At 30.7% G+C, this 72,089-nt stretch overlaps 7 protein-coding genes across 14 annotated transcripts; 4 read left to right on the top strand and 3 right to left on the bottom strand.

The window, feature by feature from the left end:
* Positions 1-29,917: 29,917 nt before the first annotated feature.
* Positions 29,918-30,760, top strand: LOC112791830 (ubiquitin domain-containing protein 7SL RNA1-like). The gene has a single exon (XM_025834821.3). The coding sequence runs from the start codon at positions 29,918-29,920 to the stop codon at positions 30,758-30,760; it is 843 nt and encodes a 280-aa protein (XP_025690606.1).
* Positions 30,761-39,246: 8,486 nt separating this feature from the next.
* On the top strand, positions 39,247-41,075 carry LOC112791829 (polyubiquitin). The gene is made up of 2 exons (XM_025834820.3): positions 39,247-39,473; positions 39,866-41,075. Exon 2 carries the CDS (start codon positions 39,866-39,868, stop codon positions 40,781-40,783), a length of 918 nt encoding a protein of 305 aa, XP_025690605.1. The 5' UTR covers positions 39,247-39,473; the 3' UTR covers positions 40,784-41,075.
* Positions 41,076-41,407: 332 nt separating this feature from the next.
* Positions 41,408-45,162, bottom strand: LOC112791828 (nucleobase-ascorbate transporter 6). The gene is made up of 14 exons (XM_025834817.3): positions 44,594-45,162; positions 44,313-44,410; positions 44,018-44,194; positions 43,833-43,933; positions 43,541-43,616; positions 43,378-43,437; positions 43,079-43,263; positions 42,883-42,979; positions 42,601-42,687; positions 42,445-42,503; positions 42,277-42,368; positions 42,097-42,174; positions 41,845-42,005; positions 41,408-41,761 (listed from the first exon to the last, which is right to left on the bottom strand). The coding sequence occupies exons 1-14, from the start codon at positions 44,694-44,696 to the stop codon at positions 41,543-41,545; spliced, it is 1,593 nt and encodes a 530-aa protein (XP_025690602.1). The 5' UTR covers positions 44,697-45,162; the 3' UTR covers positions 41,408-41,542.
* Positions 45,163-49,027: 3,865 nt separating this feature from the next.
* LOC112791827 (uncharacterized) lies at positions 49,028-53,350 on the bottom strand. The gene is made up of 4 exons (XM_025834816.3): positions 52,898-53,350; positions 52,694-52,774; positions 50,310-50,433; positions 49,028-49,496 (listed from the first exon to the last, which is right to left on the bottom strand). The coding sequence occupies exons 1-4, from the start codon at positions 53,206-53,208 to the stop codon at positions 49,446-49,448; spliced, it is 567 nt and encodes a 188-aa protein (XP_025690601.1). The 5' UTR covers positions 53,209-53,350; the 3' UTR covers positions 49,028-49,445.
* Positions 53,351-57,453: 4,103 nt separating this feature from the next.
* On the bottom strand, positions 57,454-59,713 carry LOC112791826 (probable serine/threonine-protein kinase PBL28). Its single transcript, XM_025834815.3, has 7 exons — positions 59,097-59,713; positions 58,835-59,022; positions 58,523-58,721; positions 58,282-58,445; positions 58,086-58,190; positions 57,885-58,007; positions 57,454-57,806 (listed from the first exon to the last, which is right to left on the bottom strand). Exons 1-7 carry the CDS (start codon positions 59,164-59,166, stop codon positions 57,570-57,572), a joined length of 1,086 nt encoding a protein of 361 aa, XP_025690600.1. The 5' UTR covers positions 59,167-59,713; the 3' UTR covers positions 57,454-57,569.
* A 473-nt stretch (positions 59,714-60,186) lies between these two features.
* Positions 60,187-67,570, top strand: LOC112791824 (cytochrome c-type biogenesis ccda-like chloroplastic protein 2). 8 transcript variants are annotated; one of them, XM_025834811.3, is made up of 15 exons: positions 60,203-60,460; positions 60,621-60,655; positions 60,771-61,173; positions 61,262-61,346; positions 62,062-62,181; positions 62,732-62,766; positions 63,216-63,346; positions 63,472-63,557; positions 63,635-63,666; positions 65,218-65,379; positions 66,046-66,118; positions 66,206-66,306; positions 66,848-66,940; positions 67,055-67,101; positions 67,207-67,570. In XM_025834811.3, the coding sequence occupies exons 4-15, from the start codon at positions 61,262-61,264 to the stop codon at positions 67,277-67,279; spliced, it is 1,038 nt and encodes a 345-aa protein (XP_025690596.1). In that variant the 5' UTR covers positions 60,203-60,460; positions 60,621-60,655; positions 60,771-61,173; the 3' UTR covers positions 67,280-67,570. The 8 variants fall into 8 exon arrangements, with proteins under 8 accessions (XP_025690597.1, XP_025690596.1, XP_025690599.1 ...); XM_025834814.3 differs by having other exon boundaries at positions 60,252-60,460; positions 60,765-61,026; XM_025834810.3 differs by having other exon boundaries at positions 60,266-60,460; positions 60,765-61,173.
* A 437-nt stretch (positions 67,571-68,007) lies between these two features.
* LOC112791823 (MLP-like protein 423) lies at positions 68,008-69,899 on the top strand. The gene is made up of 2 exons (XM_025834809.2): positions 68,008-68,561; positions 69,439-69,899. The coding sequence occupies exons 1-2, from the start codon at positions 68,372-68,374 to the stop codon at positions 69,714-69,716; spliced, it is 468 nt and encodes a 155-aa protein (XP_025690594.1). The 5' UTR covers positions 68,008-68,371; the 3' UTR covers positions 69,717-69,899.
* The last annotated feature ends 2,190 nt before the right edge of the window (positions 69,900-72,089 follow it).

Raw genomic sequence — 72,089 nt, 5'->3', positions numbered from 1 at the left:
TAAAATACTGAGACACTAATTTTTTTACAATTTTTTCTCATGTCTAACTTACCATATAGAATATGAAATTAGTGTCTTCTTATGTCTATGTAAAATCGCACAGCTTTTATTTTCATTGGTTGCTTTAATTTCCTTTTTATTCTCATTTATTTAGTTACATAAACATATTTTATGAAAAATAATATATATATTTTTTATAAAAGTATCTTTTTTTCAAATAAATATAAGTTTAATCTCACCATCAATAAATTCAAGTTATAGTTAAAATCTTTTTTTCATTTCCTTAAATAAAGAGATTGAAAATGAATAACTTATAAGTAAAAAGAGAGAAAAAGATGAAAGTACATCTATTGTTGTGCCGAGATAATCTAAAAAATAACAATATAAACGAAGTAAATAGACAAAATTTATAAATGTGACAAATAAAAAAATTTAAATTTAAAAATCAAAACGGTTAAGAAGCCACTTAATTAGGAATTAGTATTAGAATTTTAAATTTCAAATTAATTAAAAATTTAAAATTCTAACCATAATACTTTAATTAAAATTATAATTAGATTTTTTTAAATAAATACACATTAAAAATTAATAACTAACTCAATTGTATCAACAATAATTCAAAGAAAAAATTTATAACTTTATGACATTAAATATTAAATTAGATATTATCAGAATATTAATGGTGAAAATTAAATTAAAAATAAAACCACAAGTAATAACCAAATAACTTCAATTTACATGTAAAAAAATTTTAAATTCCAAACATAAAAATCGAGAACCAAAAGAAAAATAACAACTAAAGAAAAGACAATGTTTCCACCAAAACAAACATATGCTTGGCATTATTCTATTAGATAGACTCTAAAAGGGATTCTAAAACATGTGCATCCAAATTCTCAAGTTTCTTTCTCAATCTTAATCTTCTTGCAAGTTGAGGTATCTCCTTCCACCTTCGATTCTTCCGACTCCGAGGATAATCGCTTAGTTGGTGTAATAGCATTTTCCAACAATTCAGATTCATCACTGGCCGCAACTTCATTGGAGAATTCAAACAATAAATTCTGTATAAAACACCACGTTAAATTAAAGACTTCTTTCTAACCTTTGATTTTATCTCACTAATATCTTTTGAATAAAATTAAGATCTAATTTTGAGAGAACAAACAAACAAAAAAATTATTTTTTGAACAAATACCTTAGCACCTTCTACTTTCTCCCCTTCAATGATTGAGAATGTATTTGAAATTAGAAGCAAACCACCGGTGTAGTCAACATCCTAAAATTATAATTAATTATTAATTATTATTTATAAATTAGATACTACTAATGACTAAGGAAGCAAAAAATATATTAATTTTTAATAGAAAGTACACTTATAATTATACTCACAATTTGAATAGGGTGAGTCTCTTTGAATTTATTTATAAGGTCCACATTATCAGTCATCTTTTTAACTTTATAAGAAGGTGAAAAATGTGGATTATCAGATATTTGAGTTTCAACGATGAAGAGAAAGGTCTTATCAATTAGGTTGAGCAAAAGTGTAGGTGTATCCGATAAATCTCCTTTCTGAAGGGTATTACATAATATATTAATAATAAATAATATAAAAATTACCAATAAAAATATCTTCACTATGTTTTTAGAAATAAATATTGGTTAGATCTTATCAATAGGAGTGGATCAAGTATCTTCACACAGCTCTTTTTCAAAACTTTTTTTACCTACTTGTCAAAGACTACAAAACATGCACAGTCAGAATCATCAATGATACCAAGCTTTATTCGGTACTTGCTTAAAAAAGAAAATAACATAAAAAAAAGTTAAATATAGACTATTCAATATCTAATCCAATGTGCATAGACTTTAATTTAAAAAAATAAATAAATAACCTTGGAGTTATGGAAAAAGGGAGACGGTACAACTTGAACATTTGAAAGTTTTTGTAAAAGCATATGTGGACGTGTTGCATTCACATTGGTAGTACCACCAGTCTGGAGTATCCATAATATGAGTTATAGTAGCCAAGACAACACAAATAGCATTCTAAATAAAAAATTAATGATTAAATCCCTAAATAAACAAATAAATAATATAAATTTAAAATAAAATAGAAAAATATTAGTAAAAAACTCACGTCTTCATCGAGCCAAACCATCTCAATAGAGTTTGGCAATGGAGAATTTTCGTAACTTGGTAGTGTCCATAACCGTAATACTCGTATACGTACACACAAATTGTCAATTGTAGGATTGATGCCAGCAATTTTGTGAATACCAGCCATTGGAATAAGTAGAGAGATTTTGGATATATGTAAAGAAAGGGATTGATGTACTTTAAATTGTGGTGCTTTACATCTCTCATCACTTATACTTTTATAGTTGCATCATAACTAAATTTTTTAAAATTTGGTTGACTTTAATTTAAAATTTAAAAAATAACAAACCAAGTAAAACAACCCAAACTTAAAATTTAAAAATAACAACCTAAACAAATAATAATTTAAAAAATCTAAACTAACGTAAATCGTTATAGTAATATTAGTATGTAACAACCGAAATATAATTAACGTAAATTTTTTTAAAACTCTAACTTTTTTTAAAAGAACGTATGTAGCTGCAAATTTTAAAAAATAATAGTAAAAAGAATTAACAAATTTTTAAAAAATAACAACCTAAGTAAAATAATTTAAAATTTAAAAAATAATAATCTAAGTACAACAATCTAAAATTTAAAAAATAACAACTTAAATAAAATAATTTGAAATTTAAAAAAATAACAACCTAAGTAAAACAACCCAAACTTAAAATTTGAAAATAACAACCTAAGTAAATAATAATTTATAATTAATAAATATAATTCTAAAAATTTCTAATGACGACACCTAAGCAAATAAACTCCCAGACTCAACGTTTGAGCGCCACGTCAGCATATGAGCTTTCCATTTGTATACTATAAAGATTAAAGTTTATAACATAAAATGTAGTATTTAGGATATAGGAATTAGAATACAGAATTTAAGGTTTATAGTTTAGTATTTGAAATTTAAGATTTAAAATTTAAAATTAAGAATTTAAAATTTTAAATGTAGAAGGTTTGTAGTTTAGTATTTAAAATTTAAGATTTAAATTTTAAAATTTAGGACTTATAAATTTAAAAGTTAGAAATTTTTTTACTTGTTCTAAAGTATATTAACATTTGTTTTATATTTTTATATGTAAAAGGTCATACATATTTCTCTATTTTAATAAAATTAGACTTAAAAATAATGTTAAGAGAACTATATTTAAAATTTTAGTTAAGATTGGATACATAAGACACTCGTAGCTTTTGTATCGGATTATAAATTATGGTTTAGATTTGTAAGTATTAAAATTTAATTAGGATGTGGTTATTTTTCTCATATCATGCAGCCAAGTAGGTGTATTTATAGTGTTTGAAGGCAACAGAATATGCCTTTTCATAAAAGAATCATACCTTATTTGGAGATAGCTGGTTTGTACCAATTGACTAGGCTGGACATACGTTGGTTCTTGTTGGATGAGCCTCTGGTCAGCGCATTCATTAAGAGATGGCGTCCTGAGACGCACACTTTTCATATGCTGTTCAGAGAGTGCACCATCACGCTGCAAGATGTGGCAGATCAGCTGGGATTGCCCGTTGAAGGGAAGGCTGTTATTGGGTGCCTCACAGACATCGATCAATTTATGGAGGATGACAGACCAGCTTGGGAGTGGTTTCAAGAGTTATTCAACGAGCTGCTGCCGCCGGATAAGGTCAAGCAGTTCACAGCCCAGTTCACATAGTTCCATGAGAGGTTTAAGGTGCTACCAGCTAATGCGATTTAGGATACTGTACGCATATACGAGTGCAAAAGAAATGGGCAAGATATTCGAGTTTTCATCTGCGCAATAGCCAGAAGCGAAGTATCACCATACTTGCCATACAAATGAGTATCGTCGATACTGACCAGTGGCTTGCAATGTCGAAATGACTCAATACAAGGAGGAAATGTCCAGAAAAAACGATGAAAGTACACGGTAGATTCACCAACTCTAATCGGAGAAGTCTTCAACAGCACAACGGTTCCCTCCATGGTGGACTACACACCCAGAATGCAATGGGACAACTTGACATAGGACTCTTCCAAATCTCTGTAGATCTGTATTAGTACCTTCTATTTTGTCATTCAAACCTTCTTGTAACTAGTCCTAAATCCATAGGTTGCTTCGGTAGCTTCCTAAAACACCTTTATCGTAATATTTGCATCGGCCCTAACCAACGAAAATATTCTCGCATAAATGAAATGATAATCAAGCTGTCGGTGATCGCTTGAAATCGAGGCAGCCAAGCAAGTGTGAGGTCCGTTGTACCTTCTAACCTCCTAGGTACTCTTTCGTTGCCGAAGTGTGATGCGAATCAACCACATGCAACCTTTACCGAACTATTTGCATCTTCCATGGTACTTAAGATGATCTGACTCTATCACCCTGTACTCAATTCCACGACGAAAGCTATAATCCTTTGCACTCAACACAACTCCCTCCTTACTTTGGAAAGATTGGCCAATCTAAAATTCCATAGTAGCATTTTTCTCATGCAATCCTTGACTCCTAACAGTAGGATCTATGTCTGGTTGTTGGCTGATGTCTTCCAAATTTAGGGTTGAGAAGTGTGGAGGATGTTACTGTGTGCCGAAACTTGACGGCCCCTGATGTGTCAACGGGTTAGTTTGGGTATCCTCATCACTGTCCCCAACAATGTCAACAAGTTCTTCGTCCGAATCATCCTCTCTTCGCATTTTTAACCCGATCTGGTTCACCTTCACCTGCAATATCCGGAATCAGACGGGGTAGAACAACTTCTTCTCCCACTTTGTCCCACACACACCCACCTTTTGTAATATAGTGATTTTTAGCTCTAACAACGTATTTGATGACCGGATAAAAACACTCACTGGTTCTCTATCAGTAAACTTCACACCGTGCCTTTTGTTTTTTTGAATTTTTTCATAGTAATGTACTAGAGCTAAAAAACTTTTCACTCTGCATTTGTGAAAATGACACTATACTACTTCACCATTGCCTCATACTGAGTATTTATAGACATTCACTATATAAAAAAATCGCTGCAAGGTCACACAATTTCTAAAACCACAAAATTGAGAAGAAATCGCTATAACCTCTCACGATTTTTTTATGGTTCAGTTTCCTCAAAAATTGCTACACCCTGTAACAGTTTTCGACCACACGTATTCTAACATAAACCGCTACACCCGATTTACGTTCAATCTTAAATCCACCGTAACCTTTTGCAGTTTTTATGGAAATATAAATGTTGCATTTGCGTGTGCAATTTATAAAAATTGTATTCTAATAATTTTGATCTTTAAACTAGTTTAATTAAGTAACTTGTCCTAATTTCTATTTTTATATATTATTTCAATATGCAATCATACTTTTTATTATTATTGTCTTTATCATTATCTCTTTTACTGTCATCAATATAATAATATCACCATTTTTTTCTTTTTTTTTCTTTATTGCTATATTATTTTTTATTTTAAAAGATTTTTAGGCTGTAATTACTGTTTTTTTTTTATGATATCACTTCGGAGAATAATAATTCTTCTCCACTTAACCTTTGAGAAAATTGAATTGGATTTTACTCGAGAAATAAAGTGGATGTTGTCTTCGTCTTCACTATCTTATAGTGTCATCCTTATGCTTAGACCAATATTATGACTTACTTTATTACTACTAGTGTATTAATAAATGTGTCTATTGATTTATCTTTTTATTTATTAAATATATGTAAAAATAATAAAAATAAAATTAGTTAAGATGATGAGTTGTTTATAATTTAAAGGTTTTGAATTCAAGTATTTGATATAATATTTTTTTATAAATTAGATATAATAAATTAAAGAATATTTTAAAAAAATAATTTTTTTTTAATATTATCATTATATATTGTATAGACGTAATAATAGTTAAAATTTACATTTGACATCAACAAGTAAACTTTTCTAATTTAAAAAATTTATTTGCCCAAGAATAATATATGTCCTACCTTTGTCTTTTTTTTTTTTCTCTAAATGCTACATGCTAATAGTTCAAACAAAGTATAGGATTTGAAAAGGAAAATACAATATTTGAATTTTAAGAAGTGTACAAATAACTAATTAAGCTAAGTTATTAAATATTAAATTTATCCTCTCTGCAGCTGATTTTGAATTAATTTGTTTAATTTGATTCCTAAACTACATATGATGATGAATAACTTTAACCATTGTTCATCATAAACTTAATTGTTAGATCATTTGTGTAATCAAATTCAATAACAACTTGATAATTTTTCTCTTATTAACCAATGATAGTATGAATTCATCATCGCCATAAAAAATAAATGAGGAGTGCTAACAACAGTAATTTTTGTAATTTGTAGTCATTAATGATAATTTTAATGGTGTGAGATTAGTGTGAGATTTCATCAATGATTCATTTTTTTATTTTTGTGATTTGTAGCCATCAAAATAATTTTAATGGTGTGAGATTAATGTAAAATTTCATTCAATGACTCATTTTTTTTACTGATTATATACTGATTAGAATTTAATAAAATTGCTGACTTCTAGACTTTTTTAAAATAAATTATAGACTTAATTATTACTCCTTTAATACTTTCAAGTTTCACCGAAAAGGAGAGAGTAAAAGGTGGTAATTTATATATCAGGAATACAACTCTTATCTTAAATTGTAGTTTGAGATATTTTAGGGGTTGAACCAACCAAAGTTAACGTGGAGGTTTCATGACCAATAGAAACATGTGGGGGTTTCATCTTTTATGCCAGCACTTGTAAATTCAGCAGTTGAATTAAAGACAAGATTCACCATTTATAAGAAATTAATTTAGTCATTTAAAAAAAACAGAAGATTAACTATAATATAAGTTAACTAAGCTAATTTTTTTTAATTTTAAAATTTTAAAAATTAGAATAGTAATTTTTTTATAACATACCTATTTTTTAATTAATTAACTAGAATTTACTTCACTTTTAATTAGTTCCTTAATAATACCGTTTAAAAATATCAGAGATTATTTGATGAGCGCTGAAAACTTCATCATCAAATTGCACATTACCTAAAATCAATAATATAGCTAATTAATAGCACATCGAAATTGCATTTGATTTTCACATTTCCAATAATCAAACTACTGCATTCTAGTAATCAAACTCAATTATTCATCTTAAAAGTATTTTCCTTAGCTTTTGTGATAAATTGATAAAACTAATAAGCCGGTAAATAAAATATAATCTCTTGCATGATTGGTCACGTGGCAGGATGAAAAATTGCAAGAATTAGTGTAAAAGTAATACTAAGAAACGATTATAGTTACAAATTTTCAAATTTTAAAATTGGTTTGTTCATTGGTGGGATAAGTTGGCAAGGACAGGTCATATAATTAATGTGCAAAGAATCAAAGACATAGAAATTATAACTTTTCATCCCATAAACAGAGAAATCAATGAGAACCTTTAATTGCTGAAGGAATGAGTATTCTTCTCAGCTATAATAAATAGAAGAGTGTTAGAAACAAGTAGATTTTATAATTTATAATTATTAATTAGTTATTATTAATATTTTTAATGGTATAAAATTATATTTAATAATATAAAATTATTTATTTTTTTATTAGTTAAGTATTGGCCAATTTTAATAAAAGTGTTAATTCTAGATTTTTTAAAAAAAAATATTATTTTTAATAGATTTTTAAGAGAGAAAATTTAGTTAATTTGGTAGATTTTTTTTTAGAGAATATTATCAAATTGAATGTTAACGATTTCTTTTTATCCCATTTTAATAGTGTTACTTGTGATGAAATTTTTTAAAATTATTTCGAAAAAGATATGACTAAGTTCTCTTGTAATTCGAAGAGTTACTCAATTTTATATAAAAATTTTAAAATATTATAAAAGGCTTTTAAATAATATGTATGGATAATGTTAGATAAATAAAAAAAAGCTAAAATTTATTTTATTTATTATTCATTAATTATTGTAATAATTAATAAATATTAAATAAAATAAATTATGACTATTTTTGACTGATTTTTTTTATTACCAAATATTTTCGTATCCGGTAATTCATCTATGTAAATCTCTTCTAATTGACATTAAAAATCTGATAAAAAAAAAAGTCGCAGATCATTTATTGGTACCATACCTTACGTGAAGTAAATAGTGTTAGTGATTTTCTTGCTAAAAAAAAACAGCACCTCCTATTTACTGTTTAGTCTTCATTTGTTCGACTATCTCCTTCTAGATATTGTGCAAGCTTTAGCATGAAATCATTATGACACTTTTACTTTTAGATTCAGACGAAACTAGTTTTTGTTTCTTGTTTTTTGTCCTTGACCCCTTCATTTTCCCAAAAAAAAAAACTGAACAAGTTTAGATTTTTCTTTTAATTAATATTGTAATATATACAAAAAAAATCACATTTTTTATTGATTTTATCTAAAGAGTATATAATAAAAAATTATATTTATAACATCAATTAAAACTTAAAAAAAATTATTTTCTAAAACTTATAATATATGAAGCATTATTAACATGCGTAATAATATATAGAATTATTAATTGAAAATATTTTGATAAAAAATATATAAAATGTAGGACAATTTATTTAAATAAAATAATTAAAATTTATATTTACGTAAATGCAATCATTCTAAACTGATTACATGTGTGTGATATTTTGATTCTATATAAATTGCAAAATCTTACAACAGTTTATATATTTATATATAAATTGTAGAACTCTTACCACAATTTACGAAGATGCATATTTACACATAAATCGTATAATCCCTACCATAGTTTATGATTTCACGGTTTATGAAGAGGCATCAATTACACATATATCTTAGAACCTCTACCACGATTTATGAAAAGCTAAGTCCGTGCATAAACTACGAGACTAAGCCACGACTCATACCTCTGGCCACACTTCTCCCCTCACACTTAGTCTTCTCTCAAGTCCCTCCTCCTCTCTTCTATCCAGACCGAATATTAAATCCATCTCCAAGAAGTTCTGCGACATCATCTCTGAGCTCGCCTCCGAGATCCACCCCGATAACGTCTGGCTTGAACTCCTTCCGTTTATGTTCCAGTGCATTCTTTTTCGATTCTCCAAAGCTTCAAGAATTTGCATTTCTCATCTTTGCGCAGTTGTCGCAGTACATCGGGGAGTCATTTACGCCTCACATCAAGCATCTTCACGGATTGTTTCTTTAGTGTTTGACCTCTCTGACTACAAATTTCAATGCGAGAACTGTCGCATTAAATGCAAGTATTAATTTCATTCGGTGCTTGTCTGGCTCTACGGATTAGGATCGGTTCCAAGATTTGTTCCGATAATTCATTTTATGATTGATGGAGGTTTTTTTAGGGTGAGTGGTGGCAATAGAAAAAAAGAAAGGGAAGCAATAATAATTAAGGGAGGTGCTGATAGTGGTGATAAAAAATGTAAAAAATTAGAATTTGAAAAAAAGGTAAAAATCAACAAAAAAATTAAAATTTAAATACTGTTGTTACACAATTTATTTTTTATGAATTTAATATTATTTTTTTTATTTGATAAATATTTTTATCAATATTTATAAAATTTATGAATATAAATAATAATTTATTTTTAAAAATAAATTTGATCACTAATCCAATAGAAAAATAGAAAATCACAACTAATGCACTCTTTTCCTGCACTACTTTTTATAACATGAAAATTTGTTCTTGCATTGTAAGTTGTAACCTTGTCAGAACTTTTGGAACTTATTTGCCAATTATAAACGCTTTTGAAATTTGGTTTTTTAGGGTAAGACTAAAGATGTTTTATGCACATTACATTATGGGCCATCTAGTGTACAGATGTGTCTGTATAGATTTTTGTTTTTTTGTGATTGAAAAAGCGTGTTATTAAAAGTGTTGCTTAAAGAAAAAGTGTTATCCTTAATCGTTAACTTGGCTCTGATACCAAATTTTAAAGTCGTCTTTTCTTTTATTTTCTTTTTCGAAATTTTTATTAACTCTTCGAATAATTTGCCAATTCATAAAAAGTATTGACCGTATTACTAGTATTTATAATTCTGATTTTTCAATCTTGTTTTAGTTTATAATATTCTTTTTTGCATGGATTATTGTATATAAAATCTTTTATCTGTTTGTCTTTTTCTTTAATATAATTTCTTAAATCCTCAAAAACTTCTTTTGTTTCTACACTTTTTGTTGTTTCTAAATATCTTTCTAATTTTTCAACTTCATTTTCCATTTTTTCTTTTAACAGCTTTAATTCTTTTAAGTCATAATATGATTTTCCAGGCATTTATAATTTTTTTAAGTTTAACTCCAACTTGTTTATATTTATTCTTATTTCTATCCTTTTTATTATAAGGTCATCAATTTCGATCTGAAGATTATTTAATTCTCTTTTATACTCCTTTATTTTACTTTTTTAATTTTTTCGCCCTTTTCCTATTTATTTTATTTTCTGGTCTTTCAATCTTTGTATGCTTCATTATTTATCTTAGAATTTCTGCAAATTCTATCATCGATTCATCACTATTTTCTAGAGATTCTATTAATTTTTCTAGTTCTTCGACTTCTCTTTTTAACTTGTCATTATTTTTAGAGCTTCAAATGCTCTTTGATTTATTTCAGAAAACTGTAAATAATTCAACCGATTTTCTCTTTCAAAGAGCTCTTGTTTTTTGTCTTGATAAGTTACATATATTTTTTCTTTATTTATTGTCATAATTTAATGTTTAGGGTTTCATTTAATTTTTCGACCTTTTTTGTTAATTCTTTTATTTTAGAATTTTCTTCTTTAATCTTTAACTTGGATAAACTTAAAGGGCTATTAATTTTAGATTATCTTATTTGAAAATTCGATGAAACTAATTTTTCTGATGGTTCTTTTAATAATAGAACTAGGGGTGGCAAGCGGGGAAGCCCGCCCCGCCCCGCCCCGCCCCGCCCCGCCAGAAGCCCGCCCTTTGGCGGGCTGGCCCGCCCCGCCCCGCCTAATTAGGCGGTCCTAGAATCCTAGCCCGCCCCGCCTAATTGCGGGCTGGCGAGCTGGCGGGCTAAGCCCGCCTAAGCTCTTCTTTTTTTTTTTTACTATTAACTACTAAGTAATATATATAATTTCACAACCATATTAATAAATTTATAATTTCTAATGGCATAAAAAATTATATTTTTTATATTCACAAACATTAAAGTCTTTGTAATTATAAATATCTAATAAATATAATTATAAACCAAATTTTCATTCAAAATATAAGTATAAATATTCTCTCCAAAGCAAAATAAACATAATCCAAAACAATTATAAATATTGTCTCCAAAATAACATAAACATAATTCAAAACACTCAATTTTTATCTTCATACTCTTGTAAGTTAGGTTGGGGGAAGTTAGGTTTTAGGAAAAAATTGCAAAAATACCCCCTCACTAAAAAAAACCTTAGCCCGGCGGGGAAGCCCGCCCCGCCCCGCCAAAGCCCGCCAAAACCCGCGGTTTAAGCGGTGCGGGTTAGGCGGGCTTTTGCTATTTGGCGGTCCCGATTTTCCAGCCTAGCCCGCCTTTTTTGGCAGGTTACGCGGGCCGGCCCGGCGGGTTTAGGCCCGTTTGCCACCCCTAAATAGAACTGAGTTTTCAATAGCTTTATATTTTGGTATTTCTGTTTTTATAATTTTCTGAAATAATTCATCAACATAAATTCTTTCTCTGTTTTTAAATATTATACTATGATAGCTATTTGTTAAAGCATAATTTATTGCATATGTAATTGAAAAAGGTTCATCGTCTTGTTCCATTAGATTCTTTCTATGAAATTTATAAGCCAAACTTATAGATCTTCCAAGGTTTTCAGTTGATAAAGGTATAGCATATCCAAGATGGGCATTGAATTTAACATTTACGTTTGCCAAGTTTCCATGAACAATTCCAATTATTTGATCTATTGGGTCATCAGTAATTCTTTTATCACAGATTGCTAAGCTTATTGGTGAATTAATTCATTTCATATATGTAGATTTGATTAAGACTTGTATAGTACTAATATGAATCCATCCAATTTTAGATCTTTTTTGTTGATCCTTAATTTTCTCAATCTGTTTACTCAATTTTTCATCATTTATCAAAGCTATTTCAAGTTCTCCATTGGCGGATTTTATCTTTATAGGGGCTTCAAGTTGAATTTTTACATAGTATATTATATTTTTTCTATTAAAAATTTCTTTTAAAAGATTTTGTTTATTGAAATTTTCATTTGATTTGAGATTTAATTCTGTTTTTAGAACAGCCTATTTTTCATTATCTAATAAAGCAATTAATCTATAATAATCAGATTCTTCTGTTAATTCTAAGCTTTCTAAATAATTCATAACTAAGAAATTAGGATAAAGGCGTACCTTTCTGGAGAAAAACTTCCTTTATTTAGTATATTTTACATAAGATGTTTTTATCTCCAGAGGGGAGATTGTAGATACTAACTCCAGAGGGGAGTTTAGAATTGGTTTTTCCTAAGGGAATTCTTCTTCAAACTATAGAATCGCCTCGGCAGCTTCCTCCTTGCTCTCCTAGCATATGAGTACTCGTAGCCTCCTGCTTTCTATTGTTTGATGATTTCTACAATTGCCTAAGCAACCTATTTATAATGGTTGGGTCTAATGGACAATTCCCATCCTTACCCTTCTTATGACGTCATTGCTTACGTCATTGTTTATTATCTTGCACCAGCTACATTGTTGGTGCTCTATGACCTAAGCGCTTACGTCACTATGCAATAATGTTGAGAGATGCTTCAGATGTGCTGTCCTCCTCTTTCATTATGTGACCTTCAGATGCGTTGTCTCCTTTCTTTATTATGTGGGTTGATTCCGTTTCATTATTGCTTTCTTCAGATAACTCTGAGACACATAGCTGGCACTTGTGGTCTTCTCTGTCTTTTATCAAATAGCAGAGATTTCTCTTTATCCCTTCGAAGAGCTTTTCTAAGAGTCCAGATAAGTTGTAGAATGCTGATTCAAATTCCACTAAGAGTCTCATCTCTCTTTCTTCAATTTCATTCTTTTTACTGGACACAAGCAAAGTATTTCTGCTTTTATAATTGATTCTTGTGTGAGATTCTCTTGTTATCTTTTGAGTTCTTTCGAAGACCCTTGCTAGTGTGCTGGCTAGTCTTCCTTCATGACTGTAGATTGTTAAATCTTGAACTTGATCAATTGGTTGAAAATTTCCTGGGAAGACGGACATGAAGATTACTTGATGTGCTGGAACCAAACATTCTTCTTCTTCATTAAAAATAGGTTGACTATTCGTAAATTTTAGGGATATATCCCTTGGATTTACGTTGTCAATCATATTTTTAAATCTCTTTACTGCATCAATGAATCCTGCAGGAAACTCACTAATAATTTTCAAATCATTAAAAATTAAAATTGTATCAATTAATCCATACTGGAAAAACTGATAGGTGTCAGATGGGGAAGCATCTGGAAATATAACCAGCTTTGTTAGCTGTTCTTTGGCAATAGGATAATATCCCAAGATTGTCCTTTTTTCTTCAGTCCAATTTAGGACTGTGTTAAGGGTTTATCTGAGATTTGATCTACAGACCCTTTTCTTTTCCTTGATTTCAGCCCTTGTAGGAATGTTTCTTATTATTCCTGTTCTCTGGGTTTGAATTGGAGCTTTATTTGCTCTTTTTAGGGTTTGCTCTGGATGAAGAGCTTCATATTCCCTGAAAGATTCCTTTGCTTCTTTCAGTGTTAAAAACCCTCCTTTATGAATTATCCTTGATTGATGTGTAAATGGTGCTGCTTTTTCCCAGGCATCATATACTCCTTTCATGGGGCCATTATAAATTACATAATATTTTTTATCTTGGGTGGATTTTTTAATAATTTTAGCAATTGTTTTATTTTCTGGAATTTTTTCTTCACCTGATTTGTCCACCACGCTTAGCTGGCTGAACTCTGATGGTTTTGGTTGTTGTGTTGATTTCATTGTTTCGATGGCCTTCTTGAGGGATTGGATCTGTGTTCTTATTTGCTGACAATGCTTGCATTTTTCAAGTTCTTGTTCGTATTTCTGAATTTCTTGATCTAATGCGTTGTAGACGAACTCCATTCTCTTGTTAATGTATCTGCAATCACATTTTTGTCACCCTTAATATATTCAATTTTTATTGGATATTGTAACAAAAATAATTGCCATCTTACCAATCGTCCATGATTATAATCAACTTTTAAATTATATCGTATGAAACCTGTTAGATAACTTGAATCTATCCTTAATGTAAATTCTCTGGGTAGTAAATTAATTTTCTATTTCTTAAGAGATTTAATTGCTGCTAGAGTTTCATTTTCATGAGTGGTATATCTCCGTTCTGTTGGAGTAAAAGTCCCTGAAATATACTTGCAAAGTAATTCTTTTTCTTGTTCCAAACTTTTTATAGCTTTCTTAGCTTTTAGACATCCTGACCAGGTTATGTCTGAAACATCTGTTTCTACTATTAAGTAGTCATTTTCTTCTGGAATATAAAGTTCTGGAAGTTTTTCACATAATTCTTTAATCCTTTGAATTTGCATACTGTATTTTTCATCCCATTTTCATTCTTTTTTAGTACTTATTTTTGGAAATAAGCTTTTAGTGTATTCTGTTATATTCTTTAAAAATCCTTGATCAGAAATATAATTTATACATCCTAAAAATCTTTGTAATTATTTTCTATCTTCTATTTTATTAGGAAATAAATTTACCTTTTCTAGGACATTTGGCTGAAGTTTTAGCTTTCCTTGAGTGGATAGAATTAATCCAAGAAACTCTATTTCTTGTTTTGCTATTCTTGCTTTCTTTTTGCTAAGAACTAGTCCTTTTTCTTTACATCTTTCTAAAACTATTAATAATTTTTGAAGATGATCTTCTTTATCCTGTTTTGTAAAAATTAGTATATCATCAATGTACACTAAAACAAATTCATTTAACTCTTTTAGATTTTCTTCCATAAATCTTTGATAAATACCTGGAGCTTTTTTTAATCCGAATGGTAATACATTCCATTCATAGAGTAACACACTTGTTGATTCTTTTGTTGGGCAAGTAAAAGCAGTTAATTTCTTTGTTTCTTCGTCTAAACGAAGTTGCCAATATCCTGATTTTGTATCAAGAGATGAAAACTAAGTTGCTCCTTTTATCTTTTCTAAAATAGAATATTTTCTTGGAAGTTTATGAGTATCGCCAATAGTTGCTTCATTCATCTTCTTATAGTTAATAACCATTCTTCATTTTTCCCTTTTAATTTCATTATTGTTTTCGACATAAAAGGCTGTAGCCGCATGAGGACTTTTACTTAATCTTATAATTCCTTTTTCCAAAAGATCTCTACATTCTAAAGAGAACTCTTCTCTATCTCTTGCGGAATAAGGAATTTTATTTGGAACATTTATCTCTTTTGTAGGATCTTTTAATTTAATGCTTACTAATTCGTTATTTGTATTTTTAATATCTAAAGAATTTTCAGCACAAATTTCATCCAAAAGTTCCTCTATCTTTATTTCAAGATTATTTTTTGGAATGTTTATCTGAAAGTATAAATTTAAATAACATGTTTCTAATATAGAAAATATTTTAAATTTTAAGATCTTATCTATAGTAGTAGTTGGTATTTTTATACGTTTTGATTTTTGATTTATTGAAGAATCGTGTGGAGCTTTTAAAACTATATATGTTAATTTTTGAATGAATGGATGATATAGTTTTAAAAAGTTATTTCCTATGATAAAATCTATTCCAAAATCTAACATATATATAGATGGATCAATGAACCTATAATTTTGAATAAAAATTTCAGCCATCTCTGCTTTTTGGTCAATTTTATGTATTGATTTATCAGCTATTCTAACTCTTAATGGTTTCTTTAATTTTTTCCAATCAAGTTTTATATTTGAACTTGCAAAGCATTGTGTTGCTCCAGAATCTATAAAAGTATTTATAAATTTTTCTGTTATTTTTATAGTAATAAATGTGGCATTATTACTCAGTCTCTGAGTCTGTTTCTGAGACATATTCAAAAATATAGTCTAGGTTATCATCAGATTCCTCTAAAGGTTCCATGAAACAAGACTTAGCAATTTCTATTTGTTTAGTAAGATCTTTTTTATCCTTCTTTTTCGGACATTCATTTGCATAGTATCCTTCTTCTTGGCAATACCAACACTTACAGTTTTCTTTTTTATTTGGGCAATAGTCACTTTTTTGCCTTTTGTTTTTATTGTTATTTCTTGTTCTAAAATACCTCTTTTTTCTCCAGTTTGGATAGTATTTTCTTTTTCTAAATTGGTATTTTCTTTTTCTCTGAAAATTTTTATTAAGCCCATATTTTTTGGGTATCTCTTCATTATCCTGACAGCAAATTCTAATTATATTTGCAAATCTTTTTTGAGTTGCTTCTTGCATACAACGTTCTTTTATTTCCTCTCTTATCGCAGCGGTTGCTCCACCAAAATTATTTTCAATTGTCCCTCTATTTATTTCTCTTATAAATCTTCCCATTATAAATTCATTAGCAGAATATGGAAGTTTTGTTATATACATACTAAGATAATGATTTTTATCTTCTTCTTTTAATTTGTAATAATGTATTCTATATTCACATATATAAGATTCCACATTACATAGATCATATATCTGGATATTAGCTAAATGGTTTTTTGCTTCTTGATATTCTTTATTATAGACTTCTTGTCTATGATCTATAATATTTTTTCCAAAAAATTCTTTATATAGAATCATCATTATATATAATATCTTATCATAAGCTGTTGTTTTTGTTGCTAAATCTTCTATTATTTGATTTTCTATTGATGTTATATAATCTCTTATAGTTCCTTTAGTATGGAATCCTATGTAATTCCAAATATCTCTTCCAGACAAATCACTAAGCTTTGGATTAGTAAAAGCTTCTAATAAAAAGGAATTCAACCAATTTTTGAAAATTTCTTTTTCATTCTTTTTACAGTCTAAATCAAGCATTCTTTCTCCTTCCATTTCCTGGATTTTAGGAACATATTTTGATGGTATTTTTGTATATTTTGAATCTTTATTTATAAACCCTTTTTTAAAAGCATAATTATCAAAACCTGTTTCCCATTTATATTGAGATTGGTTATCTTTAGATGTTCTAGCTTCATTTTTTACTTGTATTGGAATTGATGGTTCTTCGTCATTTGAATAATCTAGGATGTGTTCTTCATTTTCTATATTTTCAGAATTTACTAATTCTTCTTCTATTTGAAATCCTTGTTCCATAATATTATTTTCTTGAGCCATTTTTAATTGTTTAAAAAGCATTGTAACTTCTTCTAATTTTTCTTCAATATTCATAATTTTAGTGGTGGTTTTACTTTTAGATCTGTTATGTTGATTATATTTTGAAATTTTTCTTCTTTGGGATTCTCTTTTTCTTTATTTCTTTGAAATTTTATGGATACTAATATTTCTTCAAGCATATCTACTATAGAATTTAATTGTGGGTTAAAAGTATGATAAAGATGTGGGGAATCATTTCCATGGTAACATTTCTTAGAAATTCCGTATGAAAAATAAGTTTTTTCAGGTTTTTGAAGTCCTTCAATAAAACTTATAGTAAAATAAAGATTTTGAGAAAAATCATTTTGTATTGATTTTAAGAATTTGGTGTCATTACAGTTAACATTAGTTAAAATCATTAATTTTTGATCTATTAATTTTGATAACTTGATTATTTCTTCTCTTAAATCTTCTAATTTACTTTTTTTCATTAGGTGACGCTTTTCTTTGTGAAGAGTTACGATTTAAAGTGTGACTTTAAAAAGTGTGGTGTAAACAAATCTTTAAATCTGTACCAATTTTTGCTCTGTATACTAAAATTCACCTACATTATGAGAGGAATTTGGTCCTTGACCGTTATTAGTTATTACGAAGGATAAAACAATTTTCTGAACAAAAAAAATTTAATTCAAGTTCTATCTTTTAAAATTATAGACAATATAACTCTTTCATCATATTACATATTAAAAACTAACAGAATTTATTTAGGTGGATCATTAAATTAGTGATTTGATTATTAAATATTTAGCTACCATTTTCAAAATGATAAGGACTTATTTATTTTTGCAGACGAAGATCAAATGACATTATATTTTCTTGTGAATAATAAATTTTTTTTGAAAGAAAACTTTCATTTAACGAAACAGTCAAATAACACTTATAAATTGTGAAATACATTAGATTTGAAATTAAATAAAAAATAAATAAATTTTATATTAAACTATGACCTGAGAGTAAGCACAGAGAGTTCAGTTATAAAGAATCTTATAAAGTAGAAATAGAGATAAATCACAATCTCTTTTATTTTTAATTCTACACAAAAAAAAAGTTACAATACAAAAAATATCATCTCTCCTTCGAATAGATTCAAAGGCCTCCCGAATCTAAAATATTTTTGTGAATCAAAAGTTCTCCTTGTTGAATATTTATCCTAGATCTCTAATACCGTAACTAAAATATCCATAAAGAGGACCAAAATATTACAGAGAGAAGAAAATAACTACAAAGTGATTATTTTAGATCTAGATCTAGATCTCAGATTTAGCTCTCTAAGCGTAAAAAAAGAATGAACAAGCAATAAAAAAATAACAAAGTAAACAGGAAAAAACAGAAAGAGAGGGTTGCGAAAGAAAAAAGAGAAGGCAGGTGACAACAAGAGAGGGGTAGTGGAAGGTTGTGGCCGGCGAAAAGAGAAAAAAGAGAGAGGTGATGAAAATGTGCTAGTGAGAGTGAGAGAGAGACACTGAGAAGATAGATATGAAAGGTTAGGAATGAAGAGAAAAAGAGAGGGTAAAGAAAGAGAAATGGAAAGTGATTTTAGGGGGAAAGAGGAGTAGTAGAGGAGATGGAGGAAGACTACCGTAGCCTAGGTTGAGACAGTGGCGACAGCCCTCAAAAAGCTTCAATTTTGTTTCCTTTGTGTGAGAGAGAAAACCCTACGAGAACTTTTTTTCACCACATGTTTGTTCTTGTGGACAATAAGTTAAGTTTGCATTCGGTACATGAATATAATTTTAATCCATATTTTTTCACAACATTTAAGAGTTAGCTTCGACACCCATTTGACCTTCTTCCTTTTTGAGTTGTTAACCTTGCAAGGAGGAATTTGTTGATAATTCTGCTACTAACAGAGCTTTGGATAGTAGTAATGGAGTTATAAAATCGAAGTTAGCAACGTTTTTCTTTTGTTTACTTATGAAACATGTTAATTATTGTTGAGTGTTTTGTGGTCTTGTACCTGTACCGTTTGATTTTCGGTAATCTCGACAAAGTGTCGAATCAAACTTATATCAAAATTTTAATTCGTGAGCAAATACGATTTTTCTTAAAAGAGAAAACTCGATCCGAAATTTACTAAATATTTGTGTCAAAAAATCACTTATATAGGAAAGATATGAAATGTCACTGATATTAAACTATGATAAATAATTTAAATAATTATAACAAAGAAAAATATATAAAATAAATAGAAACTTTAAATAAATGAAAAAGTTAAATTGAAAAAGAAAGTAAAATACTTGAAAAATAAATCAAAAGAATAAAATATTTGAAAAAAAAGTTAAAAATTGACTCTAAATATTCACATGCACTTTTATTTTATGATTTTTCTTAATGTCAATGTGATTTAAAATTTGCAGAATTTTAGTGTAATTATAAAATATTTAGATCAAAATCTTTTAGTTATTCTAAATTTTTTCTATTTATAGATCACAATAACGAATGTAATTTCTTTTGTTTCACAATCTAACTTTTTTTTAAGAGTCTCACAAGTTACAACATATAATCTTATCTTAACTATGAAGGATTTTATTTTTCAAATTGGACATCTCATATTTTTCCCTTTATTTTGGTCACTAAATATTTAGTTTCACATTCTTTATTTATTACGAGCTAAATATTTTTCTCATATATTATTAGTAAATTTCGATCTCTTCTTTTTCAATTGATCGACTCGTGTCATATATAGTGCAATTGACAATTTTTTTATTATGATCGAATCATAGTGTGTCAATTGTTGTACTAACAGTACCAAATAAATGCATTATTGTATTGTCCAAAAAAAAAATACATCGTTTGGTCCATGTCAATTTAAATGAATAAATTCCTTACCAGTTTAAAAATAACAACGAAAAACTTAATAATGATTAGATCATCAGTTTAACCATTCACATAAAAGAATTCTATTAATTCTTAACCCATGATAATGACAAAATTGTCATATATTTTTTTTTCCAATGTTAAAGGACAAAAATTGAATTAATTTTTTTTTATTCGACATAATTCGCTTTGTCTTTTGTAATTATAGTGGAGAACTAAATTGGGTATTCAGTCTTGCATTATTATTAGATGTCAATCAATAATAATCGACATTTCAATATTTATTATTAGTACTTTTTTTTATAGTTATTAGTAGCCAATGTTTTTATCTATAACAACATTAAGAAAATAAAATTTTTTAAAATTATGTTATTTTTATTATGACATTATAAATTATACTACAAAAATTTATAAAATAAAATAATTTTTACAAAAAAATTGAGGAAGACAAAATTTTTCATCGACTACAAAAAACAAAATTTCTATAAATAAAAAAATTAAATAATAAGTTTTTTAGTTATTATATTTATGTGAAAGAGTTTAATTTTTTACTAATAATTAATTCTAACATTTATTATAAAAGAGTTTAATGTATATATTTTTACATCTGATTAAATGTTAAGTCTATGGTATAAATAAAAATAATTAATTTTCATAATTGTTATAAAAAATAATATTTTATATATATATATATATAATTAGATATTAGTATAAAAATTTATATTGATAGTTATAAAATTAATTTAAAAATATTTTTTTTAAAATATTTGAATCTTGATTCTAATTAATCACAACATTAGTATTTTCTATAAATTATATGTAATAAATATTTGAAAGAAGAGAGTAAAAATATCGATTAAAAAGATAAACGATAAAAATTTAAAATTAAATAAAAAATATACATATAATAATATATATTTTTATGTGAATAATATTGTATGATTATTTTTTAATTATATTTAATTATAAATTTATTGTATTTTTTATAGTTTTATGAATTTACTTGAAATATATTGTTTTATTAATTTTATTTTTCTGTAGCACAGAAAGATAGAAAAAAATAAAGAACGAAAGAGAAAAGAGAAAGATAAAAATAGGAGGGAGAAAATTTTTTAATTTTAAAAAAAATATTTTAATTATAATAAAAAAATATTTTATGATACATTTTGGTTTGTCAAATTAATAATATAAAATATAAGTTATATATAGAGTGAGAAGGATAGAGCGAAATAAAGAAAAGAAAAAGTAAATAAGAAAATGAAAAAGAAGATTTATTAATTTTAAAATAAAATATTTTATCTCAATTTTAATAAAAATATCATGTGACATATTTTAATTGTTAAATAATTAATAATATAATAATATAGCTATATTTTTATTTTAACTATAATTAAAAAAATTATATTATATATTTTAATTATTAAATTTATAATTAGTCATTAATAATTATATATAAAAAAATAAAGTAAATGACAAAAAAATGAGCAAAATCGAGAAAAAAAAAGAAAAGAAAAAGAATTTTTTAATTATAAAATTAATAATATATAATAAAATTTTGAAACTATGATTATATGACAATGGCATAGTGATGTCTACCACTTATGTGATCACTCTTTTCGGTAGTGATGAGTTTAGTTTGGTGTCAATAGTCAAATTGTGTCTTTTTCATCCCACTACTTACGTGTTGTGTTTGCATGCTAATTAATGTCCTCGTCTGATCGTCTCTGTCGCCACTCGCCACTCGAGATTCAAATCTTAAACTTGGCCAATAAAATATAAATAAATATAACAGATGACGTGTCAATCTAATCTATTTCTATGCCTATAATAGCATGTATAATAAAAGGATCCACAAATTTTCTTTTATTCTATTTCCTAAATGGAGTAATTTTTAAAATTTTACTATGATGTACGAACCAAATATGACATGATACAAAATACGTAGATATATAAATTTTAAAATTTTTTAAATATAGAGACAATATATATAATATATAAAATAAAATTTTTAAATAAATTATAATAAAATTTTGATATTTTATTAATATATTTTTTAATTATTTTTAATTATTTTTATTTAATTATATAAAATATTTAAAATGTTTTTTTATTTAATAATTAATATTATTTTTAAGTTTATTTTAAAATATATATTAAGAATAAGATTAGATATACTGATACGTGATGATAATTAAGTGTGTTTATCAACTTTTTATTTTTTATTAAAACATAATTAGACATAAAAAAAATATGTGTCGGACAAAATATCGATGAATATCGTGTGCGAAATGTGTTCATAATAACTGAGCAAAGTGTTAATTTTTATGAAAATTTTAAGACTTTCTTAACCCCAAGACCATCCATGTTAAATAATTAAGAACAAAATACTTGAATACGGCAGTACATTTGAATTTCATGAGTATAATAAAGAGAGTTTGATTCTTTGATCTTTCTCAACCAAAGCCTTCTATATCTTTAATAAAGTTGAATCACAACTCCTCTGATGGAAAAAATCTACGAAGACAGTTTTAATTATTATTTATATTTGAGTGTGACACTCATTAAATCCTAAAGACCAAATAAAATAGTATCTCTGGTTTTATTTCATTTAATTCCAAATTAAAAGTAATAATGACTTATTCAATTCAGCATTTATGACAATAATTGAGATCACTATTATATAAGTCATTTAATATGAAATAGTTTAATTTGCGATTATAATTAATATATGTATTGTCTATAAATAAATTAGAAAATAATAATTATCTAACAATCTCCCACTTGAATTATACACATATTTTCTTCAGATAATCACATCTTATAAACTTTATGTGCGCATCTAAATACTATTTTCCTAATTACTTTAACAATTTGGTCCATCTCATATATATTAGTTATGAAATTACCGCAGATTTTATCACATTAGTATCGCGACAAAACCACGATAATCACTATACTAATATACGCAATGACATAAATCAAATTTGAATGAGAAAATTTAGAAATTAAATGCGAAAATAATCTCATGTATGTCTATTTTCAACTAGTTCGACTTTAATAAACTTTATGGGATCATGAATCTGAGTGAAAATAAAACAAAATACTTTATTTCTGCAAAAATATCGATATTTATAAATTTGTCTATATCATATGAACATCCAAATGCACACTCTCATTGAAATAAAATATCATAAAATGATATAACATCCATATGAATAGTATCCATATGCATGTATTTATAGAGTTTGTGTTAATTTACTCATTAGACACTTAAACACTCTAAATTCTCTTGTTTAATAATAATTTAAAATAGCAAACTATCCATATATTATTATCACAAAATAACTTAAGTGGTCTTTTAAATATATATCCATAATTTGTGATAAGTGTTTATAGTTATATAATTGAATGCTTTCAAAAAGTATTTTATATTCAAGTGATTTAATAGAAAGAGTAACAAATGTTCTCTTAATATCTTTTTAAAGAACCCTTCCAATGAGCATACGAATATAACTGTAGTGGATCAAAATTACTTTGATATTTAACAAAATCAGAATCTGTACTAGATGATCTCTAATATTATTTTTTGACTTTATATATGTGAACATGTAATATTTTGTTAAAACTTGTTTTGATACAATTTGGTGATCCATTCTTAACTTATTCAAATTTTTGCCAAAAATACCAATAAGGTACACATACAATAAAACCTTATGCATTTTTTAACTTTATAACTTGTTTGAGACGCTTAATAAGACTATACTTATGTCCCTTTGAGTTTAATATATAACTTTATTTATAATTTTGCATGCCATTAACATATAATAAAAATAGTAAAAATATATTTATTTTTACTGAATTGATATACAATTATCAACCGCATTTTTTTTAAAAGACCATATGAGATAATAATTTGATAAAATATAAAATATTAAAAATAATTTTTTTTTTAAGTTCATAAATAAAATTTTTTAAGTAACACTACATGTAGTTATTGCATCTTATGACACAATTCTCTAATATAGCATATCAATTATCTCATCAACATTGTTATTGAAAAACAATTTCTTATATCCATCTATTGTAGCTCAAAATTTAATATACCGTCAATGTTGTTATAGTCCTAAGAGAATTTTTTTGTAATCTAAAAAAAAAATTGTCTCCTTGTATTTTATATATGCTTCACTTTTGAGTGAAACACTTTGTAACAAAACATACTTTATATATCTATATTATCTATTTAGTTCATTTGGTTTTAAATATCAATGGTTTAATACTTTTAGGTAATTAATGAGACGCGCTTAAAAATTGTCGTCTATTATAAACTTAAATTTTTTACTCATAGCACCAGTACATGATATCCCACATAAAATAAAATCATTTTTGTTAGTGATATATCAAATGACATTTATTTTTGAGATATTGAATTTGTCTTTAGGATAATATGTTGACTATCTTTTTCCCAAACTCAATATTTTCAAAGAACGACTAACTGTCTATCTCCCAAGAGTATTTTAATTGTGAAATCACAAAGAAAATAAGTACCCAAAAAAGAAATATGATTATGCAAAATTTAAAACTTTATAAAAAAAATCTTAATTATAATAGTTTTCAATCCTCCTTTCCACGATAATTCTACAATAATTTTCAATCCTCTTTCTCACGGTAATTCTATTAACAAAGTATAAATAGTCATACTTCACTTAGACGAGATAGAATTAAAATATCATTAAAAAAATACTAATTGAAGTAAATTTAGAGTTATTTCAAGAGAAAAAAAATTATATCAAAATATATTGTAAAAAAAATATAATTTACTTATTTTGAGTTGAACAAGAATAACTGAATTTGTCAAAATAGAAATCAGAACTAAATTATTAAAAAATATATATACTATATTTTCTTTCAAATTCAAATAACTCTTTAACAATAATATAATGATAATACAAATTTAATATCTCAATTACTACTAAATTGTTATTGCTCAAAATGATATACAACATTATTCGATATTATAGAATTTTTTACAAACAACTTATGTAAATAGAAGAGTCAAAATCTACTCACTAAATATATCTCAGCATTGAAACTAAATAATTTTTTCAATCAAAATAAATTAGAGATATGTTCATTTTTATACACTAAACGTGATATTTAACATAATCTCTCTTCCAGTATTTTGAGTTCTTACAAAACAAATAACTGAATTCTTTATTTATATTATTTCTTCTAAAATATGTCATATGTAATTTCTTTATCCTCATTATCATTGTTCTTATTACTTTTTAAATCCATGTGCTTAAAATATATTTGTCAAATAAGTACCTTTTTTAATTTCTTTTGTTTTGACTTTTTTTTATTGCACATAGTGAGAATCTTTTAACAGTCATAACTTAATGATTGATGTTAAATTAACTTAATGTTACTAAGAGAAATAAAAACTAAATGCATGAGCATGTTGTTATACATCAATAATTTTAATACATTTAATTTCGAAACAAGTCAGGACATTTATAAAATATACTCACTTGTAATTTTATGTATGCCTCATTGAAATGTGATTTGATAAATATACTTGTTTCAACCTTATAGTTTAACAAAGTATTTTTGTATTTTTTAAGAAAATTTCCTGCAACAATAAATCCTTATTCCGAATATAATATTTGTGAGTCTTTGAAATCTCATACTTTATATAATCACAAAACTTATGTGATTTGAACAATCACTTCTTAATATTCAGTTTTACTATTTGAGATTTTAACCATAGAGAGAAGGTCTTATTCAATCTTTAATGCAAAATCTAAGTATATACATTAGCAAATTTAATTTTAAAACAAAACATTATGTTCAACTAAGTTACATATTATATAGATAAAATTTATATGATAGTAGACCAATCACAAATACCATCTGTAAGATTTGATAGAAATATTAATTTGTAAATGGTATCAATATTAAGCGGGTAGTAAATTAGTTATATTAAATTTATTAATTAAAGTTGACGTCTAACAACACTCTTTAACGACCCAATAGTATAAATTAATACATTTTTACTAAGAACCCGATAAAAATAAAGTATAATCCCTTTCATCTTTCTAACTCTTGATTAATTCTTAGAGTATAATTCAATTGTCAAACTCTAACTTGTTATTATTATTATAAGAGAAAATTCCACTCTCTTTTTCAGAGAGATACTAAAATGACACTCCCCCTCTATTTGTAAAATATACATTCCTCTCTCTTATCACTTTTAAAAATATATTTTTTAATCTATTTTAAATTTTTTGTGTTAACTAACGTTAAGTTTACTCATTTTTTAAGAAAAATAAATTATTTTTTTACAAAAATATCCTTTAATAAAATTTTATTTTTATTAAATTTTATTTACCAAAATACTTTTTAACAAATTATTTTTTTATTGATTAAATTATATTTTTACTAAAATATTCTTTAATTTTTTTAATAATTAAATTATTTTTTACTAAGATACTCTTCAATAATTTTTTAATTATTAAACTATGATTTTACCAACATTTTCGTTAAGAGTATTTTTGTTAAAAAATAATATATTTTTTCTTAAAAAATGAATATAGTTGATGTTAGTTAACCAAAAAAAAATTAAAATGGATTAAGAGGAAGTGTTTTAAAAGTAACAAGAGAGGAAAATGTACATTTTATAAATAGAGAAGAAGAAAGTGTCATTTTAGTATCTCTCAAAGGAAAGAAGTAGAATTTTCTCATATTATAATGAACTGTGAATAACCTAAGAAATTTATTTATTCATTCATTCAATTCTCTTGACCAAGGTTTTATTTATCCCAATCATTATAATTATAGAGTTCAAACTATTTTATCGAGAGTTGATAGATTTCGTATTGACTAATAATTAATTCTACAAGTATTTAAATCATATCCAATGTCCATTTAACTAGCACCCTAGGGTATTAGATATCCAGAATTAAAGTATATAAATATATTGTTAATTATTATGACAGTTACAGATAATTTTTTTTTTATTATGATGTTCATCTTGAAAATATTCTATTGACAAATATGCAGTAATTATAACCATTAAAAATTGTCAAACTGAGTCCGTTCATTGGTCATATCTCGATATGCACTATCTATATATATAATATAATAAATAAGATCTATTAATCTTTGGCTTAGTTTGGTAAAACTTTTCGAAGAGGTGCTTGTACCTTTTAAAAGCTCAAGTTCCTCATTTTGTATTTGGTAAATAAGAAAGACCATGTGCTTGTACTTGCAGCTTTTAAAAAATCTGGATACTTTTGAAAGCACCTAAAATAGAGCTTTTTAAAGTTGGTTTGTGCTTTTTAAAATTTAAAAGTCTAATATAACTTCATATGTTAACCAATTTTCAAATTTAATGCTTGCATTTATGTCTATTATAATTTTTTTAAATTTTAAAAACTATTTTACCAAATGTAATTGTTGTTATTTGTGTTTATTGAAAGCTATTTTTAATTTGATTTACCAAACATAAATGCTACAACTTTTAAAAAGCCATCTTTTAAAAATTAACTTTTATAAGTTACTTTTAAAAAATAAAAATTTTACCAAACTAAGTCTTCATGAAAACCATTATATATATATATATATATATTGATTTTTTCAAATTATTATTGTCCTTTTTAAAAATTCTATAGCTAAGAACAATTTAAGTTAAACTATAAAAATTTATCTCTCAATATTATGATTACTATTACCATGATAAATCTCTATATTTAATCAAAAAATTTATTATAATAATAATAATATATTAAATTGTGGTCATACTATTTATTTTCAATAATCTCTCACTTGTACGAGAACTAATAATAGATTAGTTTTTTGACATACTATTATCTCAATATTTTTAGCTAAAAAAAACTAGAAATAAAAAAAACGAATTGAAAATTGAAAATGGAGAACAATTTCAAACGTAACATAAATTTTTGTTTTTTTTATACCTAGGAGGAAATGTATATAGTTTGAATGACACCTCTGTATATTACATACACATGAGACCCAAGTGTATAAATATATTATATTTTTTTTGGTTGTTTATAAGATTATAATTAAACTTGTTATTGGAGAAGTATAAGCATTATATATATCCCTAATTTCCTCATTCTTCTTTGAGTTTTCAATTTCTATTTTGATTTTTTTTACCTTTATTTTAGTTTTTTTTTTTTTGCTGGAACACGTTAAGGAAATTGGATACATTAAAAAATTTACAAATTATAAAATTTATGACTTATATATCTTATTTTATAAAATTTATAGACTACAACGTAATAATTTTTTTTTAAAAACAAAAATATTCGATACGAAATTTTTTAAGCCTATTTAAATATATACTCTATTAATAATTATACTAGTTAGCAAAAGCTTGGGAATCAAGAAGGATCGGCTATAGCTCTCAGTCTTTTAAAAAAAAAACTAATTATTTTCTGTGGACCGAAGCCCAGCTAAATAATGATTTTTTTCCGTCATTAAAAAGAAAGAAATAATCATCTTTAACTCAGATCCAAAATGAAGCCCAAACCGAAAAAATCAGGTAAAAAAGTACAAAAAAAAGTGACCAAAAGCAACCATTTTTCCCTTTCAAAAATATAATTTTTTAATATTCTTTTAAGAACAATCTTTTATTAGAAAAATAAATTTTATATTTTTTGGTATATAATTCATCATTTTTTAAAAATTTTATTTTTTTTAGAAAGTAATGTATTACATGCTTAAAATAGAATAAGGTTTTTATTGTTTAGTGAAAGTAATTTTCTTTTCAAAAGAATTGTATCCATATTAATTATATAAAAATATCTTTTTAATAAAAAAATAGTTCTTTTCTTAAAAAGAAAGATCAGTCCAAATCACCTAATATTTTAGGGTGTATTTGGTTTAGCATTGATAGTTTTAAATTTGCGTACTAGCTCACATTCATCCAAAACTAAAAATTAAACTTGCGTAATAGCTCACATTCATCCAAAACTAAAAATTATAATTTTTTTTATTCATTTTTGTAAGACTATTAGTTAGAAGATTTATTTTCTATCTACAAAAGTTTTGCCCTTCATATTTTATATGATGAATTTTATTATTTTTTTATAATATTTTTTTTAATATTCTCTCATGCATGTTATTATTTTTTCTAAACTTCTTATTATTTTAGTTTGTATGGAATTTTTTTCTTATATTATAATTTTATTAATCCCACTAAAAAGATTAAATTAAATAAAAAACTAACATAAAAAGAATATTATAATTATAAGTAGTGAAAAATTATATTTAAAAGAGTACTAAAAAGTATTGAGAGTACTAAAAAATATCCATTTAAATAATATTTAATTTATTACAATATATTTTAATATAAAAATTACTAAATATAAATTACTTTAATACCAATACACTTTTAATAAAAATCAAATTTATACAAATTTTTGTTTTTAAATTTTAATCCAATCACATATTTAATTGTGTATTGTGTTAATCACTAATCGTTGAATAACGCTTAAATATAGGAAACTGAATAAGTCACATAAGCATGAAGTTAGAGCATATCAAAATTCTGTTAGAGATTTATTCTATTGTCAATTTGACTCGGCCAACAAAACAACACATTACCATTAACAAATTTCATTTACTCTTTCACCAAACAGTATGGATGTGTATTTTGATATCCAAAGAGGGAGAACCTTTTGCATTGAAATTGGATACTTCGATAGTGTTCTTGAGATCAAAGAAAAGGTGCACAAGTATCAAGGCATTCCCGTTGCAAAACAAACTCTCTTTTTCAACGGTCATATTCTCCAAGATGATGGCGACGTTTGGAAGTACGACATTCTTAACAATTCGCACATTCAACTCGTCGTTGCAGACTCAGACAAGTCGCCCATTGCTGGTATGATCAAGATCGAAGATGTACCAGCAATAAGGAGCGACTTGTCTCCCATTGTCATCAAGGTCCATCTCAATTTGAAAATCGCTTCATTTAAAGCGCATGTTCCCGTGGAAATGAACGTAACGGACAGCGTTTTGAAACTGAAAGAAAAGATTCAAGAAATGGAAGGCGTATCGACAAACAAGATTCTCTTACATGCAACAGGAATAGAATTACACGATCATCAACTACTGAAAGATTGTGACATTTCAGACAAGTCTGAAATCGACGTGAGTCTGAGACCATCGCCTACAACTTCAGCTGTGGCTAGTAGCCGCGGCAGCGGTAGTGGCAATGCTTCAAAGAAGCTCAAGCTAATGGTGTTGCCAAATACAGAGACCAATAAGATACCTGTGGAAGTGAATGCATCGGATAACGTTAGAGAGTTAAGGAAAGAATTGCAAAAGTTGCATCAGAATTTGCAATTTCATTTACCACAAGAAAATTATTTCTTCATTTACAAGCAGAATGTTATGGATGACAATATGTCTTTTCGATCGCACGATGTTGTTCAAGGTGATACCATTGAAATTTTTAATGGTAGTGTTACCGGTGGTTCATGAAAAAAATACTCTTAATAATTTCGGAAGAGTATTCATCAATTTTGCATAGGCCTCAAATTTTTAGGACAAGTTTAAAGTAGGTATAAAATCATTAATAACAACTACTCTTCTTTTGCAATTTTAAATGTAACTACAAGACATAGTGACATACAATCATTCTGTTCTTCGTAGAATATTTATTAAACTTATTTGCAACCCTAGTAATATACGTCATGATACTCATATTTTTTATTAATTAAAAAATTAATCTAACTACATTATTGTTAATTGATAATAACTAAACTTTTTATTCCAACGTCTAAATACATTATTAATTAATAATAACTAACTTTTTTCCAATATCAAGAGTATTTTTTTGGCTAATATCAAGAGCATTTATTATACTAATAAAATTTCTTTTTTATTATTAATAAAATAATCATATTAAATATATATTAAAATTAATTATTAATATAAAATATATATTAAAATATAAAATATATATTAAAAATTAATTATTAATATATTATATTAGTGGCTAAAATTTTTTGTGTGCACATGAGATTTTTATTAATAAAATTGAAGGTATTAAGGTATTGAGTGTTGTTAAGATTAGATGCCTTGGATGGGAACTATGGTATTTTTTCCTGAGGTTTCCCATTTGTCAAGTTCTTATCTTAACAGAGAAGGAGGGACTTTTTAGTTTGACATGTTGCAATGTAATGTTTGTTTCTCTCTTATTTTTTTTAATCAACATCTACGAATAAATAGTCAAACTGATCCGTGAAAGATCATTCAATTTTTAAATTGATATCTAGAAAATTAAATTAATCAAAATCATTTTTAAAAAATTTAAAATTAATCATGTTAGTTCTTTTATCTATTCTGTCACTAATAATATTAAATTTTGCTGACGTGGCACGTTAGCTTGATAATCCAACCTGAACCCGGATTATACTCGCATCAAACCAAACCCAAAGCGAACAAAGAATAGTATTTCTTTCTTCCCACATCCTGCAGTTTCTTCGTCTTCTACCTGAAGCTCCACCATGCCGCCATCCTGCAAGGTGTTTCACGTCGCCGTCGGTCCTTGCACGTTCCTCTACCACAACGCTGCCGGTCCTTGCCCGCAGTTGATCTTTGGCGTGAGTAGGTAGCTGCTGCTTCGCTAAACACCCTCTGCCCAATGTCGCAAAGATCGTTGTAGCTGTGCCGTCCAACTCCTCTCCACCCTCTTCTTCAGTCACCACCGCGGGATTCTGGTGGAACGTGGTCTCTTCCTCCGCTGCAACTTGCACTGATCTGCTCTGCTTGTATCGATCTTCCATGGATGCTGCCAAATTAGAACAAAGACCATTCAATCGAATCTTGCCAAATCAAGGGCGCACTGCCATTAAGTTAATAAATTTACAAATTTGAGCGTTCATTGTTATTGAACAAAATCTTCGCTCCCCATAAAAAATCAAATTTTGATCGGTGGGTGATTCTATTTTTTAGCTGTTACTATTACTGGTATCTGGATTGAAGTCTCTTAGAGGGTTTTATTGAGAATGAGCATCATAAAGGCATTGGATCATTGGAGGAGTTACTTCAGGTCTTGTTCATCTTCTTCTGACATATTTGAGAGTGGCGACTTTTGATTCTCCTAAGGAGTTTAGGTTGAGAAGGGACCGTATTGTTGAGATGCTCTTCTCTTGCAAGCAAACAAGGTACGTGGGTTTTGACAGGGTTGAGCTCTCCTTGGTGATAGTGCTGATGGTGATGATGATGATGGTGATGGTGCCTATAAGAGTAGTGATTTTCATCACAATCGGGATGGTGTTGTTGAGTTTGAAGCTAGGACAAGTAGGGAGATTAAGGTGAATAGCTCAAGGGATGATATTGATGATCATGGTGACATGGATGTGAATAGGGTCCTTAGCAATTATAGCATTGATGAAGCTGAGGCATTGACTGATGAAATGGAAGAACAGTCAGATGCAATATTGTTTGAATCACTGAGGAGGCCGCAACTGATGGAGGCAGCAGCTGTTGGAATCGGCATAGAAGCTGAGATGCGTAGAGGAAAAGGAGACTAAGAGAGTATGTGACCGTCGGGTCGAGTTGTTGGGTTAGACTTCGATTTTCTAATGGTTTGGGCCCATCAGTAGGTCCCAATCCTGACAAAAAAAAACTAACGTGTCGCGTCAGTAATACTTAATGGCGTTAGTGACAGAATAGACGGAGAGACTAACGTAATTAAATTTAAATCTTTCAAGGACAGTTTTGATTAATTTAATTATTTACTCCAACTTCTATTAACACTCTAACAAAGTTTGATTACTAAATTAATTTTTATTTTTATTTTGTTATACAAATTAATTTTAATATTATGTTCTTTAAATTTATGGTCAATTTTAATTACTAAATGACTAAATAATTATGTTAAGGTATCAATTGAAGTATCTAATATTTTATTATAAAAGAGTCTTTGTAATTGAATTGAAAATATTTTTTTTTAATATTTAGAATGTTGATAAGTATATCTACAAATAAATAAAATTACCATTTTTATTCATAAAAGATGGATTTTTGTTAATAAAATTACCCAAAATGTAAAAATTATTTAAAATCTCCAAAATACCCTTTAATATAATCTAACTCTAATTTCTCTTTTTACTTCACACCACCAATTCCACCAATCCTTCCTCACCACCACTTTCATCCTCAAATCCTTCTCTTTATCACCACCATCGAACAAGGGAGGAATAGTAAGAGAGAAAGTCGAAACAGAGAGAGTGAGAGAATGATTAAAAAGGAAGTTACTCATCACTGCTGAAAAAATCATTTTAAAGAGGAAGAGCATTCAGATTCAGAATTTCACATTTAAATTGAAATAACAATGTCTTAATAGAATTATATTATTATAGATTCAACAACAGAACCAACAGAACTGCAAATACAAATTCAAATCCCAACAACAGAAGTGGATCATTCAAATTCAACAATTACAGATCTATAATTCAATAATAAGTCAGATTATGGAGATGCAAAATTAGAGAATGAAGCAATAAAAATTAAAAATTAAAAATTAAAAAAGACCATGACGACAACGTATTGCCAAATCTTTGAACCCCCAGTCCCAGTCTTGAAGCTCCGTGAGCAGTGCTTCAAGGTCGAAACGCCGACGCAGAGGCTGTTGTCGAAGATGGTCCCAATCAAAGCCCACGACATTTTTGTAAAAAGAAACACGAAGACTAAGGATTGGGTCATCGAAGCGGATCTCAAGGAATCAAGAGTGCCACCACCATGCAGGACCTCATGCGTGCTTGCGAAGAGAAAGCAGAGAACGTTCACAGCCTTTGTTAATGGAGCAGCAACGGTGGCAAACACAGAACTTAGGGAAAGGACGGCTATGATGCACAGATCTTGTCGCCATTAGGGGTGAGCACGGGTAGCGGGTACCCGATTATCCGTCTGAACCTGAACCGAACCAATTAAATTGGTTCTGAAACCAATGAATAATCGGGTCTGACCCGAACCAAACCAATTGCTCTCTCTAGTAATTGGTTCAGATAATGGTTCTGGAGGTGCAAAACCCAAACTAACTCGTGGACCCGATTATGTATTAATTAAATAAAAAAATAAAAATTTAAAATATATATGTCTTGATTTTGAGTTTCTCTCTATTGCACTTTTGTATTTAGCTTTTAATGTGCTTGGTATTTAACATGTTTAGATTTTAATGTATATAATGTTTAATGTGTTTAGTTTTTAATGTGTTTGGTGTTTAATATGTTTGGATTTTAATGTCTTTAGTGTTTAATATGTTGGAATTTTAATGTGTTTAATTTTTAATATATTTGGTGTTTAACATGTTTGGATTATTTCATTGATTTTACATGTTTATTATACTTACATAATTTTTAAGATAAAAATTTGGTTTTTTTATGAATTTTTGTTTCATCGGGTACCCAATTATCCGAACCGAACCAACCCGTTCTTAATCAGTTTGGTTTGGTTCAGGTACATACACAAAAAATGTAAATCCAAACCAAACCGAACCAATTATAACTCAATTGGTTCGGTTCTAATTTCACCCTAAACCTGAACCAATCCGATGCGTGCTCACTTCCTAGTCGCCATTGCTGCTGGAGGTCGCTGGAATCGATACTGCTAAGCCACCACTGTTGTCTCTCTATTTCTACCTTTGCCGAGGTATTAGAGAAGGAGGCGATGATGACAGTGGTGGTGATAGCGACAGTGATAGTGGTAGTTGGAGATGAAAATGGTGGTGAGGAAGAATTTGGATGGCGGTGTGCTTAGCATTGGAAGAGTGGTGTTGTGGAATAAAAAAAAGAAGTTAGAATTAGATTATATTAGAGGCTATTTTAGAAATTTCAAATAACTTTTTAGGATTTAGGTAGTTTTATTAACAAAAGTCTATTTTTTATGAGTAGAAAAGATAATTTTATTTATTCGTAGATAATTTTATCAACGTTCTAAACTTTTATACGTAAAAATGATAGTTTACTCTTTTTCTAAAAAGACAATAAAATTGGGATTTTTTATTTTAATAAATAAAATAAATGTAATATTTACCAAAATAAATAATTTTAAAAGTATTTACCGATTTAAAGTCCCTTGCCTTATCTCATTTATAGTGAAAACGAGATAACAATGCATGTATCTCGTTTACAGTATAAACGAGATAAGGCACGTCAGCGTGACACGTGTATATCTTGTTTACACTGTAAACGAGATAAGGCTTGTCTGCGTCTATATATACAAGTCGTTTACAGCTTAGTTCCGAACCCAAGTTTGACTTTGTCAACCTCTTTCTCCCCTCTTTTAATCCGATTCGACTATACCTTCGACTGAATTGGTGATGGCGCGGGAGGCGGCGAATGGCGAAGACATCAACAAGCTGAACGAGACGACGCATTATGCTGGGGTGGCCGACTTCGAGGTTAGTTTCCTTATGTTTGTTTAATTTAAGGATGTGGCCATTGTTAGGGTAGTCATTAAGAACTAGAACGTAGTTGTATCAGTTAGCAGTTAAGTCTCTAGGAGGAATTTAGAACTCTATTTGCTTATGCTAGGTTGGTATGACATAATTATTAATTTGAAACTCTGTTATTCTTGTGCTAGGTTGTTAGTATTTATAACGCTATAGTTAGGATTTGCCTATTATGAAAATTGTAATTTAGAGATATGTGTAGGTTAGAAACATGGAAGTACGTTCTTCAGTAGAAGTAGCTATACGGTAGATGGAAATATTTGCTGAACTTTAATGTGTTGTGTACCATGTTAAGTCGGTCTAATTACTAAAAAAAAAAGAGATAGAATTCAGTAACCCATAAATTTAGAGTATTTTATTTGTAAGGCTAAATTCTTTTTTTTTTTTCATTATTCAGAGGCTTCGCCTCCTACTGCCCCGACAAGTGAGCCATACTCTTCCTCCACCCATCGCCATCGTCCCATATGTGGTTGAGGCTGGATTCGGCGACACAGTGCCCCTCAGGGATTTCAATTTTGACAACTCCCTGATTTCGGCACTCGTGGAGCGATGACATCCAGAGACGCACACGTTTCATCTCCCGTGGGGTGAGGTCACTATCACCCTGCAGGACGTGGCATACCACCTAGGCCTACGCGCACACGGTAACCCCATCGGGGGTGCCTCTGTGACTTTGGTAGGTGTTACCAGACGGAGACGTGGACGTTGGTGGAGCAGCTGCTCGGTGTCAGGCCTCCCGTGGTAGCACAGCAGGCTGCGCATAAGAAGGAGTCCTTCACGCTGAAGCTTGTGTTACTTTGGGATCGTGTCCGCTAGATGCCCCCGATAGACGATCCCGAGACCCTCCGACAGTATGCCAGGTGCTATATTATGTTACTGATCGGAGGGTATCTGATGACCGACAAGTCCAACAATCTGGTGCACCTTCGTTGGCTACCGCTGCTCTGGGACTTTGAGGAGTGTAGGGTGTTTTCCTGGAGCTCGGTTGTGCTGGCCTGGATGTATCAGTCACTTTGTTTGGCGGCACAGCAAGGCGTCATGGATATCGCTGGCTGCACTCTACTTTTGATGTCCTGGATCTATCAGAGATTTTCTCAGTGGTGTCCACCAGATAGAGGGGTTTACCAGTATCCTCTGGTCGCCAGGTGAGAAATGTTTATTTATGTATTTGAATTAAATAATTGTCAATTCTTTTGGGATGTTACTTAACGAACTGTATATGTTCTCCTGGGATTTATCAGGTTGGTAAGATTACAGCAGCAGAGCAGAGATCAGCATGAGGCCATGGTCCTGCATTTGAGGGTTTCGATCGACCAACTACGGTTTGATGAGGTTAGTTGTAAAATACTTATGTTTTTTATTTTCGATAATTAGATATCTATCATATGGTTTAATTTGTTTGTTATCTGGATAATTAGATAGATTTTGTAAAATAATTATGTTTCTCTTATGTCGGAAACTTTTTTTATTCAGTTTGCATGGAGAGTCTACGATGACCCTGCTATGCAGGCTTTGTGCCCGCCCTGGTTCCGTGAGGAGGAGGAGTGGGGGACATGGTTGTCAGCCGTCTCCCTATTGTGCTTCAACATCATCCAGTTTCACCACGTTGATCGGGTGAAACGGCAGTTCAATGGAGAGCAGCAGGTACCAGGCACTCCATTGAGATCCATTGTCGGCTTGACGACACTGCACATGGTACTTTAACCGGTCGGACTCGATCACCCGGTACTCAGCACTCCTGCAAATACTGTAGTTCTTCACACCCTGAAGCACCACCTCTCGGCTTCTGAACTTGTGGCCGACTCGAAACTCTACCCCGCCGTCTAGGTTGTAATCCTCTTCACATGTGTCAGAAACCGGGATTCTCTCTTGCATTGCATCCAGATGTAGACTGTGATAGTGACTTGGGACTGTCGATAGCGCCAGAATCAGGTGAGGTGGAGGCAGCATATGGCACGCCACAGCCCCGGCAGGTGTCTCCGGCACAAACTCATCCATCCTTATCGCCACCATCGGATGACTCACTGTCCGCACTATTCGCCACGTAATCTTCGTCCGACTCCTCCTCACCCTCCTCTGCCTCATGATCTGGAATGGCGACATGAATGGGCGGTGGTCCGAGAGGTCGGTCGTCCTGCACATAGGTATCGTGTACGGAACCACCATTACCACCATGACCCACCTCGGCAGACAGCTCCATTACCTGTTCTATCATGATCCTCCCATGGATGTCGAATATCAGTCGCACATGCTCGTCCCCTTGAAGTCGGAATAGTCGAAACCAGAAGACTCCGTTTTCCATGGGTGCTAACAACTTATACCCCACCCTTCTTATCTTCCTCGTAGGGGTGTGTATGTCCCGACCCGAAGATTCGGTCCGGTCTCGAACACTTTAGTGGCTAATTTGGTGTGATTTCACCGGGTAAGAGTCTCAAAAATAGACCCGGTCATTATTTCGCGTCGGGTCCGAGCCATAACTCGGGTCATCCGAACTCGACCCGATAGCCCGGTCATCATACACAATTAATATTGTCTGTTATTAGTAATAAATGATGGCTATTCTTATGTGGAATTTAAGTATTATAAACCTTAATATTTTGTGTTATTAGTCATTATAAAACTATAAGTTAATATTTTGTGTTTAAAATGCATAAGACTTTAGACTAATACATAATACTGTGTTATTTGTATTGATTTAAATATTTGGTGACTTGGGTGTTATTAGACAATATTAGTATTGATTATGGTTATACTTTAATTTTAGAGAAGAGGTGGTTCTTGTTATATTTTTCTAAGTGAATTTTACCATGTTAAATAATGGTTGGAAGATTGAAAATTTGGATATTTTTACATGCTAACTTATAAGAAGATATTAAGATAATGTAATGCTAACGACCCGGTTTTCACCCCGTTTTTACCCGGTATAATCATGGCCCGAAAGTGTATAGGTTTCATCGGGTCTAGGGCCGGGTTCGGGTCTGACAAATAGACCCGGTATATATTTTGGGTCGGGTCTGAGTCACATCAAACCCGGTTTCACCCGGTCCATGCACACCCCTACTCCCTCGCTTGTGTACCACCAAACTTGCTCAATATCAAACTCTTCAAATCCGATGTCTCCACACGCCGAGTGCGAAATAATATCGGATTTTCACACTCAAATGTCATCCTGTTGTCGCCATTTCTCATACGACAATTTGGATAAACAAGCACAACTATGAATGGACTGTTACTGGCCATTAAACTTTGTTTTTGTGAGAAAAACGAGACAGAGAAAAAATTTAAAATGTGTGTAGAAATACCAAAAATTATACATCCTTTTATAGCAGCTGGATATTTGTCTTTGTCTATTTGTAAAAGAGATAAGACAATAAAATTTAAATCCATAAATACTTTTAAAATTATTTATTTTAGTAAATATTATATTTATTTTATTTATTAAAATAAAAAATCTGTAAAAATTGACTTGACTAAAATCTTTAATAAAAAATTTAAATAAAAAAAATTTATAATTAAAGTCTGTTCTAGAAGTGCGCACTGCCCAGCCCAACTCGGCAACTACTAAGACCCTTTTTTAGGATTGATTTGTTTTTTTTTTGTTTTTTTTTTTGTCACGTTGCCGTGAATAGGTGGTCACCGCCTTTCCTGCTGCTATAAAATATGCCCTTGCCCCCGGCCTCACCTTCATTCTAAGCTGATTTAATTCCTTTTTGTGCTTCCCCGAATTCCTTCAAGGTACTTTTCTCTTCTTTATCTTCTGTTCCCTTTGATTCCTTTGGTAAGGTTTCTAGGGTTTTAATTTTTTCTTCCTTCCTCAGAAATTTTATCTCGCCTTTGATTTCTTTTGGTTTAAAAATTATCATTATCTCTTTTGTACTCGTAATTCTTAGATTGGATTCCTATTGATTGCGGTTCATAGCTGTATTTTCGCAACGCAAGAATCAATTGTTTTTGGTGCTTATTTTTGAAATCGAATTTGTTGATTCTGATAATGAATTTTTCTGTTAACCCTAGCCGGAGAAATACATCGATTAATTCTTTCAATTTGGATTAGCATGGTTTATCCGTTTTTTTACCATGCATGAATGATTTCCGTTAAGATTTTCTTATTGCGGTTGTTGTTGTAGATGCAAATCTTCGTCAAGACCCTCACCGGAAAGACCATTACTCTCGAGGTCGAGAGTTCTGACACCATCGATAATGTGAAGGCGAAAATTCAAGATAAGGAAGGGATCCCTCCCGACCAGCAGCGTCTAATCTTCGCCGGAAAACAGCTGGAGGATGGCCGTACCCTTGCCGACTACAACATCCAGAAGGAGTCAACCCTTCACCTTGTCCTCCGTCTTCGCGGTGGCATGCAGATCTTCGTTAAGACCCTCACCGGCAAGACCATCACCCTCGAGGTTGAAAGTTCCGACACCATCGACAACGTGAAGGCCAAAATTCAGGATAAGGAGGGAATCCCACCGGACCAGCAGAGGTTGATCTTCGCCGGGAAGCAGCTTGAGGATGGCCGCACCTTGGCTGACTACAACATCCAAAAGGAGTCCACCCTTCACCTTGTCCTCCGACTGCGTGGTGGAATGCAGATTTTCGTTAAGACCCTTACCGGAAAGACAATCACCCTGGAAGTTGAGAGTTCGGACACCATCGATAATGTCAAAGCAAAGATCCAAGACAAGGAGGGAATTCCCCCGGACCAGCAGAGGTTGATCTTTGCTGGCAAGCAGCTCGAGGACGGTCGCACCTTGGCTGATTACAACATCCAAAAGGAATCCACTCTCCACCTTGTGTTGCGTCTCCGTGGTGGGATGCAGATATTTGTCAAGACTTTGACAGGAAAGACCATCACTCTTGAGGTTGAGAGCTCGGACACCATTGACAATGTGAAAGCCAAGATTCAGGATAAGGAGGGAATTCCCCCGGACCAGCAGAGGTTGATCTTTGCCGGAAAACAGCTCGAGGACGGCCGCACCTTAGCCGATTACAACATCCAGAAGGAATCCACCCTCCACCTTGTGCTGCGTCTTCGTGGTGGATTTTAAGTGAGGATGGCATTACAACTGGATGTTCTGTTGTAGTAGTTTCCAAATTTATGAACTAGTTGTTTGGTTATGGGTCCCTAGCGGCCCTTTAAAATAGGTTTAGTCTTTCATGTTTAAAAACTGGGTAATATTACTATATGCTGTGTTTGATTCTGTGATTCTACTCATATAGTTTGTCTTTATGTATTTGAATTACTGAATGTGGTGTTCTCAGTTGTTACTAGAGATGCTGCGTGTGGAGTGGGAGCTTTCTGGATCTATCTATCATCACGTCAGATATTTTACATTCCAATCTACCATGATTTGGATTTCAATTTAGGAAAGGGTAATGCTATTATTTTAGGTGTCCAAATAATTAATACGCAAACCTAAATTACAATCTTTAATCTGCATTTTATAACGTCGCATTTCACAGAACTTATGTTGGCCGCATCCAATGAATTAATACGCAAACCTAAATTACAATCTTTAATCTGCATTTTATAACGTCGTATTTCACAGAACTTATGTTGGCCGCATCCAATGAATTGTACAAAAGTTATAGTAATCCAAGTGAGCTTAGCAGAGAAAACAGAATCTCCAAAACTGCAGAATTATCGCTCAGATTCTCAACTAGAAAAAGCCTGCCTGAAATTGAACATATTCATATATTGCTAATTAATCTGAAGCTAAGAATAAAGAAATTATAATGATTCTTAACTCTTTTTAAGTTACAAATGTCGTGCACCAAACATCATAATTTAACCATGGTCGGAAATATTAGACAGATGGGAAAAACTTGTTGAGGTTGAAAGGGAGGGAGTAAAATTCTTCACTCCTTGTATCTCCTTTGAATGAACGGAATCTGTCCCACCAATGCATTCCTCTGTCTTTGCGAGTTTGGTTGTCTTTTTTGTGCAGTGTCACGTCCAACAACATTGCCAATATACCAGCAACAAATGCTTCAGATGAGAATGGCACATTCATCATATCATTGAACTGTCACAACATATCAATAACACTATTATAAGTATTATACCAATTGTTTTTATGTTAATATACCTAAATATAGCTTTATATACCCATCTTGCGCGAGTGTGGACAGGACCATAGCCCTTGAATGCTGTGTACTCATTAAAGTATTGTGGTATAGAGAATCCCATGAAAATTGAGAAGCCTAAGATGAATTTAGTTCTAAAGCTGTTCAGATTGCAGAACTGAAGGAAACCCAGACCTGCAGAGCCTGTGTTGTGGAACAACAAAATTGTAAGAATGAAAGCATCAAAGTGTTTATGATAATAGCAGCCCACATTCTTTAAATTGATGATACATACCCACATATGCAAAGAAAAGGCAGTACAAAGCTGCAAATATTGGTGCTGGAATTGAAGCAAAAACTGCTCCAAATTTCCCTATATAAAACAATTGTTTCATAATATAAGTATGTAGCTTCAGAAATGTGCTAGAATAATCACATCACATTAGAATTGCTAATAGTAATGTTAGAAACTTACCAAGAATTGAGAAAAAGATCATAAATCCAGCTGATATTTGAACAACTCTTCGGCTACCGACACGTGTCAAAGCTAAGAGTCCTGCATTCTCTCTGGAGAACAGGCAACAATGAATTAATATTTGTCTAAGAACAAGGAATTGATTTACAGAATAAAAAAGAATCTTACACAGAAACTGATGATCCATTTCCAGTTCCAAAGATTCCAGATAACAAAATTCCCACTCCCTGATACCATAAGAAAATGCAATTATCAAAAAAGCTGACAGAACCTAAAGCAGAAAAGGATCATGTAGAGTATTACTGATCCATAATTTGTGTTTACCTGCCAACCAATGCCACGGCTGAGAACTGAAGGGGGCATTGGTGTTGCACTTGCATACCTTGACACAGCAATGAAAGCACCAGTAGACTATTTACCAAAAAAAAAAATTGTAAGACAATCATCAAGAAAGTATGCAAGAATGGGAAATGATTTTTGTACTGATCTTTTCTTGGACATCAAGTCAACTCATTTTTTTCGTTGATTTGTGATCCGAGGGAAGATGGAGTACAAATAACACAAGAAACGGAGAAGGAAACTGCTACTGATATGTTAAAAAAGAACCTCAACAAGAGCAACAAAGGAAGCAGCCATCATAGCAAAAGATTCCCCAGCATCAAATGTAGGTGCTCCCCATTGAAAAGGGTATGGGATTCTTATCCTAAATTATAATATTAATACATTTTGTAAGCAACAAAGCTTACTGCTTCTGAAAAAAGAAGATTTCTTGTTATTGGGGGAACCACATTATTGTTCTTACCAAGGAGCACCACCTATGATTCCAGAACGATCTGTTCTACAAGTGATTTGAGTCTTAGGTGCTGAATTCTTATAAGCTCCACCAACAGTGAGAAGATGAGCATAGATCCATACAATTGCTATTGAGAATATAACTGCAAATCGATCAAAGATTGGTTTGTCTCCTTTCATCATATGGGGAATGTACTGCATCAACAAAGTCACCACTCAAAAGGTAAATTGGTTTTAAGAAGATAATTTAATTTTCATGCAGATAAATCAAATTGTATATTTTGATATCAGAAAAAGATTATAGATTACCTGCGAAAATATTACGAGGATGAAGATTTCTGGCAAACCAATCTCCACACATTTTGCAAGCTAGAAATTCAAAAGTCACACAATCAGGAGAGTTGGAATCACAGCTTATGATCATAAAGTACATGAAGGAAAAAAAAGGACTAGTTGTTCAAGATGCACTCACCACTGGAAATCCCAATTCATAAAGTCCAAAGCCTGAGAGAGCAACCAATGGAACAGCAGAGAGAGGACTTAAGAACCTAAATAAAACAAGAAAACAAATTATTCATTAAGATGATTTCAAGAGACTCAAGCAAATCAAAAACCTTAAGCATTTATTCAAAAAGATTGTGTAGTAAGTAATTAATCATGGCCTTGATAGAATGAAATAAAATTTGATAAACAATGAGTAGTATAGAATTTTTTCATTCTGTTTTATCTGTCATGGTCAAAATTAGATGAAGCAAAATATTAACCTGACTATATTGCGCCAAAGGCCACTGAAGCCGAAAACGATTTGAAGGGTTGAAGCAACAATAAGGGCACCTTGTGTTCCACGCATTATCCTCTCAAATTTCTGCCATGTTTGCTTACAAATCAAGCAAGCAAGTATAATAATGACATAACAGAAACAGAACCAAAAAAAAAAAAAACTTATAACCTCTTGAGGATTGACAATATCACTGTATCTAGCAGCCAAAATGATTGAAATGGTTGTTGGAACAAAAGTGTAGGATCCACCAATAACTGCAGGTAAACGAGTCCCAAAGAATGTTTGGAAGAATGTGTTTATGCCTGCTACAAATTGTAGAGTCTGAATCACTCTTGCCTTCTCTTCCTATTCAAGCAAAAACAAAAAAAAGAATAAACAAAAGTTTGCAGTGTTTGTTAGACTTATTATGAATTGGACCACATAAGATTGAAAATTTGAAAAGCATACTATTCATGAATCTTACATTTCCTCCTCCCATCTGTGGAACTAGAGAGCTAGGAATCAGAACAGTTGTGCCAAGCATCACCAGATAATGTTGGAAACCAAGTAGGATTGCCTCAGCTTCATTCACATCAGAATTTCACAACTCAATTATCATATTCAATACCAATACATATTGATTTTTCAATGTACTAGTCGAATCAGATTAGTAGAAATCAATAAAACGTTAACAAAGATAAGCAAAAGTCTATTGACTCCAAATGACATCAAGTAAATATTTTTGAAAAAATGGTTTAAACTTACGCCATGGAGGAGGACTTGTAATGCAGTAAGAAACATGTGGTAACTGATCTTTAACTGGATGTGGCTGCTCATCTTGCTTTGGTTGTGGTGCACCTCCTGCCATTCTTTTTCGATGAACTAAGAACTCACTACAACAACTCAAGTTTCTCAGAACTCAAAAGAGATTAATGTAGGATTCTCCAACTCAAAAGAATGTTATGCATGCCACAATGTGAAATGGACTCTAACAAAACCAGTTGGAATAAGGAAGCACAGAAAGTGTTCACCCCAGATGCAAAAATCAAAACTTTCTTTCTTGTTTGCTTGTTTGTTCTCTCTATTCTGATGAAACACACAGAAGAAGGACAATGGAACTTGTCAGCAATGTATGATGCAAATGAAGAAAATATTGGTGTAAGGAAGGTTTGTTTCTTCTTTTTTGTTAGCCCAAGAAGACATAAAAGTGAGTGTGAAGATGTGAAAGAAATAAAAAGCAAAAGGGGAGAGTAATAGTAATAGTCTAATAGAGCCTCTTCCCCCTAAAGCAAGAAAGAAACCAAAAACCCAAAAGAATCTCTCAGTTCCATATTGCTTTTTTAACAATATTGTAATCAAAATATATTATTATTAATGGCGTAAACATGACTTGCCTTTCCTTTGTTCAACACGCAAAGATAAAGTTATGCAATAAAGCAGCTTCACCTTCACCTTTATTAACCAACCTCACATTTACTATATTTAATTTAATTTAACTAACACCAATATTTATTTGAACCATAACAATAATGAAGGTAACAAGAAGTGAGAACCTCTCTTGTTTAATATCTTCACCCCTTTTAAGTAGAAATCCTTTTGTTCACAGCAAAAAAGGTTTACAATTTTCTTTTCTCTATGGCACTGAGTACTAGTACTACTACCAGTTCTGCAAGATCATGAAAAGCTGCTGTTATTATTTTTTTTTTTACCTTGAGGGATGAGGCAGAATCTGATGATTAATTGGTTGAAAGTTGGAAGTAGCAAACAATAGCAACTTGTTTTGTGTGTGTGTGTGAGAGAGAGAGAGTGTGTTGTTATAGTCAGTTTCTTTTTGCATGAGAGTTGAACACTAAGCTGTCTCTCTTGGACTTATCTTCTGTCCTCTGCAATCTGAAAAACAACCCTCTCCAATTGACAAACTAATAGTTAGAGTCTAATATTTACTCAATTTTATTGTTGCATTGGACTCAATCTTTGGTTATATATTGTTGGATTATTTCAATTAGACTTGTCTAAGTCCTTGTTAAGTTCTAAATGTGAGGATGTTAGAATTTTATATTGTTTAGAAGGTTTTGATAATTCTGTGAGTCTTAAAACTAAATCTCTTCTATTAATTAACAATAAAATAACTTTTAAGAACAAGTTTTTTAATGGCATTAAAAATTTGTAAGCATAAATAAACTTTTGACAAGGTTTAAAAGAAATACTTAATTGGTTCAATAGTACAATGAGTAGAGTTACTAAAAGGGTAAATATTGATCTACTTTTCACTGGTTCAGTGGGAAATGGCAATGGTTTGTTGCATATGAGTTGTTATTAGGCAATATTTAATTGAATCCATCTGCTGAATATTTTAATTTAATTTAATTTAGAAGTTTAGTACCTTAAGCTTGGGACATAATGAAATGTACTATATTTCAAATTTTTATGATAAAATTAATACCAGCTGGATTTAAAAAATGGGCGTAGATTGATATCCTTTTCTTTAGCAGGAAGAAATGGAAATGGTTCTTACTTACATTTACGCCTCACAAATCACACACTAGACAGCTTGTAATCAGACTTTAGAATAAAAAATAAATAAAACAATAACAGAATGATACGGTTAAGGTCACAATCGTATATTTCAATTCATGGATTTGACCAAGGACACAATTTTTTTTTCTTGTGGGGCTCACTAGGACCTAGTGTCTCTCCATTTTTTAATGTTTGCTTCAATTTGTTGTCCTATGCTGCAAAATTAAATTAGTGAATATTAATTGTTATAAATATTAAAGTCTAACTTGGGTTGGTCCAGCTTACTCGTAGTAAGTGTTGGGGGTTCGAATCCGGCCTTGTGTATGCAGGAATTTATTGGCCAGCAGCAGACCCTTAAATGAAGTTCAGATCCACGATAGATTAGTCTTTAACCTGTGGGGTTGGAGAATACCATGGACAACCTAAAAAAAAGGAACATAAGTGATGTTAATGAATCAGAGTTATGTTAAATTATTTTGGAAGCTTTAATTATCATAGAATATATATTCAAATAGGTTCTCAAGGTATTTTGTATATGATATTTTTGTCTTTAAAATTTTTTTATTATATTAAAATTTTTAGACTTTATAAATATATAAGTCTTTATTTAGTTAAATTTATTGTTTTTACTTGAATAAAATTTTTTAAAAATATGACATAATGATTTATTAGTCTTATTTTTATAAAATTAAAAAATTTTTATGTAATAAATTTTTTTTGAAAATAAAAACGTTTGATGCAAAATTTTGTAAGGATCTATTTAAAATTTTGGATATATTCTCATTATTATACGGGAAGGAAAACTTTTGGTTTAGTTTCTATAGTGATTTGTACTTTATGGATTGTTATTATCTCTCTATGGAGTATAGTATATTCCTTCCACCAAGAAACATTGAAAGAATTTAACCCCACTGGATCTAAGATATCATTTCATTGTCCTAACAAATGGAAAAAGAAACAACTTCTTTGACTATTACAGTTCTAATTACTAGCAAATAACAATGTTCCTGCTCCCTCAATTGGGAATCATTTGAACATAGATACTGAGTAGAATCGCTAATAACTTTTTACCTGTTTTTTTTTCTTTTTTTCTTTTTTGGCTAAAACCTGTAGTATATACTGGTATTGTTCTTTTAACTTATATGACTACATGAGATATGAAATATGAGACGGTAAATATTTTGAGAACAAGTAAATAGTTTTCAAAAATAAAGATATAAGTTCGAATATCAGAATGCGTGCTTGTTGAGAAGAAAAAGTAATTTTAAATGTTCAACTTTTCAAATATGAGAACACTATCTTCTATGGTTTTATTTAAAAAAAAATCAAGTTAGAAAAACCTTGATTCATTCAACACTTAAAGTGGAGTTAAGCCTCATTTTGGTCCTTCAGATTGGCAAGTATAGTGATTTAATTTCTGACTTTCTAGTTGTTATAATTTGGTCTTTCAAATTGAAAAAAGTGTACCAATGTAGTTTTTCGTGTATTTTTCGTCATCGGAATTTAATGCTGTTATTGACGTGACTCAAATCTTGCCACGCTGGACATATTAAAACGGCATCGTACGCGTTTTGGAGCAAAAGAAGACATTAAACGGCGTCATACGCGTTTTGGCGATAAAAAAGGTATTAAACGACGTCCTTTAAGGGTTTAAACAATCTTGTCATAATCAAGTTTCTTGTTAGAACCCTCAAACGATGTCGTTTAATGCCTTCTTTAGCGACAAAACACTTACGGCATCATTTTAATATGTCCAGTATGGCAGGGCTTGAGCCACATTATTAACAACGTTGAGCTCCGGTGACGAAAAATATACGAGAGACTATTGATATACTCTTTTGAATCTGGAGAACCAAATTATAAAAATTAAAAAACCAAATACTAAATCAGTGCAATTCACCAATCTCAGAGACCAAAATAGAACTAAACTTCTTAAAGGGTCACTTGACTTGTAGATAGATAAAAAAATTGAATTCATAGCCTTCTTATACCAACAAATGACATCTTTATACATCGGCACCTAGGAACAAGTCACACTTAGAAAAATGGTATTCATAGCCAGAGACATTGTTATGAAACACAAACTTAACCTGTGTCTATGCCTTGCTACTTTTACCAAAAGTGCCTTAAGTACCTTTCGGCTGTACATTGTTTTGAAAATATTAATTTTATGCTTGACTTTTGATTACTCCCTCATTTCTGTAAAGTGAAAGTGCCCTTTAGGACTTGAATAAGAAAAGTGCCTTCTTGTACAAAATCATAGTAATATAGAGTAGATCATTAAAATCAAATATATATATATATATATATATATATATATATATATATATATATATATATATATATATATATATATATATATATATATATATATATGAAGCACCAAATAAGTTATAAGGCTAGAAAACAGTGATTTAAGTGTCGAATTATCAGTTACTATTTCATTAATGTAAAATGAAAATTTTGACAAGGTAGAGTTATATCCTTGAGTGAAAGTTAAGTAACTATTCTCTCTTATTTACTCTTCTCAAAAATGCAATCAAATTCTATCATTGATGTACCATTAAAGGCTTAAAACAACAGCAGCATCATACACCATAATTTTTCAAGGAATCATTTTTAAAATAGCAAATACACAATTAGAAGAAAAACTTCAGATAGAAAAAGTAATAAGAAAAAGGGTTAGCTCAACTTATCTTAAAGCATTTGCTTTATTAGATAAGGAACAAATTAGACTCATTGTAATTGGTTAAATAATCCCAACAACAAAACCAACATAGTAATAATAATAATAATACAAAATCTAGTCACCTATTTTGGGGTCCAAGTCCAACCCAACAACTAACAAACCACAAATTACATGCTTCAGCATTCACTCTTTTTAGTTTTTAGTTATGAAGAATCTGGAGGAACTGCCTGATATGAACTCCACAAGGAAGACAAAAACTTGAAAGCTCAAGACAACAGATATCTGGAGTCAGGAATGTGCCTTGGGAAACCCCTCTTGTGCAGGGGATTTCGCTAAAAGCAAAAATCCCCATTCATGTTTTACCCCTTGGAGGTGCTTTGCTAACCACAACTGGCTGCAAAATGTGTAAACTTACTGACCACTGCTACTGCGAAGTTGTAACCTCTTCCTCTCAAAGTCAAGCTACAAAGAAGGTGCATGAAAATCAATAAAAGAAAAGTAAAACTAGCAGAATATATATACATGGCGCAGCAGGATAGGTTTTGTTTTGAAAAGACTGAGGTAAAATTGTCTACAAAGAAGAAAGTATAAACACTCTGCTTAAATGATCTTCAGAAATCACTAAAATAGATCTACCTTGACGAGAGCCCCCCAAATATTCGATCTAAAATTAAGGTATGGAGGGTTGAACCTATGTGACCAACAAAACCCTATCCTCCTAGGTGAGATCGGCTACATGAATCAAATAGAAAACCATACTCGTGTTTGGCCCATATTCTAAACTTTCTTAGGTCTTTCCCTACCTCAACCTCTAGCCACAACAATATCATCCATCTAATTCACTCTGCTAATTAGAGCCTTTAAAAAGCTTCTCCAAATATGTTCACACCAACTTAAACAAGATTCTACCATCTTCTCTATAATCAATGTTCGACTATCTCTCTTCTATCTTCATTCTCTATAGTGTGTTCACCCATTCAACTCAACATCATCTCCGCCCTATTAAGTTTGTGTTCCTCTTTGAACCTTTGACATCCGGTAGAAATCCCCTCCTCATTCACAAACTCCAAACTAATTCGTTTAACAATGCTAAAATCAAATTCGATTAATATAAAAGGAAAAACACAGTTCTCTTGCTTACATGTTCAATTCTATATATATTGTCAAACAGTTACAGAATATTTAATACTATTTTGATATACACACTTTTCATAAACTGATAGCATATAAAACGATGATAGAAGAAAAAAAGAAGGATATTTATCAGTTCCATACCACTTTCTTCACCCGCTCATTTGCAGCAGGAGTACCTCCAACAACAGAATCAGGGTGATAAGGACTGCTGACACGCACCTCGTTCATCACAACTATGACGGTCTTGTCCCAACGAACAGGGAGCCTGATAACATGCTAATCTTGTCAGTTAATTGAAATACCAAAAAGGGAAAAATACTACTAGTTTATGAATGAAATCTTTACGACAGATAAAATTGAAAAAAAAAAGAAAGCTGAAGAGTCAAAGGCAAAGGGTTCGTAAAGCGTTTATCGATTTATTGCCTTGAGACAAGATGCATCAATATCTCACTGAAGAAGATTGTGGACATTCTCCTTATAAATTGATTATTCATGCAAAGCACTCATAGTAAAACATTAAATGTTATATTTTAAAAAATAAAAATAACTCCCCTTACCAACTAGTTCCAGAGAGTACCAAAGACAGACAGCTTACCAATTTTTTAACAATCCAACTATTCACCTCTTTTAGCATCACACAGTATGTTAGATAGCTGGATTTTTGGTCTTTCAAAGTTATCAAAATTGAGCACCTTGAGATCTTGACCCAAAAGACAAAAACATGGATCTCAGAGAAGGGTAGCACCATAAATAGAAACTGGTGCTTATCCCTTCTAGTGGCTCACCTCAGTACCTTCAACCTCCCCAAACATAATTAGATAACATAAACTAAACACTACATCCACACAGGATAAGTTCCAAACTAACAATTTTACTGAGAGTAGGTTCTCAATTCATGAATAAACAAAGAATTTAAACACAGTCTCCTGATTGTTCGACACTGTTTAAAAAAAAGCTTTTAACTTTCCGATAAGTTAATTGACAGCTTTTTAAGAAGTAGAAATATATGACTTTTTCTTCCGTAAAAATATTGTCTGTTTCTGCTGAAAATACTAGTCCTCCACCACTTTCACGAGATTCCATCCGTTAGAAGCACTGTCCTCTCACCATCATTTTCACGTTCCATCTGCTGGAAGTATTGGTCCTCTACCACCATTTTTACGTAATGATTCATCTACTTAAATTATTGACCCTCCACCACCATTTTAAAACAATGTTCTATCTAAACCACCTACTGCATATATTCCTTCAAGATATTTTTTTATTTTATTTTTTTCACATGTGATTTTATTTTTATATAGCTTGCTATTATTTTATAGTTAGTTATAACAAGTCTTGACCTCAATAAAGGAGGAGGCTAATAGGAGTAAAAAAAATTAAAAAAACAGCAACGAAATATACATTGACACACATTTTATATTTGTTTTTTATTTTCACCTACCATATCATACACAATAAAACAGCAAACACTAACTACACAATAATTTCTTTGGCATTGCCATAAAAAATTATTGTGAATTAAAATGAAGATTGTGAATTAAAATGAAGGTGAAGTAGAAGAACCAATTTCTAATGATATTATGTGGCAAGAACTAATTGTCTAAAAAATAGAACTAATAAGAGAGCAAATAAAAAATCAATTTACGATTGTAATCTTAGTGATTAGGTTATGTAAAATAAACATTTTAATATTGAAAAATATTCGTTATCATCGTTATTTTAATTTCTATTTTTTTGTGTAAAAAAAATTGTATTTTTTGAGTTATTTATCCAAAAACTACAACTTTAAAATAAGTATTTCTATAACAAAAAATTCAAACACAAAATAACTTATTTCTAAGCTGCTATTAATAAAAATCCTTATACTTTAAGCTCTTTTTCTAAAAGAACTTATTTAAATTGTTTACCCAAACTGGGCCTAAACCTAAGAAATATGGATGAGAGCATCTAGAATATATATTAACTCCAATCTAAATTCGCACTAGGTGGGTTTGACAATATTGATGAAACAATACCATTCAACTTCCATTTGATTGATTTCTGCCCCAGCCGCAGGGCCTCCATTAGCCTCCTCACAATAGCAAAGAACCCTAGACAAGATTTTTCCTCTCACATCCAAGTATCCATCAACATTGTCTTTTTCAGTATACACATTACACCAGAGGAGGATACCAACTATGGAATCACAATAACTATTCTGATATAGTCACAAGAAGAGGCCGAAACCGCATCAAGCATAATATTCTAGTGTCCACGAGACTACGACAGTAGGTAGCAAAGTTCAAGCATTCAATTAACAGACAGAAGAACTAAACATTAGAAAACAACCTAGGAAGGATTGAAAAGCCTGATAGAAAACTATCCATTAGAATCCTGCGATAGTACTAATAAACTACCAAACCAAGAAATGGAACTTATTTTTCATTGATAAAATAACAGTATAAACGCAAAAATGGTTCAAAACCCAAACCACAATGTGATCCAAAATAGCTGAATGAAATTCAATAACATCTAATGCAACTTACGTTTTGGACAAAGCATCAAAGATGCTCTGTGCCTCGCTGGTAACACCAACACCGATCCTCTCAGCATCCGCCTCAGCTTGTCTTAAAAAAACAATGAAATTCAAGTATCAAAATCAGACATTAACAAAAAATAAAAATAAAAATAGCTAAAAACAACCGTTAATTAAAAGGGAAAAAATGAAATTAGGGGAATTAGAGAACTACCTGATTGCAAGGTCTTCTCTAGCTTGAAGAGCAGCGAGGTCAAGGAAGCAGTTAGTGGGGTCAAGAGGGTCCTCGGCGTGTCCGAGAAAGGTGAAGTCTTTGATGTAGTTTGCCTTCAGCAGCCTTATGTTCCGCCGTGGGCCTGGGCCTGGGCCGGGCTTCGAGGGAGCCTCCTGGAGTACGAGGATGTTTGAGGGGCGATCGAAGGTCACAACCTGACCTTCAAACTCGTCCCCCAGCGTTGTCCTGATCGAGAGCATGCACCCCACCGCCAGCTCCTCCGGGTTTCCGCCGCCATCCACCGTCGCCATTTGTTTTCGTTTGGTTTCCTTCTTGTTTCGGTCCTTCCCCTGCCCAGCTGCTACCCTTCTTCTTCGTTAGCCAAAAAGACTCCAACTTCGCCATCTCCTAAACATTAAACTCACAATTCAAAAGTGAGTATGGGCTTGGATCAATTAGATTTTTTGAACATCTTTTTCTTTATCTAGATTGGGCTCTTAGCTCATGATCTAAAAAGTGAATATTGTGAAGGTTTTGGGCCCTCTTAACTTACAATACTTTTTTTTGCTGAAGCTATACTTGCCTAGTTTGTTTCTTATTATAAAAATAAAAATAAGAACAAGCGACTAAAAAAAAAATCTCTAATCTTATTTGGCATTTTATAAAATCTAATTCGACTTGGAATTTTGCCATTGAAAACAGGTTTATAAAATATATATATTCATATTTTTAGAAGACATATTTTATTCATCTCGGATCGATATAAATATTGTATTACTAGAATGAAATAATAAATTTCTCATTTTAGCTTTTTAAAAAAAAGTGTGTCCGGTCCGTTTTTTTTCGTTCTGCGATGATATATCTTTTAATCAAATCCAATTAAACTAGTATAAATTTAATAAAAAAAAATACGTACATGCATTACAATTTTTTTTATATTTTTTTAGTACAAAATTTTTTGTTAAAATCACATAAATTTATTAATTTAGCACCAAAACTTTTATATATAGAAGAAAAACTTTTGCACATAATATAAGTTTATTGATATAACATAAAAAATTTTAGATATAACACAAAAAAAATTATTCATAACACATAAATTTTTGTATTTAGTACATAAATTTTACTGTAAATATATTTTGTTAGTTGGGTGAGTTAATTGTAATTTTTAAATATTTTTTGTACTATATATCAAATTTTTATGTTGTGTATAAAATTTTTTATATTGTATATATTTTGTTAGTTGGGTGTCAATATTTTAAATATGTAACATTTTAAAAAATTTTGTTGTGCGCATCAAAACCAATATTTTTGTGTTGTGCACCGAATTTATTAGGCTATTTTATCTATATACGCATGTAAAATACATTTATTCCTAAAATTTGCATAGGTGAAAACTGTTCTCAAAATGCGCAATTTCATTTCTTGCATGACGGCCACAAAATGGATTTCAATACCATTTTAAGCAAGGTGCCCACGAAATGGGTGCACCATGTCAAGTTCAGCAGGCACGAAATGGAGATCCCATCTCATGCGTAGTAGTAGCGAAATGGAGAGACGATATCACGGACACCAGACACAAAATGGGGGCACAGCGGAGGTGATTTGGAGAACATATCAGGTTGGCCTCACACGATATGGACACCCCATGTCTATTGTATCGTACACGAAATGTGACAAATTAGTGTATACCATACATGAATTGAAACAACGGCTAGGCTATAAAAACCTTTCTCGTGCAGAACTGATGCCACAATTTCAATTCTCACTTCTTCTACCCTCCCTTCCTCTCCCAGAATTCCATTTTCATCGAAGTTGGTTTCACCAATTTTTGGTGTGGTAATGGCATCTAAACACATTTATGTGGTCATATATCCTAACGGAGAAATTTCGCATACAGCCAAAGGGGTGACATTTATGTGTGATGACCCACTTTGGATAATGATTCCTCCACAATCATCTTTGCAACAACTAAAAAATCTGATTCTGATGAACACTGGGTTGGTTGGAAAAATGGAGATCAGTACCCTGATTTACAGGATGCCAGTTGCGGTATCAAGTTCGTTTGCATATCAGAAAATGCATATTAAATTTGACCAGCACATGTCGATGATGTTTTCATATCATCGTAGCATTGGAAGCATCTATTCTATGGAACTTTGTGTAAAGCTCTAAGATGTGGGGGCAGCTCATCTAGTTCGAATAATGTGGAGAAAATGTGAAATGTGAAATTCATCCAACCTATTAAAGTTTTTTTCCACATTAATTCCACTACTACTCATTTTTATGAATTAAAAAAATATTTCTCCACCAAAAAAAATTTTTTACCCCACCAAAAACACAACAACACACTAAACCTCACTACTTCTCTCCTGTTTCCTACCCTTGGAATTGGTCCCCTCCTTCTCTCCTTTTTATATTGCTTCACCTATAACACTACAATAAATTGCCTCCCAAACTACCCACTGTATGTTCATACGGGAACTGTCACTACTGAGAGTTGCTGCCTTTACTGCCCTACAGTCATTTCGTGCCTGCCATACATGAAACGAGCCATTTCGTGTGTGCCTCAACTAACTTGGCCAATTCGTGTGCGTCATACCACAGGTGCATCATTTGGTGTATGTCATACCTGATGTTTCCCATTTCATGACTGTTGCACTTGGAATAGGCTGATGGCAGGCTCTATTTCGTAGCCACCATTTTTGAGATGGCTCCTATTTCTATTTCGTGGCTGTCCCTTGCGAATTGGCCGTGTGTATTTAAGGAGGAGTTTCAAACCATGCGTATAATGGGAATTAAACATTTTTTCATGCGCATTTCAATAAAAAAGCCAAATTTATTATGTTGTATATCAAAATTTTTGTGCTTTGTGTATTTTTTTTAGTTGAGTGTTAATATTCTCGATACGTGGTATTTTAAAAATTTGTATTGTACACTAAAATTTTTGTGCTCTAATTTTTTGAATATATATATATATATATATATATATATATATATATATATATATATATATATATATATATATATATATATATATATATATATATATGAAAAGAAGAAGACAACAACAATCATGATAATAAAGAAGAAAAAAAAGAAAGAGGAAAGAAATAAAAAAAGAAGACAACAACGATAATGTTATTGAAAAAAGCGAAAGAAGAAAAAAATTGTTGAAAACTACCACATTTGAGAATCAAACGCATTTCTAACTTTGTTGAGATTTGATCGGTAAAATTACTTGGTTACATAAAATTATTGGAATAATACTATACACCTAAGTCTTTTTGTTAACAAAATTTAATTAAGTTGGTCTAACATAACAAAAATTAGTTATGTTTAGTATTATTTTAAATCTTATAGTTTAACTTGATTATACTTAATTTATAAAAAAGTTTGGATGTATATCATTATTTAAAGAGAGCCACTTAGATAAAGACATCTAAAATATCTTTTTTAAAAGATTTTTTTTAATAACTAAAATTTAATATACGTAATCGATTAAACTGTATTATTATTTTTGTCATAATTAAATAAGATAAATCGATTTAACCAAGAAATCGATGAACCAAATTTTAAACCGATCTAAATTAATTTTTTTTATAAAAAATAACTACAATATTCATATTATATAAAATTACTAAAATACTCATTATATATATATATATATATATATATATATATATATATATATATATATATATATTGAGAATCTTAAATCTTGATCTAATTATGACAAAAATAACACGATTTAATCAGTTATAATTTATATGTATTGAATTTTAATTACTAAAATTATTTAAAAAAATATTTTAAACGTCTTTATTTAAGTGGCTCCTACAGTTTAATCAATTATACATGTTAAATTTTAATAATTTAAAAATATTAAAAAAATACGTTTTAGGCGTTTTTTTTAATAACTCCCTTATTCAAATTATTAATTCCAATATATGTATTACATGATGAAAATTATTGTGAAGGATCTATCCTCCTGCATAAAATTATTTATCTTTTTTAATGAGTTATGTATAATATCTTAGACATTATAGTATTCACCATAGTAATAATAATAATAATAATAATCTTAAACTGCGTCCACTTCTGAACTCAACCAAAAACATCGCCCGCCGCAACTGCTGAGCTCATCTCAATTAATATTTTTCTTTTACATTCAATTTAAATCCAGTCCACTCCAATCCTACTGCGTCGTCTTACATTGTCAACGAGGAAACACCACCATCCGAACCGAAGGATGTTTTACCATGATCATAGATCCGAAAAAATATACATGTTTTTTCATTATAATAAAGTTTATATTAACCAACTTGCATTGTTTTAATAATTAACTTACTAATAGTTTGTTTAAGCAGGTGTCCATAATTCGAATTATGCACTGGCGAAACATTCTTAAATTAAGCTTCAATACCGTGGAAATAAAAAATAATAATAAAGTTTATATTGTGATCAATTTTCCACATTTGAATTAATAATGCGGGTGTGTGAATGAAAACTGTTGAACCAATAAGGCAATACAATTCCAAAACAGTTGAGAAAACTAAGAATCGGATTTCTCGACGAAGAATAATCCTCATTGATCTCATATACGATAATCCAAAATACTAGTTAACATATAGAATAAGTATTCTTATTAATCCTAAAGTCTAATATTTGACTACATCATTCTCAAGCTATGCATAACCATTCCCAAGCCTTTTGAATTTGTAAAGATGATGATTTGAAGTTCTTTAACACACTCTATCATGGAAGGCCTCTCATCACTGTCACTACGAACACATCTTGATGCTAAATTGGCAAACATGAATATAGACTCCAAAGTGTAAGAGTTTCGAGCCATCTCTGCATCTATCACCTTTCGAAGCTTCTTCCGGTCATTTAGTAGGTGTCTCACCTGCACAAAATACAGAAAGTAAATTCCAGCAACATTTTCAACATGTCACTTCATGTATAAGCTTCATACAATACAAACCTGGACCACAAGGTTTTGATCATTTGGACCTTGGTTTAGATCTACGGCTCTACGTCCAGTCAGAAGCTCCAGAAGGACAACGCCAAAAGAATAAACATCACTTTGTAGAGTGAGTTTTCCGGTCTGTTAGTTGTAACAACAAATTAGTCAAACAATCTTGGAAAACTGGATTCAAAAAAGAGATCTGTTTTAAACTTATACCGATGTATACTCAGGATCAAAATAGCCAAAAGTACCAAACACTCTAGCAGTTACATGTGTCTCTTGTCCTTCTGGCATTAGTTTAGCTAGCCCGAAATCAGATATCTTGTTAGAAAGGGGAAAAAAAAAATGTAAATGTGAGTTTTAACTAATTACACAAATTTTCCTAGGAAAAGACATGACATATAGAATGTACCTTTGCTTCAAAATTGGAGGTTAGAAGAACATTGGTGGATTTGAAATCTCTGTGAACAATAGGGATCCCAACACAAGAGCTTGAATGCAGATAAGCAAGTCCTTTTGCAGCTCCTAATGCCACTTTCAGCCTTAGAGGCCAATCCATTTTTCTTTCCCCAATTCCTAAAATATTAATTAGGCACTGGTTAACAAACAATATTGAGTGTGATTCTTAGTTACATGGCAGACTAATAATATACCATTCAGATGATGTTGCAGGTTCCCATTTTGCATATACTCATATACTAAGAATCTGTGCTTTCCATCAGCACAGTAGCCGATCAAGGAAACAAGATTTGGGTGGTCTAGTCTGCTCAATATGTCCACTTCCACCCGGAATTCGCGCTCTCCTTCGGCTTCTCTAATAGCTGGCAGCTCCATCTTTTTTATTGCTACAACCTTCAGAGGTGTACATGTTATCATGCTTTGTTAATTTAGATCTATATCACAAAGTTTTGGAGTCTTTCAATAATATCTGTATAGTTTTTGATATAACAAATTCGATTTGTTACCTCTCCTGAACGCAGAGTTCCTCTGTATACCTTTCCAAATCCACCTTTTCCAAGAAGATTATCATCACTGAATGAACATGTTGCCTCTTCCATCTCCTTGAGTGTGAAAACAGACGATCCATGCCTCTTTTTTGGAGCTTGTGGCGCTTGATCTTCCAGTTGCCAAAACTCTGCAGGCCTATAAATCCCTGAATGAAAGAGCAAACGTATGTAAACATTCCAACATGAAAGAAACAAAGAAGAAGAAGAGGAGAATACATACAAGGGTCTGTATGATCTTGAGACTTGCTTCGACGGCGCTTGTTCCAGGCTGAGACCAAACCAAATGGCATGATGATTAGTATAATGGGTAGTTCTTAGATGTTGTTATATGACTGTAATCAAAATGGAATGTGATGAAGAACGCTTCAATTTGATTTAAATGATCATAATTCTCTTGAACATTATTGGTAGCTAGTATATGTACACTAGTACAAGTAAAAATCACATTGCAATAATGCAATAGTAGTTGGTATGTATGTATTTGAGATTAACAGAACTTTTGCCATATACTCTCTTTAGTAACAGTACATTATTAAGAGAGAATACTACTACTACTTAACACAAGGAGAGAACCTGGTTTTTATTGTTCTTGGTAATGAATGGAAAAAGAGAGAGACATGTACTTTAAGCAAAAGAGAAAGCTGATGAGGAAAAGAGAAGTAGGGACTTGTTGCTTCCCTTTGACAAGGAAATGGAAACTGCACTCCTCATTCTCCATTTTGGTTTCTTCAAAAAATAGTTTTTATTAGATTCATTGTATTTAACATTTTAAGTCTCTGTGAAAATCCAGTTCAATCGAATAGAATATAAAGTATACATTATTTTCTACAAAATTACAATGTCATCCAAGAAAATTCCATCTTATATACTCATTGTAGGTTAGAAGGGCATTTTCCTTGGTTGTCAATGGTCTCCATCGCAAATGTAGTTTTTACCTTGTTCCTTAATATTTCTCTTGTATGGTGTAACCGTCATTGTTACCATTAAAGTTTGTCAAAATCACCAATTGACTATGATTATGATTTTCTTAAGTAACAATAGTAATCCATGACCATCAATCTTGGGACTCAACAACTAATGATATTTTTTCAGTAATTACCATTATGGTTAGGGCCTTAAAAATGTTTCTATAACTTGTATTACCAGAAGTGTATTACTATGAAATTTTTAAAAGGGAGAAAATTCAAGTGCAATTAATTTTAAATAAAATTGATAACTAAAAATTGTTGACTAATTTAACTAATTTAATTAAATTTTCATCTAATAACTTTTAATTATCAACTTTAGGTGGAGATGATTACAGCTCAGTTTTTTCCCAAAGAATTCAAGCATTCAATAACGTTTATGTATTACAAGTGACATCTTCTAAAAAACCGGAGCAAACAAGACGGGCGAACCGAAAAATAGCTAATGTCCACGAAACGGTGAACCGGAATCGGACGGTTTAGTCGGACTACTCAACCACCATGCTCCTCACTGAACTCCATCTCTTATCCTTCTTCTCTTCTGCTGATCTTCGTTCCCTCCTCCTGCAGTCTGTCGCCGGAACACGTCCCTCAGTCAGCCGGTGCCGTCCTTTCACTGGTTCGTGTTCGTCATTTCTTCTCTTCCTTGCTTCTGTTTTGTTATTTTCTTTTCTGCCTTGTAATGTCGCTGCTGTTGCTTACTTGCTTCTGCAATGACCTAATTTTCGTACCTTTCTTTGGTCGATTTTTTCCGCCTTGTACTTTTCCTGTTGCTGCAGATTAAATTTGCCGCCCGCCAGTTTTTTCTTTTTTGGTAATTTTTGTTTCTTTGCTTCCGTTAATCTTTTTTGTTTTTCCTGGAAGTGTTGATTTGCACCGTATTTTTATTGAAAAATAAAATAAAATAAAATGGAACCTTGAAGGAGCAGGTCGCAGAGGCAGAGGTAGAGCGAGAGCCGAGAAGGACTGAAATTGGAGTCGGTGGAGAGGAAGAGGAACAGAGTGGCAGCGGCGAAAGTGCGGTACTGTAGCTGTGCCGCTTGAAGCAGTGGCGAAGAGAAGTTCAATTGGATGGAAGCCATTTCTTTATTTTTATTTCCTTAAATAAAAAATAAAATTGTCACATCAAATCAACGTCAAGAATTCATTTTAATAAAGCAATCCAATTTCAGCAACGAAACATAGGTAAAAGCCACAACTCGGATTGGATATTTTATTATTTTCAATTCTCTACACTTCCGTTCCGGGTTCCGTGTTCCAAGATAAGAACTTGCTTGTGTTCCATTTTTGAGCTGCGAGCTTCAAATTCACTTGAATACTGCCAAGTGCCAAGTAAAAATTTACTATATTGTAACTAATAATTAATCATTTCGTTCTTCTTCTTTTTCCCCCTCAAATTTTCTCTAAATTGAATCTCCAGATGAGTTTGAGTGCGAGCTATTGTGCAAGTTTCGGTCTTCGTCTTCGACCTTGCGGAGTTGCAAACTGCAATCTTGAACGACATGGTTTGTCTCCTAAGTCTGAGTTCCTTTGTTCCATTACGGGTCCAACTTCATCATAAATGAAAGATTTTGTATTAATTTTTTTTAGTTAGTAGTATTTGCTTATTATTATTATTGGTTCAAAAAACGTGTTAAGAAGCCTCAGCTTTTTTTCCTTTGCATGGCTTTGTTAGCTTTATATAGTTGCAAACCTACAATCTTTGTGAAGGAAAAATGAGTTATTTTATTTTATTTTTTATTTAAGTTGGAGCAATGTCACTGTCAAATACTCAAAGGTGAATCTTACCATGGAGAGTGTAAAAGTGACATCCTGTTATGCATTTATTAAAAAATAGCATTTAACAAATTACACTTTGCATACCACTACTTTTGTCATGCCTACCTGACATTGCTTGGTTGGATATCAGCACACAACTATTCTAGGGTTTAGTTAACATGTTTCTTAGGGCACTATGTTGAGGTTATTAACCGAGAAAATTTATAGAAAATATGCAAAGTTTAAGTTTTCAATATATTTGTTATGTATTTATTAAAAAAAAAATCTCAAATAGTAATCTTAACATGTTTTCCTATTAAATACTAATAGTGTGAAGCAATTAAACTCTTGTATCAAATAGTGCTGCTATTTTGGTCATCTGTTTTCCAGCACACTTTAAGAGCATACCATGATTCCATGAAACACTAATAGTATGATCTCTTTTCATTTTGTGTCTAAAAGGCAGGAATATTGTTCTTATCAACACATCGAAGGAACTTCCAAAATGTGACAATTGTCTTCAATCAAAGTTGAAGATTGGTACTAGCAATAGTGTGAAGACATTAATGGGTGCCATGGCAGGTACTATCTTTCAACCTTTGCTGGATTCAATCACTACATCATGTATTATTTTATATATATCCTTGCCACATTTCTAACAAGCTAAGACGTTATTATATGAATAAAATGAAAAATGCTTATGTAAATCTTGTTTTTATGGATGATTCTCCTAATAATCCAGTAAAAGTAAAACAATCGCAGGTCTTGTGCACAGTTGTAAATTCATTTTAGTTGTTTTGGCAATGGTGAAACTTGTAAGCGACAAGATTTTTTGCACCTTATATTTGCCACTTGGGTTGGATAACATATATGTAATTTTCCTCCAGGCTAAATCCAACATTGAGATGTGAAATAAAGAATGCAGTTCTGCTGTTTTTTTTTTTTTTTTTTTTTTTTTTTTTTTTGTTGCAAATTGTAGATCTCATATTGTCACTGCATAATAGGCATTCTCTCTGTCAAATCCTTACTCTTTTTTTCCCCCTTTGAAAACTGATTTGTGCTACTCCTATGACATGGATGATGAAATTGGTTGATTGTATTAGTGAGTGTTTCTTGTTTTCTTCTTTTTCAGTGACACACTTGATTGCTCCAGTTGCTGCAAAAGCTGTAAGTAGGATAAATATATTGGTCAGAGGTTTTATGTTCTTTGCATCAATCACTACTAGAGCTATTAGGTCTTTACAGTCTCCCTTTTGATATGTGTTTATGTGTGTGCTTGAGCACACGTGTGCATGATATCTTAACTAATTCTACATGCATATGTTCAAGTAAACCTTGTTTATTGCACAACTGAGCGAGAGATTGAAGAGAGCAGTCAGTTGTTCTTTTTGCTTTGTTTTCTTTTATGCATGAGATTTTAGACTCAAGTTGCTTGCTTTTGTAAGCCAATGACAAATAGGAAAGCTTATTTATTGCAGTTGTAAGTTGTTCCTTGAATATCCCGTTGCTAGATAATTTCTACAGATTAGTCATTATGTTGTAAATTATGATATTGTGTATAATATGCATTGAGTCCATAGTTAGGGTATATAACTCAAGACTAAGTTATTTTACAGGAAGTAGCTGCTTCTGTTTATTCTTTGGCTGATGCAAACCTAAGTGACTGGTTTGGAGGCTTATTGTATTCAGCTGGACAACAGGCCAATGAAGCTGTTCAGAGTCAATTATCTTCTCCCAGTTTCACTAGGTGTACTGCAAATCCCTTTTATGTATTCTTTTGGTCTTTCTTTTACTTTATTTCCTTGTTATTTTCTAATACTGGATGCTCATGTTTATGGTTTTCATATGATGATTATTTCTATCTTTCTACAGTTTGGCAGTAATTTTTGGGGCAGGGCTTGTGACCAGTCTTTCTCCTTGTACACTCAGTGTCTTACCGTTGACCCTTGGTTACATTGGTATGCTTGCTACTGTGTGCATTCTCAAGTATTTCTTACCTTTCAGATGCCTAAAATTGTGAATGGGAATCTGGCAGGGGCATTTGGCTCTGGAAAAAGTAGAGCAGAGGTAATAATCTAACACACTGTATGACGTTTCACATTCGAAGGGGGGTGTGGATAAAAATTATTCTTTTGTTCCTGTCATCTCATTTGGTATAGAAACCTTCAAGTCTCTACTTATAGTACAGTACACTTGTAGCCCCATTTTCCTTAATAAAAATTAAATTTCTTGAATGAAGTTAAGGTGGCATGTGTTTTCATTCAATCCCAATGGACTCTTGTATTGGAGAGGCATGTTAGATGTAATAATATTCAATCCCAATGAAACTTTTAGGAGATGGTTTATCATTTATGATATTGAAGTATAGCTTGTATTAACTCAAATAACCATCAACGTTTAAAATTATTGTATAGTCACCCTAGGATAACATAAAACCACTTATGACCCTTGTATCCTCTTTAAGAAATTCTCTGTTGTGACTTCATTATCCTCTTATAATAGTTGTTAACAACTTGTGGGTTGTCTGGCATGATATATTGAAAGTTTAGAACTTCAAAAGTAATTAAGCAAGTCCATTGCCATGAAGGACTTGATACTAGCAAAAACAAATCCTTGGTGTTGGCGTGATAATTTCCCGTGACAGAAAGAGCCTTGGATTTCGATTGTCCCTGATTTTGGTTGTCTATTGATTCTTGATTTGGAAGATTTCTCGAATTGGTCATGTGGTTTTTATTCCATCACATGGAGGGCTCTTCCATGCTAAAGCATTACTAAGTGTTAATTTGGTTTTGTTCAATTTAAATTGTCTTTGGTTGCTTATTTATATAATTTCTTGGAAATTTTGGCAACTTTATTTAATTTGACAAGAGTTAGGAAAAGAATACTATTCCTCCAAGTACTCTCTTTTCCCACAAAAACATCAATAGGGAATATTGATAAGCTGAACCTTGGTTTGTAGTTTTTTGGGCTAGAGAGAAATGATGTCTTATGTTTCTGCATTTTAACATTCACATGGTCCTTGCAATTTTGTAGCAGCACTGAATTCAAATCCTTGGATCTCTTGTTGAGGCATTCTATTCTGATATTTTGTTCCATAAACTGCATATTTTGGCATTTCATGTATGAAAACTCTCAAAGTGGCATCATTTCCTCCTGGCTCTAGTAGTCTTTGACAACCATTATCGGAGTAAGATAGAAGAATGAAACAGTAATGGAAGGGAAAGAGCTGGAGTGATATCAGTGAGATATCACCAAATTTCCCAGTATGTGTTCGTATTTTTTACTGAAAGAACAGCATAACAAAGTATCAGGTGTTTGAGGTAACTAATTCTCTCGTAGTCCTAGTCTAATCCAACCTTTCTTAATGACCTCTCACTACTTCCCCATAACAAAATGCACACTCTCACTCACTTGCCACTTGTCATCTAGGAAAATTAGTTACAAAACCCACCCTAGCCAATAGTTTATTGAATTAAAATTAAGTCCCTAATTTCTAGTTGGCTGGGTACCTAACATGGTCTTATTTCTTTCTTGTTTCTACATGTTTTTGGATCAATTTGGCTTAGGTGTTCATACATGCATATATACTGAATAATAATGATGCTTTCTCCCTGCTAGGTTATTGGGGATTCAATTGCATTCTCCTTGGGTCTTGCAACAACATTAGCCCTTTTGGGAGTCGCTGCATCCTTTGCTGGAAAGGCTTATGGACAGATAGGCCAAGGATTACCACTGGCTGCTTCTGGTTTGGCTGTAATTATGGGTCTGAACCTTCTTGAGGTACTGAAACAATTTTTTTCCCCTTAAAATTAAAAAATTTGTGCCCCTTGCCTTTTTTCTCATTTATTTCAGTTTTGCCTCGAAACTGTAATGATCTTAGTATCTTACTCTTACTTGGTAAGGTTATTCACTGAATATTAAAACCAGTTATTTATTATGTTTATTGTCTTGATAAAACCTTCAACTCTTCTGAAGAATTCTATTAGATTAGGCATTCTCAAGTGGAGAATTTCGGCTAAGCTTCTCTAAGCTCCATAAACGATACTTTGGACATATAGCTAGCCAATTTAGGATTCAACACATCCCCCTGCCTCCATTTTCTTTTTCTTTATTTTCTCTGTGAATCAGCTTTAGTACTATATAGGGAAGGATGGCCCAAACTGTTGTAAACCATATATTAGGCTTAGCACTAACCTGGCCTTTTACAAGCCTGAAGTCCTCAACTTTTTTATGGTAACCAACACCTAAGCACAAATTTGACCATTTACTATTAGTAAATTTGTTACATTCAAATTGTATATTTTAATTCAATTTAGTTTTTTACGGAATGAGTTTGATGACTACTAACTTCTTGGACTCCCATTTTAAAACCAGTCAACTATAAAAAGTTATGACAGGATCTTTTATTTTATTTAATTTTTCGATTAATCTTGAGCAATTTTGCAGATCATTGAATTGCAGCTCCCCTCGTTCTTCGACAGTTTTGATCCACGTGCAGCAGCTGCCAATTTCCCATCAAGTATGTTGGTTATCTTACACACACTGGTTTCTCCACTATAAATACGAATTCAGAGCAATGTTGCATAATGAGAAATTCTGCTATCAGGTGTGCAAGCATATCTGGCTGGGCTTACATTTGCTTTAGCTGCCTCGCCTTGCAGCACACCTGTACTGGCAACTCTTCTAGGTTATGTTGCTGCATCCAAGGTATTTTTCATTCTCTTTTACATGTTCACTATTGACTATAGCATTCAGAAACCATTATTACTTGCTCATTAGTTTATAGTTAATAAGTTGAAAAGCTTCTTGAGAGGCATTTTTATGTATCTTTTAACAGATGTTAATGTTATTTTGGTCTAAAGATTCATGGAAATGTAAGATCCTCCATATCTTGAGTTGAATTCTAAATGTACAGTAATCTTGAGTTTCACTATATTTTTTAGAGTTTATATCCAAATAACTTGGTAATAAATACTAGATTTTTAACACACACACAGAGACAGATATAAAAGGCACGATCCCTTTCCAAAAGAGCTCCACAGGATTCGTCTCACCGACTTTCTTAGTAAAATTTGCTTAGGACTGAACCTGCTTCTCTCAAGCTAACCCTGATTGAGTTGTTTCATCCTCTGGATAATCATTAAATTGATGCTTAATTAATTTACATTGGATTTGATTGTTTATTTTCTTACTTCTAATTTTTAATATCTGGTCATTCTGAATAAAGTAAATATTGATATCTTGATAGGATCCAGTGATTGGAGGCAGCTTACTTTTGACATACACAACTGGTTATGTTGCTCCCTTACTCTTAGCTGCTTCTTTTGCTGGAGCATTACAGGTTCTTGCTATTTTTTTCAATTCTCCTTCTTTCTCCACCACCCACACCCCGTCTTTTTTTTAAGAGAACAACCTTAATACTCGAGATAATCTAACTCTAAGTCTGTATTAACAGAGCTTGCTTTCATTTCGCAAGTTCTCAGCATGGATCAATCCCATAAGGTAATTCCTGAACGTCTACTTAGAACAACAATGGTACTCTCATTTGTTGCGAGTTTCAAAACTTTCTGCGTTTGTGATGCATGTTACAATTTGCTTGTCTCACAGTGGAGCAATGCTGCTAGGAGGTGGTGTGTATACTTTCTTAGATAGGCTGTTCCCTGCAACAATGGTGATGTAGAAAATTTCCATGCTCTCAACACATGGCTCTTACTCGAAACACCTCGTATATATCATACAATGATGCAAAATTCAAAAGAAATTGAAATTCAAGTGCAAGTGCAAGATTTACTGTATTCTACAGTTCCTTTTTTTTGGGGGAAATGCCCAAAGCTTAATGAAAGTTGACCAAAATTTGTCATAGATAGTGTTGTTAATTGAGTTAGTCAGTATATTGTACTTAGCGGATCCAAATCTATTATGTATTATTTAGATCATTATAATCTTTTATTTAAAAGAACTACTTTAAGTCTGTTGCTGTGTTGCTTGCATAGTTGGTTTTTGATTAGCATGGCTTCCCTTAAACGGATCACCTCTATTGTCTTATTTGGAAATGGAAGGGGTGTGGTAAGCAGTTCATGAAAGAGATAACTTAAATAAAAAATCAGGGTCAAATCAAACTAGGCATAGATGACCTTTTTTGTTAGTACAGTTGAACGAAAATTCTTAAACTTAATTGTTCAAATTTAAAATTATTATTATTATTATTATTATTATTATTATTATTATTATTATTATTGAATATTAAAATTATCTATGAAAGATTATGTCATTGTGTAACAAAATTTCCTAGTATGTAAAAAAGAATTGGTTTGTTTAAAAAGAGTTATCTAGAAGATAGATAACTTGGTCAAAAATATCATGTACAGTTGTACACTTAACACCAAATCAATTATTATATATTAATGTGGTATTTAATTTATTTTTAATGTATGTTTTGTATTTTAATATGTATCATAGATGAATTTTTGTGTATATATAATATAATTGAAATTTTGTTCAGGGAGTTTTAAATTGACTTTTGCTCTTCTATAAAATAAATAATTCCATAAATAACACAATTGCGTCTATAAATAATTAACCTTGCAAGTTGCAGCCCAGTTAGATCCATATGTTCCATCATATATAGTATGGTTGGTGAAGCAATCACTTCATTAATTTTTCCTCGAATCTTATCTTCTCTGTCTCTTCACATATCTGCAATTTTTTATAGCAATCTCATAAGTCACAGAACAATTCTCTCTCTCTCTCTGAACCAATAAGCATATAAGGAATGGCTGGTGTTATTGGAAAGCTTGAGGCAGAAATTGAGGTGAAGTCAAATGCAGACAAGTTCTGGAATGCTATCAGGGATTTTGCAACCATATTTCCTAAGGCCTCACCATCTGTTTACAAAAGCATTCAGATTATTCAGGGTGATGGCAAGGCTCCTGGCTCTGTCTTCAAAACAACTTTAGGTGAAGGTATGTAATCTTTTCATTTTTATAAAAAGAAAATAAATAAATGATACATTTATAATATAAATAAGAGGAGTGTTAAGAGTCAGGAAATTTTGTAATTTGTAGTCGTTAATTAGCTATTATTAATTTTTTAATGGTGCGAGATTATATCCAATAATGTGAAATTATTTTTTTTATAGTTAAGTGTTGTCTAAATTTTAATGAAAGTACTGGTCTAAACTTTTTCTATAAATAATTTTGCACTGTTTATTTTTATTAATATAATTATATACACTTACTCGGCCCCCCAAAAAGCTTTATGCTACTTCAAACCCACTCACTCACTCACTACAACGTATTCAATTATATGTCATCTTTTTCATGTGTCAATCCTCCACAGGCTACCACAACATATTTCCTTCCCCATTTTTCTTTGATTTGACCCAATTTCACTAACCAACAAAGATTTTACCAACTCTTGCTTATAGTTATAGCGCTGTTTAATGAAATTGTTTTATGAATGTTTTTAATAAAAATATTTTTTTTATGACGATATTTAATAGAAATATTTTTGTAGATGTGTCTCCTGAATATATCTCTTTATACAGATATTTTCTAACGAAAGTATTTTTTATATTAATTATTGTTGACAATAAATTAGTTGGTACCCTAAATTTTTCCTATTTGATCCAATTAATTTTTCACTCTACCAATATCTGGTTTTTAACCTATGGGGCGACGTTCCTTCTGTCTTGCATTTGAACTAATATTAATCATACTGTCCCCACCCCAAAAAGTGATGGCCCATGTGATCAAAATAAACAATAAAATGAGCATCAATAATTTCAGTGTAAGAGATGATTTTGTTAGTACATTTTATGATTAAGTTGTTTTTCCTCAGGCTATGAACTTGTGAAGACAGTCACAGAAAGGATTGAAGATGTTGATGATGCAAAGAGGATAATAATTTATAGTGTGGTTGATGGTGAACTCCTTAAGTACTTGAAGAGTTACAAGGGATATATTAGTGTAACTCCAAAGGGGAATGATAATGGAAGCATTGTGAAATGGTCGTGTGAGTATGAAAAGGCTAGTCAAGAGGCTCCTGAACCTACTTTTATCAAAGAATTTGCAACCAACGTCTTCCCAAAGGTTGATGACTATCTTCTAAGTGCATAAATTTATAATGGGTTATAATATATATGCAACAATAATGTGATGTGTTCGTGTAAGAATAATGTTGCATTGACGTATATGCGTGTAAATTACTGTGTTGATTAACATCTCATTCATTTTTTTTCCAAAAGATAATAAGTTATATTTTGTTAATTATTGAAAAATAAAATATAAAGATGTTCAAAAGCTGGGTATCATAATAAAAGTTGAAGATTTTTTAGAACAATACATTGAATGTATTTATCTAACGGTATATAGTCGAAAAACGAAGAAAAATCTTAAAGAAGAAAGAATAATAAGTTAATTAAATAAAAATAAGAATTTATCTTATGGAAATGACTATCTAAATTGAGAGTTCTTTGTCTCATTGACTAGGTGAATGAAATAAAATGTAATATGGCATAATATGTTTTTTTTTCGTTTTTTAATTTGTGGGTATATACAATATTATCCGATACTATATATATTCACATAACTATAAGGTGCATGGTTGGTATAGTCTCGTTCAAAAGTTTTGATTTTGAGTCTCACTATTGACTTAAAAAAAAAAATTGTCTATTTTTTAAAAGGAAAAAAAATCTATTACTGTAATTTATTATTTATATAGATAGACAATGAAAATACTAAATAATGTAAATAATGAATATATCGGATGTTCAATTCAATAGGTATGTAGATGATTATATTTATTATTTTTAATTGGATGGTTATTTCTTTTGATTCGAATTACTCATGCATAGTTAACAACGGTTGGATGTGGGACGGATCCAGAAATATTATCATAGGGCCAATAACATATATAATATTAAAAGATTATACAAAAAATTATATAATGTAAAATGTATTACAAAAATATACCGATAGAGAATATATTTTAAAATACAAAAAATATGTATATATTTTTTACTAACGAAGTGGTCGATTCTTCGTATCATAAAATTTATTAAAGAATGTGTCAAATTTTTCAACAATTTTCTTTTGAATATAATTAAAAGACAATTAGCAAGAAATTCATCTTTTATTTTGTTTCTGAGTTATTTTTCACAATATTCATAGCCGAAATGATCTCTCAGTTGTAGTAGTTGAAACAGAGATAATTAATACTAAATGAATCAAGAAGAACGCTCACAAGAAGAAAAAAAATTTATTTTATGAAATTTAAAAAAATTTATTTAATTAAAAAATATTAGTAATAATACTTTTTCAGATTTTTTTTAATATTATTACTTACTTTTTAGATATTAGAAATCATTGATATTTAGATTAGACTGAATTTTTATTTATAATAAATTAAATACTAAATAATTTAAAAAAAACTAAATCGTATTTAATAACTTATTACTTTTAAAAAAAGCTGAAAGAAAGGGGGTCGAGACCTCCACTTACTCCCTAAAACATAAATTTAAATCATACTTAATAATTTATTACTATTAAGTAATTAATTTTATTTTTTTCTTAATATATTATTCACTTTTTAAATTTATTAGATCACTATTATTTTTTATTTTAATATTGACGTGACTTTATTTATATCATATTTTAGTATTGGTGTTAATATATCATTTACTCTTCAAATTTGTCAGATAAGTATTTTTTTTCATCATTTTAAAATTAATATAGTTTTATTTATATGACATTTTGGTTTATAGGGATTGGAGTATCAAATCTTCTCCTATATTGAGAATATGAATCATCACCTCGTCATGTCTCTGCTACGAACTCTTTTGGGTAGTTGCGTTTACCTTGACCATTTTTTATGTATGGTGAAGATTGATTAAGTGTTGCGCAAGGACCATGGACCATATACCTTGGCATTGCCTCATGTAAGTGTGGTTTTTCTTGTTTACATGGTATTTCCGCTCGGACCAAACTTCATATTGGTCGGAATCACTCAACTTGTCATTATTTTCTAAGATTAGCAACATATGTATATGTGACAATCCTCTTTTTTGAAATTTAGTGACATAAATATAGCTTTTCACCCTTCCCAATACACCCTTGGTAGTGTCATCCTCCTTTAATTGTTAGAATTTGGCTCTGAAAATCATAGTTGTTAGATCCAGACGATCCTGTGGAGTTTGAGTAGGGCTGAGTTTCTGAAGTTATTTCTGACTATGATGGATTGCATGTCATAGTAAAAAAAATATCCGGTTTGCCTTCTTTAAGAATAATAGTCATTCCATCCTTGTACCGTTGGGTCATGTCCCAAGCCAATGACTGCCCACGAACGACGATAATAATATTGTTCTTCTGTCAACATTTTATGAAATCAATTATAGAGAAAAGTATTATTAGTTTGAAATTTTAACTTCGAAAACACGTAATGATCAATCGTATAGCTATTAAATTGAAAAATATTTAGTAGTATTAGTCTCT

The sequence above is a fragment of the Arachis hypogaea genome, chromosome 13 (assembly GCF_003086295.3).
Source record: "Arachis hypogaea cultivar Tifrunner chromosome 13, arahy.Tifrunner.gnm2.J5K5, whole genome shotgun sequence".
NCBI classification, from domain to species: domain Eukaryota; kingdom Viridiplantae; phylum Streptophyta; class Magnoliopsida; order Fabales; family Fabaceae; genus Arachis; species Arachis hypogaea.
Note: the sequence above shows the minus strand (reverse complement) of the source record. Positions and strands in the feature narration are given on the sequence as shown.

Bases quoted from the DNA above. Each gene is read 5' to 3' on its own strand.
- LOC112791830 (XM_025834821.3), top strand. From the start codon at position 29,918: ATGGATGTGTATTTTGATATCCAAAGAGGGAGAACCTTTTGCATTGAA.
- LOC112791829 (XM_025834820.3), top strand. From the start codon at position 39,866: ATGCAAATCTTCGTCAAGACCCTCACCGGAAAGACCATTACTCTCGAG.
- LOC112791828 (XM_025834817.3), bottom strand. From the start codon at position 44,696: ATGGCAGGAGGTGCACCACAACCAAAGCAAGATGAGCAGCCACATCCA. The intron at 44,195-44,312 runs GTAAGATTCATG...TTGCTTGAATAG, and splicing joins CACAGATGGGAGGAGGAAAT to GAAGAGAAGGCAAGAGTGAT. The intron at 42,688-42,882 runs GTTCTTTTTTAA...TTTGGTAAATAG, and splicing joins CCTTTGTTGCTCTTGTTGAG to TCTACTGGTGCTTTCATTGC.
- LOC112791827 (XM_025834816.3), bottom strand. From the start codon at position 53,208: ATGGCGACGGTGGATGGCGGCGGAAACCCGGAGGAGCTGGCGGTGGGG. The intron at 50,434-52,693 runs GTAAGTTGCATT...GCATGTTATCAG, and splicing joins TTTGATGCTTTGTCCAAAAC to GCTCCCTGTTCGTTGGGACA. The intron at 49,497-50,309 runs GTATGGAACTGA...CCTTCTTTGTAG, and splicing joins ATGAGCGGGTGAAGAAAGTG to CTTGACTTTGAGAGGAAGAG.
- LOC112791826 (XM_025834815.3), bottom strand. From the start codon at position 59,166: ATGCCATTTGGTTTGGTCTCAGCCTGGAACAAGCGCCGTCGAAGCAAG. The intron at 58,446-58,522 runs GTATATTATTAG...TTAATATTTTAG, and splicing joins CCTGCAACATCATCTGAATG to GAATTGGGGAAAGAAAAATG. The intron at 58,191-58,281 runs GTACATTCTATA...CTTTCTAACAAG, and splicing joins CCTCCAATTTTGAAGCAAAG to ATATCTGATTTCGGGCTAGC.
- LOC112791824 (XM_025834812.3), top strand. From the start codon at position 61,262: ATGAGTTTGAGTGCGAGCTATTGTGCAAGTTTCGGTCTTCGTCTTCGA. The intron at 62,767-63,215 runs GTAAGTAGGATA...GTTATTTTACAG, and splicing joins CTCCAGTTGCTGCAAAAGCT to GAAGTAGCTGCTTCTGTTTA. The intron at 66,941-67,054 runs GTTCTTGCTATT...CTGTATTAACAG, and splicing joins CTTTTGCTGGAGCATTACAG to AGCTTGCTTTCATTTCGCAA.
- LOC112791823 (XM_025834809.2), top strand. From the start codon at position 68,372: ATGGCTGGTGTTATTGGAAAGCTTGAGGCAGAAATTGAGGTGAAGTCA. The intron at 68,562-69,438 runs GTATGTAATCTT...GTTTTTCCTCAG, and splicing joins CAAAACAACTTTAGGTGAAG to GCTATGAACTTGTGAAGACA.